The 72,089-nt window shown below is 38.6% G+C and overlaps 2 protein-coding genes and 2 non-coding genes across 4 annotated transcripts; all 4 read left to right on the top strand.

Annotated features, from left to right (window-relative positions):
- Nucleotides 1–42,511: 42,511 nt before the first annotated feature.
- On the top strand, nucleotides 42,512–61,103 carry rspo3 (R-spondin 3). The gene is made up of 6 exons (XM_077214996.1): nucleotides 42,512–43,252; nucleotides 51,648–51,842; nucleotides 52,005–52,148; nucleotides 53,392–53,535; nucleotides 53,632–53,811; nucleotides 60,205–61,103. Exons 1-6 carry the CDS (start codon nucleotides 43,159–43,161, stop codon nucleotides 60,399–60,401), a joined length of 954 nt encoding a protein of 317 aa, XP_077071111.1. The 5' UTR covers nucleotides 42,512–43,158; the 3' UTR covers nucleotides 60,402–61,103.
- A 674-nt stretch (nucleotides 61,104–61,777) lies between these two features.
- On the top strand, nucleotides 61,778–65,086 carry mettl6 (methyltransferase 6, methylcytidine). The gene is made up of 5 exons (XM_077214997.1): nucleotides 61,778–62,353; nucleotides 62,425–62,559; nucleotides 64,259–64,429; nucleotides 64,589–64,730; nucleotides 64,822–65,086. Exons 1-5 carry the CDS (start codon nucleotides 62,105–62,107, stop codon nucleotides 64,965–64,967), a joined length of 843 nt encoding a protein of 280 aa, XP_077071112.1. The 5' UTR covers nucleotides 61,778–62,104; the 3' UTR covers nucleotides 64,968–65,086.
- A 1,645-nt stretch (nucleotides 65,087–66,731) lies between these two features.
- On the top strand, nucleotides 66,732–66,803 carry trnae-cuc (transfer RNA glutamic acid (anticodon CUC)). Its single transcript has one exon. It is a non-coding gene; the product is annotated as a tRNA-Glu (tRNA).
- Nucleotides 66,804–67,227: 424 nt separating this feature from the next.
- trnas-aga (transfer RNA serine (anticodon AGA)) lies at nucleotides 67,228–67,309 on the top strand. The gene has a single exon. It is a non-coding gene; the product is annotated as a tRNA-Ser (tRNA).
- Nucleotides 67,310–72,089: the final 4,780 nt, after the last annotated feature.

Here is a 72,089-nt window from a genome sequence, read left to right as displayed (position 1 = left end):
CGTTTTACTATTATTTTTGAAAAATTGGCCCCTGGTTACACAACCCTTTTTCCTGTTTATTTTGTCCAAAAAGCGAAAGAGCGAAAGAGCGAAAGAGGTCTTTGTCAGACAGCCCTTCGAGATGTTCAACAATCAAAGAGCCTTCTCATTGGAAACAGATGACACTTCTTCTGGCTCGCACCACAGCTTTGGAAAAAGAGACGGGGTTGAATGACCTCTTAGATGCCAGTGCAATTTCGTTTAAAACCAACTTCTGAAATTGTTTGCATATTCATATGATTCAGTGCTGTGGTTTGTGTTTGCAGAGTATGAACTATATGACAGCAGTTGAGTGAGACTGTTGAGTTTATGTGGTCACTGTGGTATTTTGAAGTTTATCATACATACCAGTTTGGTAAATCTTTGGAGTTCCAACTAAATGATGTATTCACAGAGATACTTAACAGTGCTAAATGATATTAAAGCTTCTCTACAACTAGTGGGCCGCTAAGCAGCCGGCAATGTTGATTCACTGTAATTCTAAAGCTGATGTTGAGTCAAATCAGTATTCGCTTATGTGATACTGCCAGTTCAGACCTTCATATAATACTGTAGGCCAAACTATTAAGTTTTAAATTGTTTTTGTTAAAATTTGTTATATTTGCTTTCTTTGGCCATGTCACATCATTAAAATGTTGAGATAGATACAATTTCAAAAGTGAAATCATTCAAAGTAACATTAATTTCATTATAATCTTGACTAAAATATTTTACAGGAGACAGATCACATGAGCTCCATTTACTTCACTCCTGCTGATTCATCTGAATCTCAATTAGGATGACAGTCTCAAAATTAAACAAGTTAATTTATACAAAATACAAAAATACCATAATTCCAAAGCATAGAGCTACAGGGACTCAAACTGGTGAATCAATTTAAATGAATTGTCCGAACCAACTGATTCACTAGAATGAATCAGACTTTCCAAATTTACATTAGAGTGATGACGGTTTAGGACAAACCGATTCACTAAAATGAATCAGACATTCCAATGCTACATATGAGAGGGAGGACTGTTTAAGATGAACTGATTCACTAGAATGAATCATATTTTCCAATGCTACATTTGAGAGGGAGCACTGTTTAAGATGAACAGATTCACTTGAGTGAATCATACTTCCCAATGCTACAAATGAGAGAGAGGACCATTTAAGATGAACTGATTCACTTAAATGAATTAGACTTTCCAAGGCTAAATGAGAGAGAGGACAATTTAGGGTTAACCGATTCACTAGAATGAATCAAACTTTCCAATGCAACATATGAAAGGGAGGAGCTTTTAGGATGAAACGGTTCACTAGAATGAATCAGCCTTTCTTACTCTGCAAACTCAGATGTTAAAAAGCTATAGCATTATTTGTGCTACACCACTTCTTGTTGGATTAAAAAGCTATTTACTGGAAAAGCTACAATATTATGAAAATAGGTCTTGTACACAGTATACTTCATTCTGGTTGCATTCAAATCTGAATCTTTCAAAACCCGTATAAGAGAGACGTGACCGGGTGGAATATCACACACATGCCCGCAGTTTACCCAGCTGCTTTGCATGTTTAAAACAAACTCAGCATCTGCTTTTACTTCATGTTTTACTCTTAGAAAGGAGGGTGAAGGGTTGAGTGAATGGACTGACTGAATACAACACTGTTGCTGGTTTCTTCTGGATCATATGAGCAGGATATTAGACAGGGATTTGGACATTTTAAAGTTAGCTTAATTTGTGACTGGAAAAAGTAACTATGACTCGGTCTGTGTGATGCCTGCCGTCGCACAGCAGGAATTTATTTAGCTTTAAGACCCCAGTCGACAGAAATAAATTTTTGTTTTCCCCCTCTCTTTTCCTTTCTAAGTCATTTCTGGTGACAGTCACCTGCTGTGATGTGGTTCTCCCTCCATAGTTTGACCTTTATCTGGACTGCTGCCTTAAGTAATCGCTCCAGTGTTCACCAGCAGGCCAGGAAAAGATGAATGATCTGTTATTCCATAACCCGGCTCAGCTCTCCTCCAAACTAATTACGCACTTACTCACAGAAAACAAACAAACACAGCACTGAACTTCACTCGACTCTATTGATGGTTCCTCCTTCTCCTCCTCCTCTTTTCCCAAAGAGAAGTGCCTCAGAATGTATCCCAATAAACTTTCCACCTCTCCTTAGTTCAGTGGGGTCTGTCCAGCTTCGTGACCCAGCTGTTTGGTGCTGCTCTACGCATTAATTACGAGAACTGACATTTAGTGCAGCCCTAAAAATAACTGCAATCATGCACTGGTGACGGTGATTAGGAAGTGTTGATGCCCTGCTTGACGGGTAGCAAAGAAAAGTCCCTCTGTTTCCTCTAGCAGCGTATCCATGGCAGCGCAGTGACCCTGTCCCGCAGGTGTGGATGGGTGTTTGTTTTGAAAGCACTTAGTGCTCAGTTGCCCCTCAACTCCACGTCTCACTACACCTCTGAGGAATTTCTGGCATTCTGTGCTCTTGCAGCATCATGTTTTTTATTATTATTATTATTATTATTTTAATAGAGAGAGGTGGGGCTCTCACATTTTTTTACCATCCCAGCATCTCAAAACTAAACAAAACACTTGAAGTACAAATAGGTGAGAGAGTGTCCAAAACAAGAAGCTCTTTGTTGTGCAATTAGAGTTAGATCCCAAATCCAGGCACGTCTGGCATGGCCGCCGCTAAGCAGCGCGCATTGTACGCAAAGAATCGCAAGTAGCATGCAGTTTGCGGTTGGCTGCTTCTGATGGAGATAACCTTCATAATCTGGCACTGGCACGCTGATGAGATGTGCTCTGTGCCTGTAGGTGTTGACTAGGTTGGACTCGTGGACCCAGCTGTGAATCAGTGCTGCAGTGAGCAGAATGCATTGGAGACGCATGTAGGATGCATTAGTTTTACATCTACGTTTTTAGTTTAGTTTATGTGAGTTTTTATATATAAAACTTATGTATATGATGTAAATAAATTAACAAATGGCAAAGCTGAACTTTCAGCAGCATTACTCCAGTTTCATATCACATTCAGAAATCATTCTAATATGTTGATTTGCTCAAGATACAATTCTTGTTATTATCAGTGTTAGAAAGTTCAAAAGAACAGCTGTTATTTAATGTACCTGTCAAACGTTTGAAAACTTACAATTTTGTTTTTGAAAGAAGTCTCTTATGCTCACCACGGCTGCATTTATTTAATCAATACAATACAATAGAGTAAAAACAGTCAAATTGTGAAATTATTACAATTTAAAATAACTCTTTTTCTATTTGAATACAATTTAAAATGTAATTTATTCCTGTGATGCAAAGCTGAATTTTAGCATCATTACACAAGTAATCTTTCAGAAATCATCCTAATATGCTGATTTGGTGCTCAATAAACATTTTTATTATTATATAAATACATTATTATATAAACATATTATTATTATTATTATTATTATTATCATCAGATGTGCTGCTTAACATTTTGTAGAAATGGCTATACTTTTTCAGGATTCTTTAATAAATATAAAGTTCAATGAAAATCCTTTATTTACATGTATTACATTTATTTAGTACATTTATTAAAGCGTTTATAAAATAGAAAAATGTTGTAACATTATTAGTTTCTTGACTGCCATTTCTGATCAATTTGATGCATCCTTGATGAATTAAAGTATTTATTTCTCTCTTTTTTTTATGTTTCCACAAACGTTTGAATGGTATCATTGTTTCCACAAAAAATGTTAAGCAGCAAAAACTGTTTTCAATATGGATAATAATAATAAATGTTTATTGAGCATCAAATAAGCATATTAGAATGATTTATGATGGACGATGTGACACTGAAGACTGGAGTAATGGTGTTGAAAACAATTATTTTACAGTAAAATAGTTTTTGCTGTGTTTTTGATGCAGCAGGTGAGCAGAAGTGACTTCTTTCAAAAACATAAAAAAATGGTAATGTTTCCAAACTTTTGACAGTTACTCTATATCTTTTCTAACATTATAAAAGTATTTACCGTCACTTTTTTATCAATAGAATGCATCCGTAATGAACAAAACTATTCATTTCTTTAAAAAATCGTACTGACCCCAAGACAGATTATTTAATTATTTGATTGTGTTTCCTTTTATCAGCCAGTATGCTGTCATTATGAAGAAGATCCAGATTTCTTACATCATTGGGATTGTTTACAGATATTTCGTTCTCTGGTTCAATCTTCATCACTTAGCAGCTGTTTTTCTTGTTTTTTTAAACAATACACTCAACAGCGGGGCTTGTTTCTCGGTATGCTGATTAACTTGTTATTGTCTAGTTTGTGAGGTAGTGTATGAGAAATGAGATTACACTTGTTTAGCTCATGTGTTGGACTCTCTCAAATGTCCTGTAAGTCTAGGATGCTTTGCTTTCATCACGCAGCCTAATGAGAATACAGCAGCCGTCTAAACCACCATCGTAATAGTGACAGCACATGCCAATACATGCTTCCAGGTCGAAATATCTTTCAAGTGTCCTAATGATGTGCTTAGAGACAACCAGAGTTAGGAAAATGAAATGATACCATACAAATCAAAAAGATTAAAGGATATAAACAAGGCTGCGGAAAAGGAGACTTGCGTGCACATCTGAGATCTGTTTGCAATTTCAGTGACGATGAATGAAATAAAAGTTTCAGTACCTGAATTTTTAGTGCGGAATCAAAAACAATCCATCATGTTGTGTGTCGAACGCATGTGCGTGTGATGAGGTTGAGTTTAAGGTAATTCGTTTTTTAGTGTTGCATGCAAGTAGACCTCGGTCTAGAGCGCATGGCTCGAGGCCCTGATGATACTTCCTGACCAAATGTTTAATTTCTCCCCGTTCAACCACATGCACATTCAAAAGGCTTTGGATGTATTTTATGAAACTTTGTAAACAAGTTTATCACTAGCATGAACCCTTAAAGGGAATTTCCACCCTTAGACACTTTAAGACTGATAAACAGGACATCCACCACTTGCCAAGCACAATGTCTTTTGTTTTGAAGGTTTGAGCTGTAGTCATTTGTTTGTTTGTTTTTGTTTATTCCTCTTTTGAAGTAAAGTGTTTTGTTAATGAGCCCAGCCAATTATGAACAGCTTCTTCTGAAAACGAAAAAAAGGAAAACTAAGGGGTCATTGGTTGAGAGACAGACAGAACCTGTAATGTAAATTCAAGGGAATACTTAATTTTAAGATGACGTACACGTTACTACATGTAGTTACGATAATGATAACAGTAAATTATGCATAATTACAAGTAACTAACCCTAAACCAAACTGTAACTATATAGTAAGTACATGTAGTTCATTAATATTACTTTTGAGGAAGTACAATGTAACTACGTCACCTTAAAATAAAGTGTAACCAAATTCAATCTGTAAATTTGTGATAAATTCCCAATTATAATCTGGAACACTTTTTTTAGCACATACACAATTAACTACTTTTTTCCCACAAATAATGAATTTTGTATGCTATTGCTTTCTGCTGCTTCTTTCTGTGTAAAAAAATATAGGATCAATAAGTCATGACAACATATGTTTTACATTGCTTTAACTCATCAAAATAAGTTAACAATATAGTTGTATGTTGTATATTGTATAGTTATACAATATTCAACTCCATCGTTAAAGTCAGTTTAAATGACTAAAGCATCCAAGTTGATTTTACTTTAAGTTGAAAATTTTAAGGCAGCAACTCTTTTTTACAGTGATGTAAAGAAGCAGCCAGGGCTTGAGATATTTAGATTAGTTAAATTAGTTTTTACTGTTTTTATTTCACTATTGAATACTTGAATACTTGGGTTAGATACTACATCCTGCCAGCTGTTCGAAGTAAATCTAGTCATATATTGTGGTATTTGTTTGGAATCAGTACCATTGATTTGATAAGATAGTGACACTTTTGTATTTTATTTTCCTACCTATGCATGATTATATGTTTAATTGCATTGTATTATTTGTCTTTGGGTCATGACCTACCAGTTGAGAACCACTGATATACAGCTCAACACACTCCTTGGTTAAGTAGCTAAAAAAAAAATGTCACTCATTGGTGGTGTTTACTGCTCACCAAAGCAGTGAAACCACTTGTGTTTCCTTGAGTCATAATACCATGGAAAAAGCTGGCCCGAAAGTGAAAATCATAGTCATTTTCAGTAACACATCACCATTAGAAGTGTTTATAAAAGTGAAAAAATATTGCAATTACCATAGCAATGATTCTTAAATAGACCGCTGGGTATATGTTAAAGTAAACACAAAAGAGTTGCATTTTCACTTTAACTGAAGTCATATGTGTGCTGCATCTCATTTGTGATGATTCTGACGTTATGTATGAAAGGCCTATCAAATGACATGCTAAAAAATGCATGGAACCTAAAAAGCCATAGAGAAAATTGAGATTAAACCACTGTACATAACATCTTAAATGTTCCCTGCACAAAGATATCATATGACTTTTTGTTCGACTTTGTCCTTTTTTGAGCTTTACAGTGTGTGGTCACTGCAAAAAGAAAAATAATGGCTTTGTTGGAAGAAATTGAATATCTTTTGAATATCTTTTGAATATCTTTTGTCACACCAAACAAAGCGGAGTTTTTCCATTTGGACCTTAGTTAGATTGTAGTTTGAAAAGAGCCACATGACCATTACAAAGCCCTTTCAATCTAATCTGTGACATTTAAAAAATAAAAATAAAACCTTTCCTACTTGAGTCATAGCCTTCATGTGCATTTAAATCAAACTGAAAGTGTATACTATTTGTAATTTTTCTCCTAAAACAAATCTGTTTCGTCAGAACAGTGACTTGATTGGAAACTTCTGAAGGCCGTCATCCCGTCAATATTGCGCAACATTTGCCTGCAACCATTCAAATCAAATAAGTCTAGTTGTTTTCATTTGTACTTACTAAACTCTCATGTCTGCAGCATATATGAGTTCGATGTTGTGTATGGTAAGAAGGCAGTATGACTACTGTTCAGTTTGTGTCATGGCTCTAAATGATATCTGTCATCGGTTTAGCCCATCCGGGTCTCAGCTGTTCTTTCGCTGTGAGAGCGTGCGACGGGCAGTGGGCACTCGAGGAAGTGGTTTTCCATCACTGCACATGAAGGTTAATGCATTTAAGGCCCTACATGTGTCTGTGATTGTGGTTTGACTGGGGAGAAGGTTTTGTTCATTGATGAACAGCTACTCATGTGCTCAACAAAGGCCAGCTGAGGAGAAAAGCTCCGGAAAAATTAAACTACAGCATGTTTTGGCCAATGCATATATTTTAAATATTCATTTTTCATCATTGACTTATATAATCTATCATGTATCACCATGTTAACATGATAAAATATCTCTTCCATGTTTTTATTGTTTTTCTGACTTTTTGTCAGTTGTTTGGGTTCTGTTTTTGTCAAATTGAAAACTAACAAATATCCGTGTCATGTCATGCAATATTTTACTTTCAGTAAGATTACTTGTTTAAAGCTTAAAATCAGAAAGAGATGTGCATAGTACTTGGTATGGGATTCTGTAACAATTCCATTATGAATTATAATAATAGTAATAATAATCAATTTGTGCAGTTTTATTGTATGGAAAAAAATATATATATTTTTTTATTTTTGAAAGAAATTTTTTGGATGCACAATATATCAGTATCATATTTGTTATGATTGCACAATATATCAGTATTGCATTTCAGCTGGTATTAGTGATTTTTTCTTTTTGGTATCAGCTGATACTGCATATATATTGGTCAATACTGGTCAATTCTAATTTCTTATTTTTACATTTAACATCATTCATTATCTAAAAACAACTTAAAGTTGATCTTAAAAAACTCTAATAATTTAGTAACAATGTTGAATATAATCTTCAGCAAATAAATATCCTTTTTTATACTGTTTATTATTGTTGTGATGCCTTAATCCTCTTTAAGCATTTCAATCAATTGATTTCAGTTTTTAGTGTTTTAATTTCAATTTATTTATGCAAAATTATATGGAATTATGACTATCAGCCATTTATTGGTAATTAGCCAGAACATAATGAAAACTGAATTTCTATATCGGTGCATACCTTGTCATATAAGTTTTGAGTAACATGGTAGTGAATAGTGAATAGTTCAAGGGAGCTTTATAATGGTTTGCTGTAACCTTCTGTCCAGTACATGTAAACACCTGTAAACCTGCTGCTTTATCCCTGAAAAACGCTGTCAAGGATCTCAATGTTCATATTCCCACTGCCTGAGACAAAAGCTATATTTCTCTCTCTCTCTTCCACTTCATTTATCTCATTCTGTTTCTCTTACTCTTTTAGGCCGTTTCACCACACACATAAAGGCCCAATGAAGTGCCTTGAAACGCACAGCATTATTCAATATCTTGACATAATTTCAACTGAAACAGCAAGACGGGGTGGGACTTATCATACAGCTCCTCCCATTTTTTTAAAATAGCCAATAGCTTTTCGTTTATATAACATCTTGGTCAAAGCCGTTGAGCTCTGTATAGCTGCAGTTTCCTCCTAATCTCTAACCGTTTCTATTCTTATATCGCTTTAAAGATGGCATTCTATGCGTTTTGTCCACTCTGTGCTATCGTGTCTCTGGAGCGGAGCAGACTTGTGTGCGCACTGCGGCGGTTTGCGTGACAATAACGTGAAACCAGACTTCATTCACCCCAATGGAAAACATATTTACACTGTGTGAATTGTTCCCTATCCCCTATATTGTGCACTATGTTCCATTCACTTTGTAGAAAATAGTAATTGTGTGAACAAGTGACCTATTTTAGCTTCAGCTTCAGCGTCTATTTATAAGGGGACGGGATGCTTTCGATTCTAGAGAGCATTTGATTGGACAGAAAATCTGATGAGAAGCTGAAATGTAGAGTGATGTCATTAGAATCATTGATTCATATTGGCGGACGTGAGAGACTGTATGTTTTGAACGTGTATATCTTCTTAATGCGAATTTTCTCATTGTTTTGGGGCCCACTAGCTTATAGATAACCTTAAGGCAAACATTCATACTAAAAGCCAAAAAACTTGATTTCATGTACAAGAAATACATTTATCAATATGAGCTTTTCATTGTTTTTTTCTGAACTGTTATACAATTGTATAAAAAAACTATAATTCAGTTAAATATAGTTATAGTAAAATATAGCAGGACAATTCAAAAAAAGCGTTGTCAGGCACAGCACTTAATAATTCGGACTGAATTATGATGATTTAAGCAGTTTATTGCTTCAGTTTGGGTTATGTTCTACATAGGTTACCACCATATGTTATCATTGTAATGTGAATATTTTAAAAATATTAATATACACCACTGTTCAAAAGTTTCTTATGGCCAAAGCTGCATTTATCAAAAAATGCTGTAATAGGCTACAGCAATAAAAGTAACAAAATACATGAATATTGTGAAATATTTAAAACAACCAGTTTAAATAATCAGCAGCCATTACTCCAGTCTAAATTTTCACATTATCATTCTAATATTCTTATTTGATGCTCAAGAAATATTTCTTATTATCAAAGTTGGTTGTGTCGCTTAAAAATTGTGTGGAAACCATGACATTTTTTTAAACCTTTTTTTTAATTCTTTGATATAATTGTATCATTAAATTAATTGAATCATTATAAATTAAACAAGCTAGTGTGTGTGCTGTGTAAAACACATCTTAATCCAAGGGCAATCTGAAAAGAGTGGTGCACATTATATAAATATTATTAGCCTGGTTCAAGAATATTAAGTGATTAAATGTTCACCAAGTACTTGTAACTCTTTTACTGAAAAATCCAGTAAGATGCTTGCTTTATAATGTCTACAGCTTATCGGTTGTGCGTTTATTCATTTGCACATAGTGTGTTTGCAGTCATTTTTTTTTTAATATTTTATGTTTTAAGGTCAAGTTAAACAAAGTTCAAAATGACTGAAATAAAATATTGCCCAAATAGTGAGACAGGCAGTTAAAATGCCTCTGCTTTAAACTTTTGGTGAATTACGCAGTTGAGAACACTGGGCATCAAAGGCTGTGGAGAGCAGAAAATCTCTATGATTGCAGTTAAAGCTTTGGAAAACTGACGCAGGGGAACCGTTAGAAGCTTGAAGTGGTCCAAGAAAAACCATTAAACATGTGGCAATTAAAAAAACAGTATAAATGTAGTATATTTTTCTAAGTGTGAACAGCAGTCCATCCTGCTGGCATTGGCTGGCAACGTCCAGCTGAATTTACAGAATGAAGTAGAGGCTTTAAAAATCCCTTTCCAACATGCCACTAAAGGCGTTTCCCTCGATTAGAGCAGCCCCGCTGTCTAAAACAGGTAGGGGGGGGGGTTCTTCTTTTAGATGCTACCAAACTGAGTTTTTTTAACAGTGCCAACTGCCAAGGGCATTCGTCTTGAGAGGTTTAATAAAATCCATAAATTGTGTGAGTGGAATGTCTGGGATTGTGTGACGGACAGGGAACAGTATTACCGAGCAAATGAAAAGCAGTCAGTGAGCAGCTCCGACATGCTCAGAGGCAGAGCAGAGGTCACGACTCACACACTCATTAATATTACTCTGATCTCAGGTCAGGTTTCAGTCTGCTGAGCCAGTTCTCTGGTTTACACAGACATCAGCGCGTGTTGGGGCCACAGGACACATGACAGCGTGGTGATGGACAGCTCTGTTGTGCAATGGTTAACTAAACAGTGCATTTCACAAAATACCACAGAAAGTGTGAGGAAGAAGTCAGCCCCTTTGATAAAAGAGGAATTTGCTTGCAAAAATTGAGGCATTATCTTTTTTTCTTGTTAACAAGATAAATTATCTCATTAACGCCTCCTTTTTCCTGAGATGCACGTCTCGGCGATGACAATGTTTAAATAACTTTATTTGTGACGTGTCTTTGAAGAATCCTTTCTCATTTAGATTTTGATAGGAAGTCTTTAAATAGAAGCCTTCCAAAAGGACCCATCCTAAGAACCACCGAGGTCAGAATCCAGTTTATTTTCATTAATAATTGTAAGTATTCATATGTATGCATTTTGGTATGTTTGCATAGCCACTGAAACATGCATTTTAAACATGTTGACAGCATCTGAAAACATAAGTTTATTTTAGATTGATAGAAAATTTAATCCACAGAATTAATTGGTTGGTTTTAATATTTAATTTACGAGGTTAATAAAATGTGTTCAATTCAATCACATTTATTTATATTTGACATTAGAACATTGCATATTAAAAATATATATTTTGTTCGCCATTTGACAGCTGCAAGAACAAAAAAATCAAATGCACCATAAAGTTATCAGAAATATGATTTATTCTATTTGTGCATTATATTCCAAGTATTCACAAGTCATATGATATGATTCTCCCCTTCTGAAACACAGAGTCCCATTTTTGAGGAGGTGTTTTGACCTGGATGTTGAGTCTGAAGGTCAAGGTCACCCACAAGAACATCTCAATATATATCATATCTCCAATATGTAACATTACTTGCATTTATCCTGGGACCTTTATTATATTATTCAGTATTAGATTAATGTATGTCAATTTTTTTAAAAGGCTGCATTACCTGCAATAGTAGAACTGACAAATTAGCTATTTGGCTGTAGATTAATAATAATTGGCTGTTCAGCCTTGACGCCGTTGACAGAACAAGTTACTGACAGAAAGTTATTAAAAATAACATGCAGTGGTTAATCGTGCACAATCAGAAAAGTTAGAAAAGTAAATAGATTTGCTTATTAACTTTAAGTTGTATAAAAGCGTCTACCAAATGAAAAATGTAATGTGAATAAATCTAACAGTGCTCATAGGAAAAAGAGACAAATTCTAAATTCACTACCTTCAAGTCCTGGCAGAAAGGCTTTATTAGCCCACCCAGCACCTGTACTTCAGTATGCCAAGTTGGTAATCAAACCTTACTCAGCATTCAGCGCCACATGTGAGGTGCCCATCCAAAGAATGACCTAAGACTGATGGAGTCACACTGTGCGCTAAAACACACAAACACTCTGATTGGGCGTCTCCGGTAGAGAGGGTGTGATGAGAGAACTTGAGCTGTGGGAGACGTTTTTGCAGCTCGTTAAACGCTCTTTAATCACATCACGCAGCATGCCAGTGCTTAAGCCCTTTTTCTCTCCGTCAATGGCGAGATGCTTGATAAATGTGTTTAATAACTTCAGGAAATGAGAGCACTTACGCTGACCATCAATCTAGCCGGAGGTTTAAAAGAAAAGGCTGGGATTCCAAATCCAGGAGATTTTACTTCAATTCCTTTTCCAGATATGTGTAGACAAATTGGTCGAGAAAATGTGTGTTCCAGAGTGTGTTTGTGCCTGGGGAAGAGGTGTCTTTAGCACAAGACAGAATCACTTATCTGAGAGCAAAGGGCTTGTTTGTGTCCTTCAAGGGCACAAGTTGAGAAAGTCCTGAGAACACTTTGCCTCCTCTTTGGCTTCTCACAGTTTAAGCTAAAAAAGAGTGTCATGGTTAAGAGTTATAAGAACACTGTTCATAATTGTAACCATGATGATTCTTGATTTTATTCCTCAATTTTACAAGTTGAAATCTCTGTGATTTGGGCAATAAAACTTTTAAAGGAATTCCTTGTGAAAAAGAAGTGTGCTTGAATGTATTCAATGTGCACTTGTAGTCTACTTCAAAACTTAAAAGATGATGTAAAATTAAAGGGTTACTTCACCCAAAAATGAAAATTCTGTCAGTAATTACTCACCCTCATGTTGTTCCAAACCCATAAGACTTTCGTTCATCTTCAGAACACAAATTAAGATAATTTTGATGAAATCTGAGAGCTGGCTCACTCTTTCATAAGCTGCTAGGTAATTTAAAAGTTAGTAAAGACATCGTTAAAATCGTCCAGATGACTACTGGCTCAACCTTAAGTTTATCAAACAATGAGAATACTTTTTGTGCAAAAAAAAAAAGACTTTATTCAACTATTCATTTTCTTCCGTGTGGGCCTCTGACGTGAGTTCACGAGAGCGCCACAACACATGCGCTAGAACTGAGAAGATGAAATCAATCGCCAAATCAATGAAATAATCAAAACATAACTCCCATAACTATTTAAACCAAACCTCTATAACCACCTACCAAAAGAAAAATGCAGAAACAAATCCGAAATCTTCAGCATATACGCCGCCTCAAATAAACTATACACTTACTAAATAAAAATAAATACAATGGGTGGCGTTCACTCTCCAACTAAGAAACAAAAAAAAACAATACTGGGGGTAGAACTTAAGTCTAGGTCGTAGAACTTAATGAAAGTATGCGGTGAAGACCATCCAGCCGCATCACAAACGTCACTGAGGGAAACTCCTGACAGTAAGGCTTTAGAAGCCGCCATACTCCTGGTAGAGTGGGCTCGTACAGCCAAAGGTGAAGGCTGACCAGCCGACTCATAGGCAAGTGAGATAGCCTCGACCACCCACTTGCTCATTCTCTGTTTAGACGCGGGACACCCCTTCTTGGGTGGCCCAAAGCACACAAATAGTTGTTCTGACTTCCTCCACAGGGCAGTTCTGTGGACATAGGCGTCTAACGCCCTAACAGGGCAGAGTAAATTAAGTTTCTCCTGGTCAGACGACAGAAATGGAGGAGGACAAAAGGCCTGCAGAACTGTAGGTCTAACAACATTAGTAGGGACCTTGGGAACGTAACCTGGTCTAGGATGCAGAAAAGCCTTAACCATGCCAGGCGAAAATTCCAGGCACGAGGGTGAAACCGACAGAGCCTGCAAATCTCCGATTCTCTTTAGTGAGGAGATAGCAAGAAGAAAGATAGTCTTAAACGTGAGAAACTTCTCAGGAACTTCTTCGATAGGTTCAAGAGGAGCTAGGGATAGACCTTCTAACACGATGGCCAGATCGTACGAACTGCCGGCCTCAGCCTCAGTGTGCCACGAAGGAAACGAGTTATAAGCGGGTGTCTCCCAAGAGAAACTCCACTGAAAGGGACGTGGTAAGCAGCCAGTGCCGCCACATACACCTTTAGTGTGGAGGGGGATAGCCCTGTGGAGAAGCGCTCCTGCAGGAATTCCAGCACTGCACCCACTGGGCAGTTAACTGGGTCCTGCAGGTGCTCTCCACACCAAGAAGTGAAGAGTTTCCACTTCAAGGCATAAAGCTTCCTCGTGGATGGAGCTCTGGAGTGAAGAATGGTCTCAACAACCTCGGTTGAGAGACCAGAGTTCATGAGCTGGGCCCCCTCAGAGGCCAAGCCCACAATACTGGGCGGGGGTGAAATATCATGCTGCCCGCATGAGAGAGTAGATCCCTCCTGACTGGGAGCTCCAGCGGAGAGCCGTCCAGGAGAGAAATCAGGTCTGCAAACCATATTCGGGCCGGCCAGAACGGGGCTACTAATAGTAGGCTGCCCCCGTCCCGGCGAACCCTCTCCAGAACTCCAGGTAGCAGAGCAATCGGGGGAAAGGCGAACAGACGTGACCTCGGCCACGGCTAGACCATAGCGTCCAACCCCAGAGGGGCTGGATGGCTGATGGAAAACCACAGATGACAATGCGTGGTCTCCTTGGAAGCGAATAGGTCCACCTCGGCGCGACCGAAACTCAACCAAAGGAGCTCCACCACCTCGGGATGGAGTCTACAAACCCCCGGCCTCGGCCCCTGTCTCGACAGGGAGTCTGCTACCACATTCAAATACCCAGGAAGATAAATTGCTCTCAGAAATAGTAACCTCCCTTGGGACCACAGGAGGATCTGACGGGCCAACTTGTAAAGCCGGCGAAACCGCAGGCCCCCCTGATGATTTATATAAGAGACCACCGACGTGTTGTCTGACTGAACTAACACATGATGACCTCTCAGGTCTGCTAGGAAGTGTTTCAGAGCCTGGAACACCGCCAACATCTCTAGACAATTTATAAGCCGCGATAGATGATGGTCCTGCGACAGCCCTTGGGCTGGACGACCACTCGTGACCGCCCCCCACCCTGTGAGGGAAGCATCCGTCGTTAGCGTTACGCGACGACAAAGAGCCCCCAACACAGGCCCTTTGAATAGGAACCAAGTTTCTTTCCACATGATCAGAGCACGAAGGCAGCGCCGCGTGACTTTGACCGTGCGGAGCGGATTTCCCCTCGGGGAGAATCCCTTGGTCCTGAGCCACCACTGTAGCATTCTCATGTACAACAGGCCGCAAGGTATAACGTCGGACGCTGCTGCCATCAGACCCGACAGTCTCTAAAACTGTTTTACAGTAAGTAGCTGGCCTAGCTTTACTTGTTTGACAGCTGAGAGAAACGAAACGATGCAGATCGGAGCGAGTCGCGCCTGCATCGAAACCCAAACGACACCCAGAAAAGTGGTCTTCTGAGGAGATAATACACTTTTCTTTGCGTTCAGCCTCAACCCCAACTTCCTGATATGAACGAGAACGACATCTCAATGTCGAACCGCCATCTGCTCTGTCTGAGCTAAAATCAACCAATCGTTGATGTAATTGAGGACACACACCCTGAAGCCTCAGGGGCACTAGTGCTGCGACCATGCATTTCGTGAAAGTGCGGGGAGATAAAGCTAGGCCAAACAGAAGAACCCTGTGCTGGTACACCTCGCCCCCGAAGGCGAACCTCAGGAACTTCCTGTGTTGTGGAAGGATGGAAATGTGGAAGTACGCGTCCCTTAGATCTATCGTGACAGACCAGTCCTCGGATCTGATTTGTGACACGATCTGCTTGATAGTGAGCATCTTGAATTTTGGCTTCCCTACCTAGCGATTCAATAGGCGCAGGTCTAAAATTGGACGCAACCCCCCATCCTATTTTGGAACGATGAAATATCGGCTGTAATAGCCTGACTCCACACTGTGGGGAGGAACCCGTTCTATAGCCTCCTTTTGAAGGAGTGCTTTCACCTCTTGTTCCATAACCAGAGCCTGCTCGGGGCCCACCACTGTAGGCAGAACCCCTCTGAATCTTGGTGGACGACACCTGAATTGGATAGCATAATCCCTTTCTATTGTCTGCAGGACCCAATGAGATATTTTTGGAAGGCTTTTCCACTCTGCCAGAAATTCTACTAAGGGTACCAGTCTCTCGAGACTGGCCTCAGGTGTAACTTCAGCAGCAAACGCAGCGCCCTGTAACGGCACACCGGCAGGGAACAACTGGTCTAACCGCTCTGAAACCCTCCTCAGAGGGAGCGAGCGTCCCTCGGGAAATCGCTCGCTGGGACCGTCTGCGCCCCGGCATGAAGGCGGGGTTGGCAGAACGGGCCCCTGAGGGCACCGAGGAAGAATGGGCACCGTAGAAAGAGGTGCACACCTTTCCGCCTCGGTGGGGACCACCCTCAATGTCCTGCGCGCCGTGGCACCAGGACTTCTTCTTAGCCGAAGCCTTCTTAGCTAATATAACTGTCCTCAGATCAGTTCTATTACTGGGAGATTTCGGCTGAGAGTGCCGCGGGCTGAGCCCACTGTCCAGCAGGGGGAGCACGAGACGCGACACTCTGCTTCAGCACCCTAAATGATGAGCTCGCAGACGGCCGGGGCTGCTCCCGCCTTTTAAAGGGAGAAATTTCTTAAAAGCTGTTGTTTGCTTTTCCTTCTCCTGGAATTTATCGATGACAGAATTTACAGCATCGCAAAATAAACCCAGGGGGGAGAGAGGAGTGTCTAAAAGGAAAGCTTTTTCTTTTTCTTTTATATTTGTCTGATTTAACCACAGATGTCTTTTTGCGGTCACCAGAGCTGCCGTAGATCGACCCACTAGCTTGGCCGACTCTCTGGTTGCGCGCAGGGATAAATCAGCAGCCTGACGCAGTTCGCGAACCACGTCAGCACTGATCTCCTCACTCTCACTCACGTCCCTCAGCAGGTCAGCCTGGTATGCCTGCATAATAGACATAGTAGACATAGGCTTCAGTTTTTCTTGGGTTCAGATGAAGCATATGTTTGTCAGTTTGTCTTGCTGTGTGTACACAACAGCACAACTTTGATCCCTTATGTTTTCAGCGCTCCACCCACCAAGCAGCCTCAAGCGATGCGAGGAACTCTCGAAGGTGGATGGACCTTTCCTCGAACCACAGCTGTCGGGTGTTAAAGTGTGAAATGGTGCGAACAGCAGGGCTTCTCTGGAGCCGACTGCTTTCAAGCGGTCCATTGCGATGTCTGAGACTTTCATACCCAGATTTCCTTGTAAATGACAATTTCTCAGAGTTTTAAGCGCTTTTTATTTGCAAAATCAGCTGGGTCTGAATGGTGGACTTGAGCTTAATTGTTCATTCAAGTTCATTGTGCGTAAGAGAAAAAAGTTACATGAACTCAGTAACTGATTATATTAAACTGAACTTAAAGTCAGTCGAAGTTGTGATCATCTTTTTTACACTATTATGTGCACAGATAAATCATTTAAAATAATTTCTGCAATATTCCATAAAAAATATGAATTGTCCATTTTGATTTCAGGGTGTGCGACAATGGCTGTGTCCGAAAACTTAGGCAGCTGACTTCTTGCCTCGCTGCCCTATCAGGCAATGATTTTGCAGGCAGCTTTTGTGCATGAAGGTACAAAACTGATTTCGGACTGACGTCTGAGGCAGCATAGCGATTTAATGATCTACAGCAAAATAGAGAGAGCTTTGGTGAAAACTAAGCAAATATTTAATTACTAAAATAGTAATTCGCTAGAAATTACATCAAAAGTGGAAAATGTTGGTCAAACACAAACTGACCACCAACCACAACTTTTATATGCCATCTTTCAATTTTAGCTTGACTGTCATGGAATGGAAAGCACAGGATTGTGGGATATCAAAGGCAGTGAAGGATACATCTATGCTGATTTCAAAAAATGATCAGATGAAGGTATCTCAGGAGACAGGAATTGATGCTAACATTGAATTCGGACGTGCCTTAATGCCTACCTGTCTTGCAATGCATCCTCCGAAGGCAGGATTTTTAAAATTCAAGGTGCAGCCCAAGTGTGTCGCACACGTCCTGAAAAGTTAAGCCAAAACATTTTGATCACCCCCTAGTGGCTCGCTGCAGCATAGGTCATAAACCCTGCCCCCTCTCCATGTAATCGAATTGGACATGAGCTAAACTAAAATATCTAATTACACTTCAAATATTTTTTTTCTGAAGATGGTTTGTGTCATTTTAAGTAGTTCTTATCATCATGACGTATATTCAAGTGTTTGTTTTTCCTTAAAAGTTGGGTTTTATTTAGTTATGTGATGCTGTAAAAACGGGGTGTAATGTCATGATTGACAGTTGTAATCATGACAGTACAAACTACTCAAAAACTGTAAAAGATTATTTAATATGGTGTGCCATAAAATTGTATGAGTTGGCTTTGTCAATATTTCAATTAAATGGCAATGTTTCTTTAATACAAAACCTAAATTTAAAGTTCTTCTAACTTAATCTTTGAGTTTGTAAAACTGGGGGGAAAAAGATTACCTAAAATTGTTTTTGGGTGTACAGTGATTCAGTAACCTTAAAGAACCTGTTGAAAGGGGCCCCAGTCGTTCTACACCTGCATTAGGGGCCACACCCCCAGATCTGGGCTATCATTGTGAACCAGCATCCATTAGAGTGAGGGTCGGATTAACCCCTCTAAAGCATGCATGGTGCAGTCATAAACCTCTTCCCTTTATGCTGTTTACACTAACAATTTCCAGCGGTGTGCACATGTGGGTGTTTAGTGCATTATAAAACCTACAGAATGCTGCCCTCTTATTCCAGATCTGTTTCAGAGTAAATCATCAGAGTATTTGTCAGGTCTCGCATTAAACAGCATGTTGCTCCCTAACATTCTCCTCGGTTTCTCAGTGCCAAAAAACGATGACTGTTCTTTACTGCAGGAAGCGTGGAGGAAACCAGGCTTCATTTATGGCCACCTTATACACTAGTTCCAAGAAACGGCATTACGCCGTCCTCATGTTTACGACCAGCAGCATGAAATGAAAGCTTGTGGAGCTTGATGCAAGTTGAGCTTAAATGCAGCAATTACAATAGAAATCGAGGCATTCTGAAGTGAGCTAAAGAGGGGGATAACGAACACACACCTGCTTGCAATTTTGCAAACTGAGACTCTGGAGTCTGGTCTTGGTTGGCGTGTGCACTGCGCATCATTTTTCAGATAACTTTGATATAGATCCAGTACATGTATAAGCAGGGATGTACTTGACACATGGCCAGTGGATCAGAGAGACTGGCCACATGAAATTAAAAATTAAATTGTACTCTGAGGCTTTTTTTTCTTTCCCAAAATCTCTCTGATGAGTTGACCCATATGGGCTTTGTGTCTGGGACAGGACATGGAGCGCTGCTGGTGCTCTTTGCAGAGGAGGATGAGGTGAATGCTTTAAGAACGTGATCTCCACTTGGGAAATTGCATTTAGTCATTTTGTACATTCTTTCCTTACCCTTGTCAGCTTTTCACAAATTAATATACTAAAGAATTTCCAGCGATGAAATCTGAAGCATACATTTGTGCCGCATTGTGACTTTTAAAACTGGACTAAGGAAAAACTCAAATCTGAATCACTAAAACAGTAAATTATTTACTGCAAAATACATAGCTTGTATTAAGTGAAAAAGTACATTGTTTAAATATAAATAGTATAAATATCAATAATAACGATACTACACAATTTAATAAATAAACGATTTCATACATAGCATTTATTTAACTGAATATGTTATTTAAATAAAATTTCAATAACATTAATATAAAAAATATATAAAATCTAAATTAATTAATTAATTAATTATTCAATATAAAATGCATGGAATTTAACTGAAGTACATTGCTTAAATATAAATAATATTAATATAAATAAACAATATGTAAACAAATGAATGTGAATTATTTAATATAAAATATTACATAGCATGTACTTAACTGAAAAAGTGAATTGTGTAAATATAGAATAAATGTAATTTTAATAAAAAGTTTAAAATATTATATATATACAGTCAAACCAAAAATGATTCAGACAACAAGTATAATTTCTGATATATTTTTACTAGTGGGTGCAGGACACTATTAATTTATGTAAGTGAGGATAGTAAGGTGTCTGCATAATTTTTGGTTTGACTATGTATGTATATAAAATGTGTGTGATGAAATGTAACTTACTTTTCTCCTCATCAGTGAAATTTTCTTTATTCTCTTATACTATCAACTCACTAATTGGTTTTGACGCTTGAGTCTGTATGACGCATGCAGTTCTTGGTTCAATGAGTCTATTTGCACTATTGCTCGCTTGTAGTTGACTGCAAGAGATTCAGTTGGGTTACTTTGATTTTATTGTGTTTTCTCAATTCATTTGGATTTCAGCTACACAAGGCATTTGAGGTCACTGTTTAATCTAATGTTAAGAAAACCCATTTCCAATGTTTGGAACCAGTGTCCAAAACTAAATTAAGTTTAACCAATACTTTTCTTTGAGTCTGTAATTGGTTTAAACTGCAATAAGGAAAAAAAACTGAAAGGAAAAGAAACAGAGTAAACAATGCATGCTGTGTGTGACTCATGCATTCTCAGACGCTTCCTTAGCTGGCTGGTGAGAGCCGTGCACTCTCCAAAGATGTATTGAACTTCATGCCTTTGAGCAAGCATTTTGGTCTCCTTATCTTGACCTATACCGTTCGGTACTGATTTCCTGAGTGCAACCACACACATTTTGTTGCTGGTTATTAGTTTGGCATGTGTGAGAGTCTTTCTCCCATGCACTGTACCTGCTTTGAATTTGATGCAGATATCCATTTACCAAACCGCACAGACCCCTGTACTCCTGCTCCGCAGTCAGGAGCTGACTCAGTCCCTGATCCAGAGGAACATCTCTCCCTCTCCCCTCTGTTTTTCTCCCTTTGAATTTTCCCTAAGACGGGACTGGTTTTATGGAACACTTGCGATAGGAATCATTTCAAATGTCGGTGGTCTTGCGTGTGAGGCATGTGATGTTGGCCTTCGCAATCATCTTTCACGTGGAGAGACATAAAGCTGGAAGAGTTTATGTTGGGTCATAATATCAGTAGGCAACTGGAATGAATCTATTGCTAATCAAGACATTTTAAATATGAAAAGTATGTGAGTTGTTGCTGAGGCATTCATTCAGTTGTATTAGTTTTAATAAAAAATATTTATTTTTGTAATTTTTTCACATTTCTGTTTGTTTACATGTATTATTTTCTCTTTATAATAATACTAATACATATTAGTTTTATCTATTATATTTATATATTATATATTTTAACATGCATAATTTATTTATCATAAATATAATTACAATCATGGATGGATGGATGGATGGATGGATAGATAGATAGATAGATAGATAGATAGATAGATAGATAGATAGAAATAGATAGATAGATAGATAGATAGATAGATAGATAGATAGATAGATAGATAGATAGATAGATAGATGGATGGATGGATGGATGGATGGATGGATGGATGGATGGATGGATGGATGGATGGATGGATGGATGGATGGATGGATGGATAGATAGATAGATAGATAGATAGATAGATAGATAGATAGATAGATAGATAGATAGATAGATAGATAGATAGATAGATGGATGGATGGATGGATGGATGGATGGATGGATGGATAGATGGATGAAAATGACACTAGGTGCCTGCATGAGCGATGCAGGGGGAGGGCATGCCCATGTCAGAGACTGGCACGACCGACACGCTGGGTGAGTGTACTGTGTGTTTGGGCTGCGGGAGAGGAGGTGAGGCGGTTCTGTGTGCTCTCGCTGCGATAAGAGGGATGGAACAGTGACTCTGATTGTGTACCTAAAGCCCCGAGGCTGAGTGAGGAGCCGTGCAGGAATGTACGCAGCCGTCACAAGTTTGAAAACAAACACCTTTTGGACGTGGTCCTCTCTTTCACACCCAGATTGTCTCTCTGAACAGCTGTAAAGGTGTTATTTTGACCCCATTTTTGCCTCGTCTTTCTCGTCACCACTTTCACTGTGTTTGCACCCACACTTAAAGAAATGTTTGGTAAGGATCAATGGTATTGAGCTTTTCTATTTGAAGTTCAGTTCAGGATTGCGTGTGTGTGTGTGTGTGTGTGTGTGTGTGTGTGTGTGTGCGTGCGTGTGCGTGTGTGTGTTTAAAATTCCTTAACATAAAATTCCTTAACATAAAAATGCGCAAGGTATTAAGACCTGTTTATATATAAATTGTAAATCATATAATTGTGAATCTTTTTCTTGTTAACCTCTCAAAATTGTGTTAGATTTATGCAAGATTACAGTGCCTTCCAACGAAGTACAATTTGGCAACATGGTATCCATCAAAGCATGAACCCTACTGTATATTACATACAACTCAGCATGAAAACGAAACAGTTGCTCACATACTAAACGGATGCTACAATTATAAAGGACTTTATGTGGCCAGACATGACCGTCTGTTTGATCTGGTTGCAAAAGACTTGCAAAAGGTAATCTGTGGACATGACAGTAAGATTTATAAGCATAGTACTGTACAATTGAACTGGTTTCATCATAACACATCTGACAGTGATTACTTTAAAAACATTCCAAATACTCCCGACATTGTGATTGTAAATGAAGTTATGAAATCTGTATGTATCCTTGAGGTGGGTTGCTGTTTTGACCTTTATATGGATACTTGCTACTATTCCAAACTACTGAAATATCAACCATTGGTAGATCTCATTCACCAACTTGGATACAACTGTAAATTAATAATTCTGATATTTGGAAGTTTAGGCCATGTCCATAAGAGTGTGATTAGGGGGAGGCAGTTAGGAGGGCTGCAAAAAAAGGAGGCAAAAATTCTCGCAAAATTCTGCTCTGTTTCAGCCACCATAGGGAGCATGCAGATATGGAGACGGAGATGTTTTGTTTATCCTTAATGTGTGGAGTATTATAAATGGAAGTACCTGTACAATTATGTGAGCCATGAATTGTAGATCTGTCATCATGTTAAAGACCCTTCCCAGAGTATTTGGATCTTGTTTTCTTTGTAATGTCTTTCAGATCCAAATAAAAGCATTCAAATATGTGTGTGTGTTTAAAATTCCTTAACATAAAATTCCTTAACATAAAAATGCGCATGGTATTAAGACCTGTTTATATATAAATTGTAAATCATATAATTGTGAATCTTTTTCTTGTTAACCTCTCAAAATTGTGTTAGATTTATGCATTAAATAAGAAACAGAATTTTGGACAGGGTAAGAAAATAAACTTAATTGATAAATTCTCTGAAAACAAGCCAACATAAGCAATAGCTTTGCTTATCATGCAAATACATCTTGTTTTAAGGATGTTTTTAGTGGAAAACAAGAAAAAAAATGATTAAGAAAAAATTTTTTTCACGTAAAATAAACAGGTTGTGATTTATCTCACCTGGAAAGTTCTCGGCATCGGGAGATGCCTAAACACACACGCCAGAAACATACAGACATTTCTGAGTTCTTATCAATCACAGAAATTAACATTGAACAGGTCTCTGAAGCTCTCTGTGTAAATCTTTGACAGATAAAAGCTCTGCTTCTCCTGTGAGAACAGATTTTACTGCCCAGATCAGATGAAAGATTTCCTTTCAATACACAGCAGAAATAAACAGATCCAGAGAAATACATTGACACTGTAATCAGTAATGTAAGTTCTCTTTTCTGTTTTGCTTTTGTGCTTTGTCCTTTAGAGGCCCCGTCAGACATCTAAACATTTGAGAGAGTGCACATACTACTCAGCCTGTATAGTAGTAGGTGTTCTTATCACACAGCTCTATAGAAAGTTGATTTTGATTGGTCAATCGTGGACTTTGGTAGTTTTTTTTTTCTTTTTTCTTTTTTTTTTTTTTTACAAAGACGGCTAAACTGTATAATTGACAGATTTCCTACATAGCTGAACAAAGAAACATTATGACAAAAGTCATAATGAATGTTTAAGATTCTGCAGTATTTCTAGGTCACAAATAAAATAAGCTAATTTGTGACACTGACTTCCTGTTAATGCTCAAGTGCTGCTATATCATTAAAGCAAAGGTTGAACAAATGTACATTTTTTCAACTCAAATAGTTGATATTTCTAATGCAAAAAAAAAAAAACCCTTCATCAAATTTGAAGCATTTTCCCTCATGGTCTCAGACTTTTAAATCCCACTGCAGTGAGGTTCAGATCAACCTGCTGAAATTTATGTTGATAACTGGTTGACTGCATTTATTTATTGTAATAATTCAGTTTAGAGAGGTCAAATCAGATGAGTATCCATATGTCATTTCATAATGTCATGATATCAGAACAAATGTAAATTATTAAATTGCTGATACCACAGTTTTGGGTCTGTATAGCTTTGATTTGCAGGGATTGTGTGAGACAAACTGTGTGAGATAGAAAGATAAGTGTAGTAGGGTGAAAATCACAGCTTAGGGCTATCAGCTCAGCCAATCAGAGCCCTCTATGTGGCCCAGAGAAAGTATGGGAAATGGGGGAATATGGGTAGATGGTAGAACTCCTTATCTGTGACCACAGCAATCCACTGAGTCAGGCCAACCACGTTAACTACAACAAGTTACATCTGGTCTGTTAAGTATAAAACAGCAGAATCCATATAGGTTTCCATCAGTGTTGATTATTTAAACTGTAATAACCAGTGGTAATAATTGCTTAATATTGTTTGTTTTTGACTCTGGAAATATCCAGACCTAGACAACATAGTTTGGTACACTAGGGTCACAAAAGAATTTTGGATCTGTTGCAACTTTGCTGAAGATGTTTAGAGAGGAAAGGCAAAAGAGCGTGGTGGGGTAAAGAAGGTGTAAAGTTTGATGGGGGCTTCATAATCTGCTTTGCACTCATGCGGGTGAAGGAATGGCCCCACAGACTCACATCAAACCCACATACACAAAGAAATGCCTGCACCACCTCTTGCCTGATAAAGTCCCTTGGGTCAGAACATTTAAGAGCAAATACGACTAATGCTATCTATCAAAATAGCAGCTGCCATAAAAAGCCATAAAAACAGTATTATTGTGAATTATTACAACTTAAATTAACTATATTCTATGTTAATATATTGCAAAATGTAATTTATTCCTGTGATGGCTAAGCTGAATTTTCAGCATAATTAGTACAGTCTTCAGTGTCACATGATCCTTCAGAAATCATTGTAATATGCTGATTTGCTGCTAAAGAAACAAATCTTATTATTATCAATGTTGAGAACAGTTGTGCTGCTTAATATTTTTGTGGAAAACGTAATACCTTTTTTTCTGAATTCTTTGATGAATAGTAAGTTTAAAAGAACAACATTTATTTAAAATCTTTTGCAATATAATACATACAAAGTTCTGTCATGAAACAGTAGATGGTGCAGGCTGATTAACATAATCTGTTTTGATCAGGCACAGCTGATTGGTTCTTGCTGATCACAGCTGAATATCCTCTCTGACTTTTGAACGGTCTATATATGTCACGGTTCATGAATCGGCTGTCTCATATCTGATGTGTGTGTATGTGTGTCTGTGTGTGGGTGTGGTTACTCATTGTGTTGATTAGTGTCGCCAGCTGTGATTAATCCCCGTTCCCTTTATATGTGCAGTATTCCCATCTCATGTTGTCAGATCGATGTGGTTCCCCGGTGTCGTGTCCTGTTCTCATGTGGCTCTCTGTTTTCCTGCTGTGGATTATCGTCGTGTGGATTCGTTGGTTTTCGCCACCTCGTCTGGATGTTCCACTGGTTCCTGGTTTCCCGAGCACACCGATCACTTCACCACCACCGGATGCCATCAAAGTCCCTGTGCCACAACCATCATCTGAGTGTTTGTTTTCCCTGATCTGTGTTGTGCCTTTCTGACCACCTCAATAAACGCCATTTACTTGCAATTGTATCCGTTCTGATTTCCTCACAATATATGCATGTTTGGCATGGTCAAATTTTAGCTTTTGAATAACCTGTTTTACAGTTACTATTTTTGTCCTTTCTAAAAACACATTAAAATCACATACTGAAGCTCTTAACAAAGGTTTTCATCTCTTTTTTGCTTTTCTTTCTTTGATAATCTAAATGCATGCAATAAAATTTAATCTTTGTTCCAAAAAGTGTTTTAAACACATTTCCCATTTTAATTGAGCTGGTGTTGGTGAGAGTGCTGAACATCTCCAGTAAAAATGTTCTACCACCACATTCCTGAGTTCTTGTTGGTCTGTATTTAAATGTGTGGCTCATGGTCATACCATCACCTACTACAACACAGGACAGCATTAACAGCACAGAAAAGAAAGTGAGAAACTCTTAAGGAATCCAGTAGCACAGAGATGGAAGACAGCCATCAATATTGGTACTGACAAATTGCTGAAAGAGAAGAGATGAACGCACTGCACCCTGACACAAGATCACAAACCGACTTCTTTGAATATGTACACCGTAATAAAAGTATACATGCATCATTATCTTCTTATAGTGTGTTCAAGCTAAATGCATTTTTGTATTGGCAGATAAAAAGTTTAGCAAATGGACAAAGGAAGAGTCGTTTCCCCTCTTACCAACATCTCTCTCTCTATCTGTATGTCTGACTGACACTTTTCCATTGCCCGAGGAGGTTCTCTATCTTATGTGCCAGCCGGCATGTAATTGCTGTTCATTCAAGGTAAAAGTTTGGAAGTCTCTCCGGAAATTGTCTAAAAGCGGGGTGCTGGTGGCTTCCACGCTCTGATACAGCCCTGTGCTCTTGTCTGTAGTTACCTTGCCAAGAGCAAAGGCTCATTTGACCTTCAAAAGCATCATAACATTTCATAAATGTATAATTATGTAGTTTATAAGAGCCTGTGTGCCAATACAAGTTTTCTGAGGCCATTTGAGAGCTTTGTTTGAAAAGCGCATGGAAATCTAAGTTGTTATTTAATGACCATCCTGTTTATGATTATTATTGATTAATATATAGTGCTGCTTTTGTATCTGAAGCTTGAAAACTTTAGTTCCCATTGTATTGTCATAAGAGCGATGACCAGTACATTATTCAGAATTTATCATTTTGTGTTCTGTGGAAGAATTAGTCATATGGGTTTGGAATTATGTAAAATTTCTTTCTTTATTTACTTATTTGCATTTGCGCAGCCTGTAAAAAGTCAAACACTCAATATTTTTATACTATACCAATACTATTTTAATACTTTTATTCATCAACAATGCATTAAATAGATCAAAAGTGACAAAGAAATATTAATATTGTTATAAAAGATTTTTATTTCAGGTAAATGCTGTTCTTTTAAATATTTTGTTCATCAAAGAATCCTGAAGACAGTTTCACAGTTTCCAATAGTGGCTGCTAAAATTTCAGCTTTATTACTGGAATGAATGAGAGCGCAGTACGTGTACTTTTATTTTATTTTATATAAAGATAATAGATATAGAATAGAAGATAAAGGGCCCTATTTTAACAATCTGAAACGCAAGTATCAAACGATAAACGCAAGTAGCTTTGTGGGCGGATCTCGGGGGTTCTAAAATGGGTTGGTCTACATTACTCATTGCTGTGGTTTGGGCATAACATCAAATAAACCAATCAGAGCGTCATCTCACATTCCCTTTAAAAGCAGGCGCGCTTGTTCCATGCCGGATTGCTACAACCCCAAATCAAGAAAAGTTGGGACATTTTGTAAAATGCAATAAAATCAAGAATCTGTGATTTGTTAATTCTATTTAAACTTTTTTTAACTGACAAAAGTACAAAGAAAAGTTTTCCAATGTTTTCACTGACCAACATAATTGTGTTTTGTAAATATGAACAAATTTTGATTTTGATGGCTGCAACACACCCCAAAAAAGTTGGGACAGAGACTAAATAAAAGTGAAAAAATTATCCAAATTAGATTATCCAACTCTTTTGAAAGAGTCCACAGTGAGCAGGTGAATTGGCAATAGTTGAGGGTATCATGTTTGGGTGTAAAAGTGCTTCTCAGTCTTTTTAAGCAAAGATGGGTCATGGCTCATCACTTTGTCCAAAATATCATGAGAGAATTGTCAAACAATTAAAAAATCACATTTCTCAATGCAAGATTGCAAAGAATTATGTCTTTTATCATCTTCCATACATAATATTGTCACAAGATTCAGGGAATCCAGAGAAATCTCAGTCTGTGTAGGGTAACGCAGTAGACCTCTGTTGAATGTGTGTGACCTTTGAGCCCTCAGATGGCATTGCACAAGATACCATCATGCTAATCCATTAAATACAGCCTCATATGCTCAGGAGTAATTTGGAAAACCGTTTTCACTGAACACAGTCTGACTCTGCATTAAGAAATCCCACTTGAATCTCTTTTACGCAAGGAGAAAGCTTTACATCTGTTCTATGTGGAGATGCCGGCAAGTTCTCTGGGCCTGAGCTCATCTCAGATGGTCTAGAAGACAGTGGAAATGTCTTCTGTGGTCAGATGAGTCCATGTTTCAGCTTGTTTTTGGAAAACAATGGACACCGAGTTCTCAGTCCCAAAGACGAAAGGGACCAACCAGACTTTCACCAGCGACAGGTGCAAAAGCAAACATCTGTGCTGGTATTGAGGTGCATCATTGCAAACGGTATGGGTAACTTGCATTATTGTGAAGGTACCATTGACATGGAGGCATATATTTGGATTGTACAGAGACAAAAACTGCCATCAACATGACATCTTTCCTGGGAAGCAAGACAATGCCAGGCCTCATTCTGCACATGCTAAAACTGAGTGGTTTCTAGACACTTTGCACTATAGAAGGGATGTGCCTGCCTGCCTTACTGCAGTCCAGATATGTCTCTTATGGAAAATGTATGAATCATCATGAAAAGGAGAATCAGGCAACGATGACCACGCACTGTTGAGCGGCTGTCTTGTATCAGACAAGATTGGGCAAATATTCCACTAGCAAAACTCCAACAATTAGTATCCTCAACTCCCAAATGATTAAAAAGTGTAATTAAAAGGAAAGGTGAAGTGACACAGTGGTAAACATGCCTCTGTCCCAACTTTTTGGGGGGGTGTTGCAGCCATCAAAATCAAAATTTGCTCATATTTACAAAATACAATTATGTTGGTCAGTGAAAACATTGGAAAACTTTTCTTTGTACTTTTGTCAGTTAAAAAAAGTTTAAATAGAATTAACAAATCACAGATTCTTGATTTTATTGCATTTTACAAAATGTCCCAACTTTTCTTGATTTGGGGTTGTATTATGATGGCAGATTTGCCAGGTGCACACCAGGAGCGGTTCACAGCCGAGGAGACGGACGTTCTCGTCAGGGCCGTACAAGACAGACAGGTGACATTGTATGGGGATGGGAGAAACCCACCCAAATTAGCTTCGGTTAAACAGGCGTATTATAATTTGGGTAATTGTGTAAGCTATAGATTTATTATTATTTTTTCAAATCTTCATGGACACCACAATGATTTCCCTCGTGTGGTAATATTTTTCCTTGTAATTATGGATGGTTTGCAAAAATGAGAACTTCTGCTTCTGTGTAAATGAGAGAAGCAAAGTGTATGCGCGTTGTGCACATTCTACATTATGGCCAAGCATGTGCCCTTAAAATAGCATCTGAATAACGCGCCATTGACTGTAGACCAGGTTTTTTCTGGTCTGTGGCGAAATTGTTTTCTGAAACTGCAATATAGCACCAGGGAACGTTTGTGCCGGAAGACGCCTCCTCTTTTCACTGAATCGCCCCCGGGAGCGCAAGTTCATTCCCTAATTTAACGGCGTGCGTCTGTGGAGAGAAAAGTCCGCTGTGCGTCGGGTGCCAAATGGGAATGATACATGCGTCGGTGTACAAAGTCAATCGCGCTGTGTGCAGGATAGGGCCCATAGTGTTAGTATTAATGGATCAAGTGTTGCCGAAAAAGATGTTTTTCGGCTGTTTTTCAGCTGATGTTTTTCGGCTGTTTTTCAGCTGTTTTTCAGCTGTTTCTTGAAAATGCCCATGGACTCAGCAATTACACTAAAATACAATAAAACAAACTCAAAATTACACTTTTTAGAATATATGAAACAAAGCTCAGGGAAACAGAACATCCACTTATAATGAGACGAGATTGAAACAAACACAGGGCTATATATACAGGGAACACTTGAGGCTGAACGAGATAATTAACAAGACACAGGTGTAACACATGAGGGCAAATCAAACACTATGACAACAGATAAACAAAGACATGAAACTGAACAGAACAGTGCAAAACCAACTCAAAGTCCAACTAATGCCAAGTACACATTGTACGATTTTGGGCTGTCCCAGATGAAAGATCATGGGGATTTCTAGCCAATAAAATGACAATAAAAATGTGATATGAAATGTCGTATTGATCAACGCCACATGGCGCTAAAACTTAAAACTACTTACCTTAAGCTCCATTAGCAAAACTGGCATGCCAAGTTGGCCTCTTTTCCCTATGACCACATTTATAATCTCCTCTTTCGCTTCCTCCTCTTTTTTAGCGCACATTAAAACCCACAATTTCAGAAGTGCGATTCATCTTGCTCTATTTACCACTAGCGCATGCAGATGAAGTTTATTCTTCAGGGTTCGTACAGGTGCTTAAAATCCTTGAAAATACTTGAATTTTGATGTTGTGTTTTCAAGGTTTGAAAAGTGCTTACATTTTGGATAAAATGCTTGAAATTGTAACTGTATTTCTTTCTAAACAAATACCTATCTGACTGAATAGTTCATTTATTAAATGGAGAAATAAAATATAGCCCCTCAGATACAGAGTGATTTGCGCTACGCTGGCCAGAGCAAAAGTAGGTGGAGTTTTCATTTTGATTTCCTCGCTTGTTTGGGTGCCCATTTTTTATTGGCCGCACAGGTAATCGTCACAGAGCGCAGCGCAAAAATTTAACTATTTTTAACTTTGACAGCGGCGTGCGCTCGAGCTCGCCAATGCCGCGCTCCGCTTTGGTCGACTACAAAACGTCCTCGCGCAGGAAATAAATGGGTTCCATAGCGCAGCGCATTCCGCGGCCTGTCTGAAAGGGCCATTAGTGACTGAAAGTACTTGGTGTGATAATGTAAGTATTGCATCTCCGTTATGGCACGTTCATTTGTGGAATATGCAGTGAACATAGCCAAAGTTACAGCACAGTAATTGTAACGTTAACTACCCGCAAATTAAAACCTGCAAACGTTAGCCCAGTGCATAACAACAATAGTTGATTGCTGAACAGAAATCGTGTCAGATGGAGTGTCATACAAGTAGCCTACTGTAAGGTTGAGGATGTTTATTATTGGCCCAGTCTGTTGTGATTGGTCTATTGCTTACAGCGCGTGTCAGAAACGAAACACCTTATTACCATCTGAATTTGAAAGCTCTGGAGGCTTCCTCAGTGCTTGATACAAAATTATACAAATGATAGCGTGTAAAACAGTGTCTTCTCGACATGTCCACAACATGAACCAAACTCTTCTAGGCCTCAGGTATAACTACTGTACTGTTCTTGGGCAGCCAATGAAAACCATAGGCTGGCATTATGCAAATTTGTTACATTGTTATGTAGGTATGTAACAGGAAGAATTGCTGATGACTCTGCAATTTAGAATAGATTTTTTTTTCTTTTATGAGACAATATCTTTTTATCGTGCACTTTGAACTTTAAAACTTTGCAAATATTTTACATTCACAATCAGCTATATTACATACTGCATGAAAGGTAATATTCAAAAAACACAGTAGGGGCACTTTTTAAGTACTAGAAGGACTGTTAAAAGAAAACACTAAGGAACCAGAATCATTCAATTCTCTATTCTCATCAAAAGCTGTTAACTATAATGTCATATTTTTCCCTGATACCTCAAAATTCATGTTAAGTTTTTTCTGTGCCCAGAACAGGCATTAATGGTTGATGTTGATGAATGCCTGTAAGGGATACGCTGCAGGTAGGATATGGTTACAGGTTGCACTAGTGGAGGGGAGGGCAGATAAAAAGCCACATGGGCCAGGCAGGATGTTTGTGTTCCAATGAGGCATGACCCTGGGATACTGGGCCAGGGCCTGGCCTTTGAACACAGAACAGGGAAAAGCAGCTGATCCCTATTTGTCCCCTTTTGATTTCTCCTTCATTATCCATTCTATCCACTTCTCTGGTTCCCTTGCTTTTCACCCTCTCCTCACTCTGCATCTTTCACTTTCTCAACCTGTCTCTCTCTCTCTCTCTCCCCCTCTCTCTCCCTCTCTCCTCTCTCTCTCTCTCTCTCTCTCTCTCTCTCTCTCTCTCTCTCTCTCTCTCTCTCTCTCTCTCTCTCGCTCTCTCTCTCTCTCTCTCTCTCTATCATCTTTCTCTGGGGAACAGTGTTTTCTCTCTGCTCTGAGCAAATGTCATCACCAGAGCTTCCGACTGATGACAGTTCTCAATGGGAGCTCTGAGACAGCATTGTGCGGGGTGTTGGTGAGCTGTAGCAAAGAGAATGTGTGTGTTTGTGGTCTTTGGTGTGGTCTTTGTGGTCTTTGGTCTTTGATTTTCAGAAATGAGGTGATGTGCAATGCATATTATGAGAAACTAAAGTGTTTTTATGTGGTCTTTAGTAGGGCTGTGGTGTTTGTTCATTTGTTTTCACTCTAGAGTTCTTCAAACAGTGTATGAAATACAAGCTGTCCCAAGGGCAAACTGCAGCTTGCCACAGACACAACTTAGAAACCCTTGCATACTTACACCCAAGGCATGCATGTTCTCAGTACGTCATGTGCTACCATAACAGAATACACCAACTCACCAACAACTCTACACAACTTTTGTCTATACTAAGGGTCAGCAACTGAGGCACATGCAAATGTAAGGGAATTCAAAATTTCTAAAATAACTAACTTTAAAATCATTTAAATAAATATATGCATTCTATATTAATCTCTATTGCAAACTTTTACTGCTTGTGTAACGATGCAGAAAACAGTTTTGAGTTTTTTGTATTGTGTATGTTTTTGCATTGTGAAACACAGGGCAGGATGGTGTATCAGTATTTCATTCCATTGTTGTTAAAGCTCTCGTGTAGTTGTAGTTGTAACCGTTGACATTTATATTTACAGGCCTATCTTTTACAACTCAGAACTAGCGACCGCGGCAGGAAGAGGATGTCTGGGAGCGAATCATGGATGGATAGACTAATATTCCAGTTGGGGCTTTGTGTGCACAGTAAAAGTGAAGAGAGAGAGGACTTTAGTCAAGGGTTTGGACGAGCAGCGTGCCAGGTCGCTGTTAAGGCTGTGTTTTTCCGTTCTCATGAAACACCTCGCAGCTCTCATAAATCTCTTTCTCCTCACAGCCGCATTAAAATCTAGTAGATTAAATAGTTGGAGGATGATTACTTTATTGATGCTAAAAAGTATAAATAAGTCTTTATAGTCAGTCAGGCTTTTATCTGCAGTGTCTTGAGTTCCAAGCACTCGTCAGGATAAGGGATGGAAAAACAGATTGTCTAACCAAATAAGGAACGGCTTTCATATTAAGGCTATAGGTGATGTCTGAACTGTATTGTTGGTAAAGTTGAAACGAGTAAACCAGAAACAAGAGAAGTCTGGCAAGCACGGTTAATTTGTGTCTTTGATAAAACGAGAGAACCACCTGCACTATAAACCTTATAGTGTCTTTGTCCAAAATAACAGTAAGAATCTCCATGTTTATGTTGTCCTGGCTCTAGATTATCATTAACTGCTCCAAAGCAGGGGAGTCTCAAGGGAATCCCACATCATCCCGGGATATTTTTCTGTTGATATGAAAAATCGGGTACATTTAGCAATATAGCGGGTGAATTGACATGTATATGATTTACATTATGATGTTATGATGAATTATGTTTTTCTACACTGACGTTCTAAGTTGTTCAAACTTTTCTAAGGATACCGATTTCTAGAAGGCAACTAGCTGACTCTGAGATGGTGAACAGGAACATGGTTTATGTAACATAAGCAACACATTATCTGTTCGATAACATAGTCAAGCAAAAGGCTAATCATATTAATTATCGTTATGTGTCCGACGAAAAACATTTAAATATGTCATTTTGGTGATCAAAGATGAGTTTTAAGGGATAAAATGATTGACTACAGGGGGACTATAACAAAATAAAAGGGATCATACACGATGCATTAAGAGCTGGGGGGTAAAACTTTTTGAATTTGAAGATCAAGGTAATTTGTATTTAATTTGTCTTCCGAAAAACATGTAAGTATCTTTCTGTTGCATCTGAAGGACAGTACTAAATAAAAAAAAATGATATTTAAACAAAACTATATATTCGCACTCTTGGGTAAAAAATGGGTCATGGAATGGTTAAACACTAAGCTTTCAATAGAATTAACCACAAATTATTGATCAGGAAATTAGAAAAATGCAAGCAAATGCACTACTTAAAAAAGCCATTGCTGTCTCAGAAAAATATCAAAGACAGAATGTTGGAAATTTTTGGCAGAATATGTGTGGAGTGATGAATCACAATGAAACACGAGTCACAAGGTGATGCTCCAAAGTCCTGTCTTCGAAAATCTGCTGAAAGAAATATGCATCTTTACCACAGTGAAGCATGGAGGAAGAGGTGTCATTGCGTGGGGAGCCTTTTTAGCTGCTGCATTGGTGGGCTACTTCTCTATGTAAAGTAATTTAATACTTTGAATATTGCAGAATGGCTTGCTTCCTATTAAAAAGTTGATATCTAAAGATTAATAATCAGATGTTATTTTTAAACAAGACAATGCTCCTTCGTAAATTGCAAAGACAACCAAGAAGTTGCTTGAGAACAAGTCCATCAGGCTCATGTTTTGGCCAGATTTAAACCCTATAGTGAATATTAGGACTCACATTAAACTCAAATGAACTGTGAGAATTTGTTCAACTACTCATGAACTGTTTGAAGCCATTAACATTTAGTGAAACAACACTGACTTTCTTTTCTCAGTGTAATTTGGAGGATAGGTCTCCCCCACAGAGAGATGTATTTCTCTCTCCCTTTTTCTCACATTCTTTCTTTTCCACCTGTTGGCCATTACAAAATTCCAGTAAGTTTAAATATAAGACAAACATGAGTCAACTATAATGGAAATTGCTCATCTCCGGGTCGTGCTTAAAGAGTGCCCCTTCTTCCAGATTATTCTGTTAGATCATTAGAGCTGGTTTCTCTCCAGCAGAACCTGCAGAGATGAAGATCTGCACTTTGAGAAAATGCTCAAGAATGTTCAAAACTTTTAGGCATACCTTAATATTTTACTGTGTTTTGCAAAAGAAAGTCATACAGATTTGAAACGCATTTTTAGTAAATGATGACAGATTTATATATATATATATATATATATATATATATATATATAATTTCTGTCATATCAAGTCGCTGATATAAAACAACAACATGCGGCACATAAAATGAACTTGATAATGTTACTGTTTAAAGGGACCAAAAATAATTTACTTGTCATTAAGCAGTTTTTATGTTGTTATTCTTTGCTCCATATTACAATTTGTAACATGTCCCAGATCCATATCTACTGGATTGACATAGTGTAACTCATTAGAGCTACTGCTGAGGTGCTGTTGAGCGACCACCAGCATAATTAGCACAGGGTTTGTTTTATGAAGGGGCTATTATCACTCGCCATAAACAGCCAAAAGTCGCCATTCTCCACCCCAGCACCCAGGCAGGGGCTTTTTTACGGGCCTCTTGTACCTGACACACGGCGCGCATGTGTTTCCTTTTGCCATCACAATCGATCAGCATCCCGTCACTTCAGTCAGTCCTAGTGAGGCCAGTCTTGTGGCCATTAGTTTCCACCAATTTTGGTCTTAATTATTCGGTAGGTTTTGATAATAAAAACGCATTCCTTGAATCACACTGTTTTATAGGTCTTTGGTATAGTTTTATATGATGGGCTTTTAAGAATGTAATTAGCGCCACTGAGTTTTAACAAGTTTGAACACTTTTATTTTTCTTTCAAATTATGAAATTCAAAGATCTTGTAACTTAATGGCCAAATGTCCTGACTTAATTTAAAACAGGCATCTTTAGGGTTCCAGGATTGAGGACAACTATTGATTTATATTTTATTTAGTTTAAGGTTCTAATGATTTACATTTGAACAACTAAAGTTGTATTGAGTGGTATGAATAACAAGCGTGTTAGGTATAGTATAACATATATTGTTTTGTTCAGTGTTCAAATTGAATTTACGTCTACCAGCTATTCAGTTAAAATTCTTAGTTATGTAATTCCTTCTTTGTATCTTTCTGGTCTTTCTAACAAGGTGCTTCAGGCTACAATTAGTTGCATGGTTTTGTGAAATACATTGACTAATGCGGGTTTATAATGTGGCGATGGAGGGTTTGAGATGTTACTGACCCAAAACTGACCCAATCAAAATCATAGCAGTGCAACTTACCCTAATTAGCATGCTTTCAGTGGGCATCCAGGGCTGATGTTGAAGGAGTGAGTAACTAGGAGAGAAAGCGAAAGGAAAAATAGAAAAAAAATCCCAATGGCTGAACAGGCGCAAGTGCCCAAATGCACCCTCCTCTGTAATGGGCAGGGTTATGGCCATTTTTAGACACAATTTCCATTCTACTCAATCATGTGGTATTATTAAAGGTGGTTCTGCCACAACACATTCAAATTGAAATTAGTCTGTTTTTAATTTCAAAAGTTTCCATTGCAAACACCAAATGGAAAGGAAGGTTTTGTTTTTCTGAATAAAGTTCATGTTCCATTGTTTATCAGGCTGATAATGTCTTTAACATTTTAAGGCTGGAAGAAAATATTTTTCTTCTTTCACATACTTCTTTAAAGGAATAGTTCACTACCAAAAATACAAATTCTGTCATTTATTCTCTGCACATTCATGAGAGTACTGTAGAAGAGATACAATGTTCTATTCATGAATCGTTCTTTTGAGTTGAATCTCAATTAATCAGTTGATCCGGTTCACAAACCCGGTCTGAGTGACTGAGTGATTCAAAATCCTTTTGTGATTCACAGATAAAAGAAAGTCACATGCATCTGGAACAACATAAGGGTGAATAGATGATGACAGAGTTTTTATTTTCAGATAACCTATCCCTTTAATTTTCGGGGCATGTGTCCTCAGGTGTAGGTTTTTTTTTTTTTGTCCTTCATGACCTTTTCTCAAGTTCTGTCCTCTGTAGAGTTCTGTGTTTAAGTATCCTGTCAGTTTTCTTTGTGCTAGAATGATTCCCAGTAAAATAAAGTAAGCTTAATAGCACCAAAGAGAGTGATTCCACAGTTTGAATTTCATGCTTAAAAAGTGGAAAATATAAAACTTCTGGCTGAGGAACGCCACAACTGCGCATACACACAACATAGGCTCTGTGTCTGTGAGCATTTAAGCTGTTACTTTTTAGACAGTATATCAACATATTCCATCTTAATCATTTTGTTACATAATTAAAATAAAACTGTATTTGCCTTAATTTTATTGGCTGATGCATCCACCAAAAATGTATGTACCATCAACCAGAATAAAGAAAAAAAAAACTTAAAGGCATAGTTCACCCAAAAAGGAAACTTCTGTCATCATTCACTCTCCCTCAATTCAATCCAAATTTGTATGACTTTCTTTGTTTTAAGGAACACAAAAGAAAATACTTTGTAGAATGCTGTAGTCACTGGACATTGAAACCCATTGACTTACATTATACCATTTAGTTATTGTTAACTAAAACTATTAATAAAATAAATAAAACTGAACAAAAAATAAAATATTAATATTAGATGAAAAATAAGTTGTGTTGGCTACTAACTGAAATAAAATAAGTTGATGTTGAAGTACTAAATTACTAAAACTTAAAAATAAATAAATGCTTCATAAAATTAATAAAGCCTGGAATAAACTGAAAATATACAAATATAAGATAATTCTAAATATTAATTAATTAATTAATTAATTAATTAATTAATACTATAGTATATATTTAGTATGATAAAACTGCACTATATGGCCAAAAGCACTGACTTTAAAAAAAAACTTATTTTGTTTTTCACATGAAGAAAGTCATGTAAGGTAAATGATGAGAGAATTTTCATTTTTGGGTGAACTAACCCTATATCTACAGCTGATGTGAAATAAAACATTTTTTTTTAAAAAAAGCTTCAGTAGTTTTGTCAGAATTATGTGTATAATGGCAAATGGATTTCAAAGCTACTGAGGCTGATTCTTTAACTCCTTTTTAAACTCAGTGGATGTCAGCTGTGCCTCCAGGTGTCCCTGCTCTCCCCTGCTCCGTCTCATTAAGAGCCTGTAAAAAGAAGTTGGGGGGGGGGGGGGGGGGGGGGCATCATAAAATCCACACTATAATGAGTGTTTAAGTGCAAACAAACAAACGCGAGAGAGCTCAAGGGCAACTGAAACGCAACACCCGTAGTGGCCTGGCAGAAAAACTGCAGACGTTCACACTCCAGGGTGACCGTTCTCCAATCCTCCCTGACATGTCCAGGGCAGAGAGTGATTACTGCGGGACAATAGGGCAGCCTGGGACAGACAGACCCCCTGTCAGGAGGTGGGGAGGAACCTTAATCAAAATAAAAGAATCTAACGGCATCATGCTGATTAATATAAACCACCAGACCCTTTATAGACAGCAGATCCCCTCACTCGGAAAGGCCCAGGTTGGCTCACAGGTTGCTCAGCAACAGTGAGACTGAATGAAGTGTTGGAAAAGCTCTAGAGCGCCGTTGGTCGGACTCCTCTGTACCGAGCAGCTGTCTCGCCACAGGAATTCAGCAGCCTGCAAATCCCGCTCAAGTCTGCGTATGTTGTAGGCTTTGCTCAGTGTGTTGTCTCAGATTAGATTGATTTCGAAGAGCTTTCACACTTTTATTAGGTACATGTGTTTCATGTGGCAGCGGTCAGGCCTAAAGAAGCAGTGCAACACACACCATTCTATGAGCAGGACTCTTTGTTTATTTAGATTTTAGGCAGTTCTGGCCTAGTTAAAATGTCTGAAAGCCAAGGTTGTGGAAAATTCAGGCTCCTTTTCAATTCATAAGTGTAAAATGTAATTGTCCACACTTCTAAGGAAGGAACCTGAATTGGAATTGGAATGACAGTATAGATCAAAATATATTTTTTTAAAAAATCTAAAATTGAAATATTAGAAAACAAAATGTAGTATTGGTATTAAAGGGTATTACATTATATATATATATATATATATATATATATATATATATATATATATATATATATATATATATATATATTTGTGTGTGTGTGCGTGTCATAAACTTCATAAACTTCCTTTGAGGTGTGGCCAATTCAATTTCACTCTGAACTGAAAAGTATATATATATATATATGAAGGCCTATTTTAAAATTTTAAAACAATATTGAATTCATTAAACATTAAATTATTCTATATATTAATTCATTTTTAATTGAAAAGTATATATTCAATTAAAGGGTTAGTTCACCCAAAAATGAAAATCAAGTCATTAATTACTCACCCCCATGCTGTACCAACCCCGTAAGACCTTCGTTCATCTTCGGAACACAAATGAAGATATTTTTGATTAAATCTGAGAGGTGGATCACTGCTACATAGGCTGCCAGAGGGAATGAAACTTGACGGCCCAGAAAGTCATTAAAGAACATGTTTAAATATTCCATGTGCCTACAGTGGCTCAACTATAAGTTTATCAAGCGACGAGACTACTTTTTTCCCGAAAAAAACCCCATAAATAACGACTTTATTCGACTATTCCTTTTCTTCCTTGTGGGCCTGAGACGAGAGTTCAAGAGATTTCCACGACGCATGCGCGAGAACTGAGAAGAGGACGTTCTTCTTCTAATACTTCTTGTTCAGTTCTCGCGCATGCGTCGTGGAAATCTCTTGAACTCTCGTCTCAGGCCCACAAGGAAGAAAAGGAGTAGTCGAATAAAGTCGTTATTTATGTTTTTTTTTCGGAAAAAAAGTATTCTCGTCGCTTGATAAACTTATAGTTGAGCCACTGTAGGCACATGGAATATTTAAACATATTCTTTAATGACTTTCTGGGCCGTCAAGTTTCATTCCCTCTGGCAGCCTATGTAGCAGTGATCCACCTCTCAGATTTAATCAAAAATATCTTCATTTGTGTTTCGAAGATGAACGAAGGTCTTACGGGGTTGGTACAGCATGGGGGTGAGTAATTAATGACTTAATTTTCATTTTTGGGTGAACTAACCCTTTAAGACAGACAGACAGACAGATAGACAGATAGATAGATAGATAGATAGATAGATAGATAGATAGATAGATAGATAGATAGATAGATAGATAGATAGATAGATAGATAGATAGATAGATAGATAGATAGATAGATAGATAGATAGATAGATAGATAGATAGATAGACAGACAGATAGATAGATCATATTAAATTATATAGGCCTATATTAAATTATCAAAATATTGAATTCATTGAATTATTAAACATATTGATTTGTAATTTTATTTAATGTAATCTATCTATCTATCTTGGTCTTTGCTTTTTTTTTTAAATGTTAATTTCCTATTTATTTCCATTCCAGTTCTTTACATTCAAATTCAAATGGCAATTCTGCATCCTTATTGTTACTTCAATTGAAATCAAATTCAGAACTGTTCTGAAATACGCACAACTCTGTTGTTTGGAACTTCTGTCAGAAGACCTTAATTCTGCTGAGGATTTCTGGGAGCAGGTGAAAGTGAGTTTGCAGACCACATCACACGTGCACACCTGAGTTTGTACGTCGCTTCCCTGTGTTTATGTTTTGCTAATGCAGCTGACAGACCCAAACCCTTGTTTATCTGCCCTTAGAACATGGCAGAATCTTCATCCTCTCCTGTCTCCTTCCTGCTGCAGTACCACTAACTTGTGCACTGCTGTTTAAATCCTCTCGACTCCAAATAAGAGTATGATGCAACTGCCTATAGGTCATCTCTGCACAATAGCACATCACACCATTCCCTGCACTGGGATCTCTCATCTGTGAGGTTTATGGGTGGAGAATGTGATGGGATCAGGATGGACGAGAGTGCATGGAGCCATGTGGTCCACTCTGTAAAGCCTCTTGGAGCAACAAGCTCCTGTAATAAAAATATCCTGTGTCTGGTCTTCTTAAATACTCCAGTGTCAGGATTAGACAGTTAGCAGCCATGCAGCCATTTCGACTGACTACTTCCATGTGTGATATTGCAGGCCTCACACATTTTCAGTTACCTTTGCTCCTTGTCGGCGTGGTGCACCTGCCCGGCTTCATTTCAGGCTGCTGACGGCTTCTCTCATCGGCCGTCACATAGAGTGACCAAATGACCTCACCTCCTCTTCCCCGCTCCCCGTTAGAGCTTGTCGCTGGGACTAATTTATCAAAGGAGTAGGGGGCACAAAGAGGGGCTTTATTCTGTCCCCCCTTCCCATATGAAGATCAACTCTCTTGGAATGTTCACCCCCCACATCGACAACTACAGACTAAACCATGTTTTAAACCTTACAGGTGAATTTACCAAAGACTATTAATAAATAATCAAGAACAAAAAACGGCAGTTAAATCCCTCTAATCTGAAAAGCCACCACCCTCTTCAGTGGTACTGGGCACGAACAACTGCACTTTACTAGAAGGAGTCCTCCAGAAGTTAGGCCTATGGCATTATCCCCCTCTGCACTGCACCCATTGTGATTGATGGAGCAGCCACAACAGAGGAAACATTGGTCCACCTCATATTCTTATAAACATCAACATGCTGGTTAAGAAAAGCAGGCCTCCCCGTCCCACTGCCAGACGTGTAAATAAGATTCCCTGTGGGAGAAGAGGGAACCAATGCGCTGTGCAGCGCTCTCACGTAGCCTATACACCAGTAATCACCACCATTGTTTATGCTCCACGGCGCGCACACAAAAATGCAAGAATTTGTCTTTATGTGGCCATTGCATGCATAACAACTGAAAATGCATCTCAGAGTCAGACGTGCTAAAACAAAAGACAGTTACAGTATTTGCCTGTAGCAGTCTGTGCTCAGCAATGTGGCTCTTATAGCACTGACCCCCTCTAGAGGATCACAATGGAAATTCCTCTATTATCGCAACCATATGTATGACCAGTTAATATTACTAAGATTCTTTTAAATTTGGAATCGATACCTGAAAAATATGAAACCTGAGAAAATGATATACTATAATTTATTATAATACAAGTTTTAAAAAAGGGTTAACTTACTTAATAAATAAAAAGGTAACAGCAATGAATATGTTATTGATTAATTTATTGGTTAATGTCTTGGATAAATGTGTTATCTGTTGTCTGTCTGTCTGTATGTCTGTCTATCTATCTATCTATTGTCTGTCTGTCTGTCTGTCTGTCCGCGTCTGCTCTTTCCATTCAAGTTCTTGAGTTTTGGAAAAAGTGATATAGTGAAAAAAGCGACTGTTGTTGGTAGCCCGTGGGGTGTCTGACGTGGGGGGCTCGCCCTCTAAATAAACTTTGGAGTTCAGAGGGGGAAAAGAGACTGCAGAGAGCTGAAGTCATCAGTTACCAGACGAGCATACGAGCTGGGAGCAGGCGAGAGAAAGGGAGAGATAGTGAATTGCTCAACCGTGAAACTGTGAGCTATAGAGATTGAACAGAGAAGAGGGAAGTTTCGGCGACTATTTACCAATCAAGCGCCAAAGTTTTACTGAAAGTTCCTCGAGGTGCTGTGATGAGGATGACGCGAGGACCTCCTACATGCCAGGCTCAATAAATAAAGTAACCTTCACACCTGGACGTGTCGTGCTGGATCACAGAGGGGAATACACACTGTCATTAAGGAAGACAATCCAAATTGATCACCATGCCAGTTTAATTTGATTACCTTCTCCCTATTTTGCGTACAGTGCGCTGGATGGAGAACTAACACTTTCATTGTTTCCATGGAATGAGTGGCTCTCTCTTTGGATATCTCACAGTGGCACATATGTGGATTGCCTCCAATATGTTACTGCCGAATCGGCCCAGGTGCATTTGGGCCATTGAAAATTCTGGTTCTCTTGCGAGTGAGCAGAGCTGGGGCTTCTGCCCGATTTAGGAATAACATATTGAGTTTTGCACAGATCAGAGTGCACAAAGGGACATTGAAATTGACAAGACAAGCATCATTCCCCTGATTACTATGCAATTACAACTGATCTCCATTGTTTTGATCTTGCATTGTATGGAATACACAAACTGTCAGAATCAAGGCTCCAGACACCGGCTACACAAACGTAAGTTCTGCGCGCTGCTGATCTGATGCTCTGCGCACACCTGCACCGTGACTTGTAGGCTACTGGCTGTTTGTGTGAATCGCTTTTTTAATCACTATGTTTTAAAACGTTTTCTCATTTTAAGAGACTTAAAAAGTAAAATTATTGTTTATAAGTTTTTTTTAAGTCGCTTATGGAAGAATGTTGATCATAATCCGGTGATAGGAAACTGATTAAGGCTAAAGGTTTACATGAAAATGGAACATTTTATTTATTTTATGTCTTTGTAAGGAAGACGCGCCATTGCATTAAATAAGTAAATACAATTATGTAGGCTAAAACTCAATCTCTAAAAAGAAAACCATCGGACTCACATCTCTTCTGTGGTTCGGTAGCCTATATGACAATATAGGCAGCTGACAACTAAAGCAGTTAAATATTTCTTACCAGCTAGAAGAACTGTATCGAAGTAGGTATGTTATTTTTGTTCTTATGACCTATATTACTGTTTTCTTCGTTCATATTTGTGACAAACAGCCTGGGTTGCCAAATGCGCTGTTTCCCGCAGAAATAGGCTAGCCTAGTCTACTTTTAAATTATGGCAGCGGGATGATTTTCTTTCTGTGGTGTGAGGGTTAAATAGACAGAGTTTTTATGTTTTAAATGAATTAATTGTTTCTTATTTTTTTAGATAGGCAGACCATCATTGGTTAAGAAACAAAACAGTGAATGTAGCCTACTAGTGAAATTGAAATTCTAATGACTGTTTTAGAGTTAAGATAGGCCAACACAAAGTTAAACGATGGTATAGCCTACATTACCCAGGGTAGATGCTATATTTTATGCTTTTTACTATGTTCAATAGTTATTTTTATGTCATGGGGGTATTTTTTCAGCATTGCACCATCGAACAGTCTGTAGTCTACCCCTCACAGCCGTTTTCATGTGACATTCAATATGTCTCTACTCTGAGTAAGGTCCATAGCCTATATGAAGTAATAGCAGTAACATTTTAAACCAAGTACAAGTAGCTTACATTACAAGTAACCTTACATGGTAGCCTACAAGTAGGCCTATAGCCTGCATTGTCCACGCAATCCTCTGCCCAGTTAAAATTGTATTGCAAACTTCGAAAATAGTAAAGACAAATCAAGGTAGCCTACTTTTCAGTGATTAACAACTTAATATTGTTGTACAATTTGAAAATGCATTACATTGATTATAAAATGCGTGGAATACTTTGTTTTTTTAAATGGGTTTGGTCTTAATGGTGATTAGGCTGGTTTTGGGATAGCCTAGTTTGTTACAAAGAACTGGCAACCCTGCAAACAGCGTGTTGCTTGAGATGAGCCCGTGAAACTGCGCCTGTCACTAAAGAGTGATTGTGTTCCTCATGGTTTCGTTTTGATGGATTAATTTGAGGGATGTATTACATAGGTTTCGGTTTCGCCACAGTGAGTTTTGCAGAAAAAAAAACAGCTACTAAACCTTCTATTTGCCAAATGTTGCGCTGAGGTAGGTTATAGCCTAAACGTCGAGCTAGAATACGCGCAAGTCACGACAGATGTTTTCTTTTAAGTAGACACTGTGTGGGTTTTATTCGGACACGTAACTCGGACAGACCGCTGGTTTTGTAATGTGTTTTAAATCATGTATTAGGCTATGTTGCAGCTCTTACGTTACCTTTCATTGACGAGTTTTAGGCCTAGGCCTATACTTGTGTTTTGCTTTACCCTCTTGATCGTTCTGTCATTTTCACGAATTTGTTCATCATTATTACACTTTCGGTGTGCACTGTTCGTCTATCTGGCTATCTATGGCCAGTCAAGTTTCTTGTTAGGATCGCTCTCTAGCGGCCACTGCACTAACGTTACGCTGAAAACCCTTGGTCCCTCGTGCGCTTGATCCGTTTCACGCATTTATTGCTGCTCACGGATACGCAGACACCTTGGTAAGTTCAGTATTGACAGAAGCACAGTTTCCCATTTTCTTCCAGTTTGCAACAATTTTGAATACATCCTTGAAAAACAAATGTTTGAGTTGTTGGTTACACGTTTTTTTGGAACGAAACCTCACTTACGCCTGCGCAAGGCCATTGGGACATCTTTATAGTTGAGCACATAAAATACCTGCTGGTACATGTTTTATAATTTATTGCACACATTTTAATAGCTTTAGTTGAGGGTAACATAAGGAATTCCCCATTTCCTTCAAAAGGCCATTTTAATCAGAAGCATCAAGTCAAGGTTGTAACTAAATAGCTAGGCCTACAAATGATTGTGGGGGACCAAATGTAATTTGGAGGTCATGTCCCCCTCACTGTCTGGTGGTTATGGCCCTGGATGAAGTATTTATATGAATATTTTTGTTTTACATAGGAGAAAGACACACAAGTTTGGGAAATAAGCAATGCATGCATGACAGGCTCCAGAACTGTGGAACTGAGTATGATTTTTATTTAATACGCAAAGCAATATACAATATGATTTAAAAGGCTAGATTAGTATGAATGTAGGCCTATACACATATGTTCCAAATTAGTTGTGACAAAGCCAATTAGAGCAATAGAAAAGCTTTTGGTATCAGGGAGCCACAAAAACGTCATTGTGTGGCACTCACTAGGTTATTCCAAGTCTGATAGAACAAAATGATATTGTGGAATTCAAAATTCAAAACCCTTAACCATATTTTCTGTTTAAAACTGAGATGGTGCCAGATTTGTGGACTGTGGCCAGGACATTGTCTTCAGCATACTAAGTATGTGCTCTCATGTGGCATTATGAGAAAAATATGCACCTAATCTGACTTTTACAGCTAGTTGAGCACACCGCTGTCATTTTGAATTTAAAGAGAAAACAATTTTGGGTAATCCTTAAAGAACAGAATTGTTTTGCTCATTTCAGCATATTTTTGATCAACTCATAGATGAGTCAAAATCTGATAATATTTGAACAACAGTTTTAAAAAGTGATTTTTCACTATTTACTACAGTATCTGAATTTTCATGGGTTTAAATAAAATTGTTTTTGTTATAAGAGACGATAGAACAACTTTTTGCATCAAAACCATTCCTTCCCTGGTAAAAAATAACTTGGGTTTACAAAAGTCAACTAATTTGCGACAGCTGCATGTTTCTGGGTAACATGAAATATTTAAACCACGAAATAAACTTAATTCCGTAAAATAAGTATAATGAACGATGCAAAAAGCATTTTGAACGTCTACAGCACGTTTTATATTTACCCACAAATCAAACATATTTCACCTTATGCACGTTATCACGTCTGTCAAAAACTTAGGCTGGATGTCGGTTTTAATATTAGAACTAAAATTGACATATGGGATTGACATCAATCACTTCACTGGATACTTGCCGGCTAAAAAATAAAAAAATTATTACCGATCCATCTGCTTTCAAATCCACATTATTTGAATATCATGACATCAATATCTGTCAAAAATTACGTGATATCATCGCTTTCCGAGAAGACGGAGAATATGGCGGCCTGAGTGGCTTCAACATGCTGTCCGTCAGAAATGATAACGTACATAATACACAACGCGCGTGGGTATAAATTTGTTCTTCACTCGCTTAAATTAAATCGGAATGATCAGGGAACTGAGTGAAATACTTCACACTGCATGTTAAAGAGAATAAACCCCAATCCGATTGAAATACTTCGCCAGGTTAGTAAACATCTTCCAACATGTGTTTGTTGGATGATTTTCTTGGTTTGAATATATATATAAAAAAAATATATATATATATATATATATATATATATATATATATATATATTCTTGACTGATCTTTTTTTCATAATTTTGGCAATATATGAACTGTTAAATGAGTGAGCCTAAGATGAGTCCCTCCCTGTAGACGTCCAGTTTGACTCCCATATGCTGTAATATAGGCCTATTATAAACTTGACAGATGATTTTTATAAAATGTAGCCTAAGTTGATCACTATCTTCTCAGTTGTTTCAAAGATTAAGGAAATTATAAAAGTTTGTTAAAATATTGTTTAATTTTCCAATAAACGATTATACATTTTTATATGATTTGTTACATTTAATTAGCTACCCCTTAGGAGATTTTAACTCATATCAAAATATTCCAAAGTGAAGTTATTTATAGATACAGGTGTGGGTGATTCAGATCAGATCTGAAAAGATGCATCTTTTTATGTATGGTCAAATCTTTGCTGTTTAACACTTTGACAGTGAAGTGTGTCAAACATGATGACTGCTGTCCTCTTGATCTTGAATGCACCAGCCATCATCAGAGGCTGCTAATTACGAGACTTTGAAATGCCTGTGATGGACAGAAACCTGGGTGAATGACCATGACTAATTTATCAGTTCACAGCGAGTGACCAAACGGTCGCCTGACCTCAAACACTTCCTGTGTTCTGTGTGTGCGTTTCTGTGTCTCCGTGTTGACAAGTAGATGCCACAAGGCTTTGATTTGCATGTAAAATGGACACCTTTTTAATGCCAAAGTATTTGTAACATCTTATACTTATAACATCAGAATGTCTTTCTTGTATAGGCTATGACTGCTTTGCAAGAGTGTGTGTGTGTGTTTTTTTTTTTATGTGAGTGTATTGTATGTGTATGTAATGTATGTGGTAGCCTACATGAATACACTTTTGTCTAATAAGTGTACTAGGTCACAGAGGGCATAAAAGGTGAGGTCACCATTTAAGTCCCACACAGCTTTGTCAATGACAGTGTGTGGTAACTAATTTTCTTGTGGAAAAAAAGTCATGGCTGTGTTTTTTAGAAAAATATCTCTGCTTGTGTGTGGCCTCCCCATGTTGTAAATATCCCAGGAAATTAATTGTGTCGGTTTGCATCACCGACTAACACCACAAGTCTTTGGGCAATAAGCAAATGCTTTTGTTTAATGCCGATGTCTTACATTTTGTTATTTAATTAGGTTTTAAATCTGCAGCTTTACCGATAGATTCTGGGAATCCTTGCTTTTGTGGTCGTTGAGTTTGAACCGTGGCGAAGCGATTTCGAACGTTCGGATTTCAGGAGTGCTCGTGTGGTTGTTATGCAAGCCGACCCAGGGGCTGTGGCAGTGCAAGGGCAGGCAGAATTCCTCTGTGTAAATGGTTCTGTGAATTAGAGAGCTTTGGCAGGAACACATTTGGGCAAATGGACAGCAGTTGTAAAGATTGCTTGGATATGTCAAACAGAATATCCTTGATCTATGGCAATCTGGCGGCCAAGAAAAACTGAACTCTGAAAATCAGGGGAGGGAGACAGAAAAAAAACGATGCCCATCTATCTATCTATCTATCTATCTATCTATCTATCTATCTATCTATCTATCTATCTATCTATCTATCTATCTATCTATCTATCTATGTATCTATCTATCTATCTATCATCTTTCTGTCCATCCATCCATCCATCCATCCATCATCTATCCATCCATCATCCATTAACATTTAATGTTAAAAATAGATTTCTATTTCAAATAAATGCTGTTATTTTGAACGAAAAGGGTATCAGTTTCCACAAAAAAATTTAACCAGTGGAACTGTTTTCAACATTGGTAATAAGAAGAATATTACTTGTGCAGCAAATCAGCAAATTAGAATGATTTGTGAAGGATCATGTGACACTGAAGTCTGGAGTAATGATGCTGAAAATTCAGCTTTGCCAACACAGGAATAAAGTATATTTTTAGTTAGAAAACAGTTATTTTAAATTGTAATAATTTTTCATAATATTAGCCTACTGAATTTAAAGTTTTTTTGTTTTTTTTTATTAACAAGTCACAATGAGTCTGCAACACAGACTCATTGTGAGTCTGTTTGTCACAGTGATGTTAGGGTCCTTCTCCTCTACTTTAACTACTGCCTTATTGTTTAGATTTACTGATGCTTGTAGAAATCCTCACTATGTAACATTCTTTCAAGCCATATCATTTCAAATTACATAAGTGAAACTAGAAGCAGAAGCAATTTTTTTGCTTCTCTTAAGTTGAGCTAGACCAATCTTCGCTTTGCCCCTAACTCACCCTCATCCAGATGCGGAGACAGGGTCAGTCCCTTCTAAAATGCAGAGCCTTTAACCATCTGAGACTGACCTTTGAGAGACACCTGGAACCGATTAACTTTAATCAGAGATGCTCTCTGAAGCATCTTCCATTTTTTTACCTTGCCGAATTCAACGAGGTACTGCACTGTACTTTACAGTATATGATGCGATTAGATCAGTGAACGTCTGTTCTTCTCACAGTAACTGTGAACTCAATCACTTCTGACTTCTTCAGTTCCCGAGCCAAAACAATGAGGCCATAGTGCATAAACATTATTCACAATCCCTTGAGCAAAAAGCTGAAGAAAATGTTCTCTTAATCCCCTTGAACACAGCCAGGAGGACTATTTCTCAGAAATACCATCTCTTTTTGTTTCAGAGTTGTTCTGTCCAGAAGGTTGTCAGGTCAGCGATCAGCTCTGTAATTTAAGAGTAGATCTTATCCCAAGGGATTTGTGAGTGAGAGTGTTTTTTAAATATGTCATTAGGACATTGAGAAACCTCTTTGTCATGCATTTGTGGGCCGCTTCAGCACGTATTCACAGCTGGAGGTCTCCTGTGGAGACGAGTCGATTCTGTCTGGGTTTTTGTCACAGTGTGGCCGTTCTGTTTGCGCGCTTATGAACACAAAGGCTACTGTGCTGCCATTTGCGTGCAAACCCCGGTATGCAACGTGTCTCTGTTGATTAGTTTCTCTGCCAGGAGAATCCACAGATGACTGTGCTTCCTGTCGTGTTTATTATTACACTACATTATGGTCACTGTTGTAGCTTTAATTGATGGCTCTGTTCTTTCCTCAGAGAACCTGGAACCATTTAGTTGTACCCACCATTCCTGTTTGCTCTTATAAATGTTGAGAATGTCCAAGTAAATGCCAAGTATGTTTTGTTGTAACTAGGTGCTGACAGGAAAAAAAGAAAAAAATTGGATTCCTACATATTATTTTATTCTTTTTTTAAATGTGAAACTGTTTACTAAAGTGTCATTTTTTTCCATGTAAATTTTACACTTTTTTAGAGGAAGTGGACAGAAGGGGGGTCGGGTTGCATTATAAATGTCTTTTCTGTCACGTTTGATCAATTTAATGCATCATTGTTAAATAAAAGTATTATTTTCTTTAAAAAAAAAGACATATTGACCACATCACTAACTTTTAAACAATATACCTTGGCATCAGGGCTTGAAATTAACACCAAAGGCGGATGGATTTCAGCAGTGGCGTGCAACACAGTCCACTTGGGCAGGTATATTGCACATATTGTGCATAATTTTACTCGTTCGTGCAGATTATGTGCTCACACCCAAAATGCGCGCACTTAAAGCTGCCTCTCAGTACAAAATTGAGTTCTTTTTTGCTGCAAGTACTCACGTAAACAGTCAGTTATGTTTTAAGTGAACGTAAACAGTTGAGAAAGAAAACACGTGTAACAGTATAATGGATCAGTGCATTCGGTCTTAAAGTGACAGCAGCCTAATCTAACTGCTGCCAAATTATGAGATATATCTGGCAGTTTTTCCCCATGGTTTCAATGTCAGTGACAATACTGAGTGGCCAATAACGTTTGTAAACCACTAGCCACAGTGGCTGGTGAGCAAAAAAGTGTCAAGCCTTGCATGGCATTAAATGTGAATTGATGTAACACTCTACTAAGAGCTTAAAAAAATTGCTTCCAAAGATACGATACCATTAGTCTTGCAAACTATGGAACTAATACAGTGATTATTTAGTCCTCAAAAGTGTCTATTGAATCAGTGACTTTACTTACTGGCAGATGGATACAAAAAATCCTGTATACCCTTTACCCTTGATAAGATGCGTAAAAGCAGCCAATCAGGTTAGAAATAGCCAGAATGAGAAACCAGAGAGTAGTGAGACTATTAACACACATGAAAGCTGTTGGTGGTTCAACAAAGTTTGACTTTATGGAAATGAGCAGTGATGATGCAGCAACTACTGCTTGATAAGAGAAAACTTTAAAACAGACAAACAAAATTACATTACATACAGTAACAGAAGAAACATGTTGCATTTGATCTAAATATGCTAGATTTTAGAATAATATCGTTTGCCTTTTTTTTGCATCTGCCCACATCCAGATTTTTGCTCTATTTTGCGACAACAAGCTGACTGCACATTATCCCTCACAAAATATTTAAGTAATATTGTAGCAAAAAAAAATAAAAAATCCAAACACTTGCAAATGAAAAAAAGGCCTAGACAGACACCATTAGTTCCACACTCCTGAAAATACATTATTGATGTATATCCATTACACTTCTCAGATCTTTTCATTTTCATACATCATTTTGAGCACACATGTTATTTGATCCTAATGTAAAAAAGATTTTTCTACCACAGAGGGTTCAGGGGTGAGCACCCAGGGATGCCAGGGAGGCTGTCAGACCTGCTCCGTTTACAATGGCTGTCTGACGTGCAAACCCAAGCTTTTTATTCACCTGGAGAGGGACGGGATGAGGCAGATCGGAGTGTGCCTGGCCTCCTGCCCAAATGGTTTCTACGGCACCCGTTCCCCCGACAGGAACGACTGCATAAGTAAGACGCATGTTTCACCTCAGCTTCTCCTTTAAATATTTACTCTACAAGCGGCTTTGTCTTAGTTACGGTATAATGAAACTATAGGTTTTGATATGCATGCTACAGCATTCTCCTCTCAGTTCAGGCAATGTGGTAATGAGTGCATAACCTGTCTTCCAGAGTGTGGGTCAGAGTGCGACTCGTGCTTTAACAGGAACTTCTGCCTGCGCTGCAGAGCGGGATCATACTTGCACAAGGGCAAGTGCATGGAGAGCTGTCCAGATGGGCTGGTGCCCAGTGATACCAAGAAAGAGTGTGTCCCTGGTGAGTGCTCGATTTAGTGCCACAGATATAATAGACTAGTTTATTTTCTTCCTTTTTCTGTGGCCACCAGTGTTGTGTAAGCTATTTTGAAACTGTTGCTTTGCAAGCTACAAGCTAATCATAATTTGATGTAGTAAAACTACACTACACTACAAGCTACATATCACTGTTGGGTGAAAACCTCTATATATCTCAAAAAACGCTACTTTCAGGAAATTGAAAAAATAATTAAACAAAACGTTGTCAAAGTTGATATTGTGGCTTTATATATGGTCAGAGACTTGCATGTGCCATTATATTGTTAACATTTTACCAAAATCAAGCTCAAATGGAGTTACAATGTTTTTGACCAGCAAATTTCTGAGAATTTCAGACGTGTTTTGTCCGTAATTAGAACTGCTGCATCTGAGGCAGTAAGTGCATTGCATTATGTTTTCATCATAACCTTAGAGGTTCCTAAGTTTACTGTAGCTATGTGGGTGCTCACTTTTTCTGTTATTTTAGCCAAAATCTCACATTATTAAAGTCAAAGTGCTACGCAGTGACTATTCAATGATTCAACAAATTCTATAATAAGACTCTCTTTTCTGCTCGTTAAATTCATAAAACATAAAGAAAATGCTGTACTTATTCAAACAACCAGTTCTTTACTTACCCTTGCATTGCAAACAAGCAGACCCGGTCCAAAATGTGTAAGACACTTAATTCATGGTAGAGGCGGGGTGGAGTTATGAGGTTTGAGTGACAGTTTGAGGATCCAATGGAGTTACGTGGTTTAATCACAAGCTCTTTTTAATACTTTTCATTGGTTAAATATTTGCAAAACCCACAGACAGACATAAAGGGTGAACAATAGTAATTATAGAAAAATTATGAAATATGGAGATACGAGGTTTTTGCCCGACAGTTTTAATATTAAAGAGAGGACCACCTGAATGAACCAATTCACTAGAATGAATTAGACTTTCCACTGCTACATATAAGACAGAGGGCCGTCGAAAAACAGCCATGTGGAGTTTACATTACTTGTAGTTTGTTAAAAACGACATGTCATGAAATAAAACTACTACATTGAAAAAAAAATTGGTGTAGAAACATTTTCTCTCAGAAATTTCGAGCAAATTTCACAAATAATTACAAAGAAAAAATTTGTCCAGCTGGTAATCTTACTACATTTAGTTGGTTTCTCCCCAATAATTCTAGTGAATTTAACTGTGTGTGTGTGTATATGATTGTTTTACAGCATGTCCTGTGGACTGTGACTCCTGTCAGAGCAGTGACACATGTACGAGGTGTGTGCCGGGACACTACCTCCTGCATGGGCAATGTCATCACATCTGCCCAGACAAGTTTGAGCCCAATGACTCAATGGAGTGCATCCCAACAGGTCAGTCTATGACATACTGTACATCTGCTGTCAAAACCCCTGCAGTGCTGTATGCGTGTGTTATGTGGCTTCACTGACTTGTTAACTGTGTTTTAGTCCACTGTGAAGTGGGCGAATGGAGCGAGTGGAGCCCCTGCTCCCGCTTGGGAAAAACCTGCGGCTTCAAATGGGGTGAAGAAACAAGAACCAGGAAGGTCCTACAGAATCCCTCTCCAATGGGGAGCCCGTGCCCACAGACTTCTGAAAAGAGGGAGTGCTTTGTCAGAAGAAGAAGATGTAAGTGGCCAATATAATTGTTGATAAATAGGCCCAATCGTCCCTGAAAATTGTAAGTCTGATCACTTAGAAAAGTAAAAAGCTGCATTCTTTGATGTATCATTCATGTTTGTAGAACAGTGTGGGATGAGGTTTACACCGAGCTGTAATATTAAGAACAAACCCTTAACCCTATGTATAAGAAGTAATAATAGCGATGCTTGACTTAGCGAATGGAATTGCTAGTAGGCTGTTATCCATTTTCCACATCTACAAAAAACATTGACTCTGCTCATTTTATTATCTTATAAATGCTTGTTTTGTATCGTCTGGATTATAATTACAAATTTAAGAGCCAGAAATATTCCCCAACCGATGCAAAACAAATACATGGAGCAGATTCAAAGATCTGTGCAGTTGTAAGCTTAACCATATTTGGCCAGTTATGTTTTGAATGTTTATTTGTGTAATGGTATTTGTGGGACATTGCTGCTTTATGACAGACAGCAGGCCAACTCGATGCTCCATCGCTCTGCACCTCATAAACAGTCAGGGCCTCAGCGCAGAGAGAGGGAAGAGAGGAAAATAAAGGAGGTGGATAATTAAATGTGAACTTATAAATGTGAACTCCAAAGAACAATCATATAGCTTGATCACGCACAACAATGAAACAGAAAAACACAAAAAACACGTCACAATTAAAGGCCCGTTCATAGCTAGGATGATAACTATGATTATAACAATAAATATCAGTTCTAAAATGGTTCTAAATATAAAAGAATAGAGTCCACACCACAACTATAGAGGTAATGGCACAGAGAAACTACTGTATATCGTTGGAATCACTTTCAGAACGATTTTTTTTCTAGCTGATGAACAATAAAAACGACAGCCAATCAGAATCCACCTGCATTTAAAGCGCTAGACGACATAACTGCAGTGTTTGCTTAGAATAAAAATAAACGATATCGTCTGCTGCTGTGGACACTAACTTAGTTATTGTTATATATATATATATAGTATACAGTATATATGCAATTACCAAAAAAGTATTGATAAATTAATCTGGTTGTTTTTAGTATAATATATTTAGTCTAATTAACATAATAGTATAATTATAAACTAACAGAGTTGTTAAATTATCAGGTCACTTATGGCGTTCCTTTTTATGTAGGAACAGAGCTTCCATCTCATCTTAGAAGTGTGTTCTCTCTTTCATCACAACCTTTTGCTTGTGCACAGAATGACTTTTTGTTCCATGTTAAATCAAAGGAGTCAGTGCAGTGTTGATCTGCTGGGGGCCACAGCTGAGGGGTGCGTTTCAGGCTCGGTTATCGACCTCGCCCCCCCTTGTGATTACCCAGCTGCCCCAACTCCTAGAACATCAACTGCACGCTAATTATCTGCCGGGGTTCTGTCCTGTCCGTGTTTATGTTCCACATACACCAGCAGGGTCAGTAGTCCGACCCCCGCCAGCTCAAAGTAATCCCAAGCCGCCCTCTGACACTGATACATCCTCCTTGTCCGCCCCCCACTCCCGATACACACACACATGCAACTGCTTTACTTGTTGTTGCCCCAGCCAAATTCATTCTTCTCCCGTTACTTGTCATTTGTTTTTCTTTCGTGTTCTCCCTCTGACTAATCCTGACCTTTTTCTTACACAACTTGTCCAAACGCAACTCTGTGTCTGGCCCCGTCCTTTCCCTTTCAGACTTTCTAAAAACTCAACTCCTATTGTCAACATGTGCTCATTTAGGTTTTTAATATTGAGACTGACTGACAGATAGATAGATAGATAGATAGATAGATAGATAGATAGATAGATAGATAGATAGATAGATAGATAGATAGATAGATAGATAGATAGATAGATAGATAGATAGATAGGTGTGTGTGTGTGTGTGTGTGTGTGTGTGTGTGTGTGTGTGTGTGTGTGTGTGTGTGTGTGTGTGTGTGTGTGTGTGTGTGTGTGTGTGTGTGTGTGTGTGTGTGTGTGTATCTCAATCGTCCACTGAACTCTGTATGTAGCCCCGCACGCCTCTGCCCTCCACACTAGCACCAACCTCCCTAAGGGAGAGCAGCTATACTGGGCCTTCAAAGCCGGGCATTCCTCCTGTGGGACGAGCCAGAGCCCTTAATCCCCGCCTGGCTCCTGCCAAAACCCCCCGGACGACAGCACGCCTACCTCCACCCCACCCACCCCATCCCCAGGGTTCATTAATGAAAATGTGCCCCACTGCACCGACATCATATCCTATTTCAACCACCTCTATCTCCGTGCCCTTAACAGAAGCAGACTGGGATGATTTGGGTTGTCAGGGTTGATTTTAGAGCTTTTAACATTTACACTCTTCCATCTGTCCTGACACACTTTTCACCCTCTCATCTCCTTCCTACTTTAAAATCTCCTTCTTTTCTCCCTTAAATCACTCTTTCAAGAATAATGTATAATCAGAGCCAGATGACTCCTCATTTCACCTATGTTGAAACATCTAGATAGACACAACTATGAGACAAACTTGTTCCAAACCATTCCTAGCTTGCAACACATCCTAGATGGAGGATGGAATCCATTGATTCATCCAGAAATGATGAATAGACCCATTATCATGTGGCTATTTTCAGCTGTAGATAGAGCACCTGTAAACATATGTTTAGATTCAAATTTAAATGGAAGCCCTTTGACATCAAAGAGCGAAACAAAACTTTAAGAGCACACTTAATTTCTCATAATATTTCACTTGCACTTTATTCTACCTTTCAAAAGTTTGGGGTCAGTGAGCAGTAAGATTTTTTTTAAAGAAATTAATACTTTTATTCAGCTAGATATGTATTAAATTGATCAAAAGTGACAATATAATGTTTTTTAAGATCCAAATGATCCCAAAAAAAAATATCAAGTAGCACAACTGTTTAAAACAACTGTTTATAACATTGATAATAATAAGAAATGTTAGAGCTCTAAATCAGCATATTAGAATTAATTCTCAATGATCATGTGAAACTGAAGACTGGAGTAAATTTTACTTTTAAATCTTATTTTTATTTTTATTCTTATATTTCCCTTTTTTCATTTTAAATGCACTTGCTTTTCTATGGCAAAAACAGGGGCTTCTATAACTACAGGAGTATCCCAAAAGAAGAATTCACAAAATAATCTCTTTTCCTCAATTCTAACTCTCAATTGTTTCTCCTATAGCAATGAGAATAAATGGAACTTTCCTGTTTTTTCAGATGGGGCTCCTGAGAAAAAAACTCTATTTTCACATGGGTCTCCTATTTTCTGATTTGTCATGAATTCCTTCAAGACCAAATGATCTGAGCTATGCTACCCATTTTAATTTTATGACACTGTATGTTATACTGTATGACATAAATTGTCTCAAAATGTCTTATAAATTCGTCTCATTCGTAACACAACTCAATTAGGTCTCTTGCATGAGCTTTGAACGAGCAACCTCTGAACCATGACATTTTCATGTGGGATTGCATCTGCTACTGCGGTGGTGACCAGATGCTCAAGAACATGCTCCATCCATGAGGAAATCAATTGTATTCATATCGTCGCTTGACTGTTTACTGAAAAACTTGACAGCCTTCCATCTCCAAAAGAGTGGCAGTAAACATCTCCATAATAATTGCCACAGTGCTCTGGTCATGTTGCGCCTTGGTTTATGGGAAGGGCAGAGGATTAAGCCTAATCCACTGATCTCCAAATCGTCACGACAAAGACAACAGTGTCCGTGAAGGGTAACTTCCTGTGTTTAAAGAGACAGCGAGTGGGGAGGTGACGACAGCTAGTGAAATGTGTGTGCGCGTGTGTATGTTTTGATCGGTCAGACACCGTACATGAGTCAGCCCATTCAGAATGCACAGTACAATCACAACATCCTCGAGCCCACGAGAGGTCGAGGAGGGGGATTTCACTTCATCCTCCTGAACTACTTTCAGTCACAAAGAAGAGTCGCCAGTGGCCCCCTATCGCCCTGGCTAGACCCCAGGAATGTGTGGGTTGCAGTGGGCAGGGGCTCCGGAGAGAGTCCGGCTGATTAATAGAGCCTGCTTTGGGGGGGGTAGCAGAAGTAGGGGGAGGTGGCTGTCCACCTCAGCACTTTTCCCATCCTCATCTGTGCCCCACCGATAAGCCTCTGACAATAATGGAAATTGGCTAGCCGTGAGCGTTGAGCAACGGCGAGATAAAATAATATTAACAGAATTTGTATTTTAAGTCTTTCTATTTTTTATGTGCTAATCGGTTGTTAGCTTATTCTGCTGTCAAACATTCAGCTGGGCGGCTTCACCGTGGCTGCTCATCTTGACAGTTTTATTCCAAAGAGACATACTGTACGCTAATTGTAGGAATCATGTTCCTGGAAGAAACCGGACTGGTTGCTCAAGAGCACAATAGTGATAAAAGTCTCTGACTCTGCAATTGATGGTTCGCCGCCTACCTTTTTTCTTTTCCAGTGTCTAATAAATCGGAAATTGAAAATGCTTTCATAATTTACTCACCCTCATGTTGTTCCGAAACCATATGCTGTTATTGTTTGTTAAAGCTAAGGTAGGCAATTTCAGAGAGGCTAGCAATAGCAAGCTAGCTTTGAAATCAGAGGATCATGCGTAAACACAGCATAAGCTCGTTGTTTTGGTTCAGGAGAAACTGAACGGTGCTCTGTGACTGTCTACAACTCTGCATAGCCTCACGAAACACGCTGACGATGTGTGATGTCTGTGCGAGCAGCGTGCGCGGAGGTATGGAAATACATTTGTTGACAGGCAGGTAGGACATCCTATGATTGCATTCGGACCGAATGCAATGATTGGATGAACATTTCTTGGTCCTAAGACTTCCACAGAAGATATATATTTTTTTTTTTTATATTTAGACCACTTCTATTACTGATTAATATCAGAATGTGAAAAGAGTTTTAACCAGTATGACTAAAAAGTGTTTGTGAGAAACATTGCAGACTCTACCTTTAAAAAGAATCTGATATCTTTACTTCTCTGTACAACTATGTTCATAGTGACCAAATTGGTCCAAAAAGAGCCAAAACAGAAAAAGAAGCACCTTAAATTATATTCCATGCAACATTTGCACTGTATTCTTTTTGAAGGAATAAGTAGCTGTGTGAGAAACTGATTTTTGATCATTCATATTCCCATAAACACTCAACACTAGGATGTCATTTTCATTCTTAATAATATCTACCAATTTAGTATTTATTAATATTTAGAATTTTTATTTTAGTTTAAGCTTTAATTATTGTATTTTTATTTTAGTTTTAAAAAGTCAAATGAAATGGAAAAAGTTGTTGTACAAGACTGTCATCTGGTGGTAGACCAGACGCAACCAATCGCACAACCCACCAGATGGTTCTGCTGTTTCACAACTTTATAAATGGGTCTTCAACCTGGATTCCATCAAACTCTTAATAATCTATGAAAAATACTTTTATAGAAGTGATGATTGCTGAAGGGATGTCTCCCAACCAAAACAGCCCCAAATTAAGAACAATGGTCATCTTAGGTTGAATGAGTAATTCCATCTGGAGCAGGAGAGAGATGAGGGATGATGGGAAAATCACTAAAGCCTGATTAATAGAATGATAGAATGATTCAACATGCCTGTATGGGAAATAAATCAGCTCAGATGCCGGCCAAACTCTGACTGGTCATATTGTATGTGCTCTTTTTCTGGTTGCAATACTTTCTCTTATTCTAGATTAATGAGCAAAAACATTGCAAGTAATTTTCCTGTGAAGTGTAAACATTGTGGTGATTAAAAACATTGCGATTGTTACTTTTGAACACACCCCAAAATGTACGTTTAAACGTGTAACTTATTAATTTAATAGATTTTTAAGTAGAATTTCAATTTAATAGAACTGTTTTCCATTTTAATAGATTTTAAAATGTAATTTATTCCTGTGATGGCAAAGCTGAATTTTCAGCATTATTACTTTAGTATTCAGTGTCACATGATCTTTTAGAAATCATTCTAATATACTGATTTGGTGCTCAAGAAACATGTTAAAAACAGTTGTCATTTATGTGGAAACAATTTTTTCCCCAGGATTTTTTTTATGAATAGAATGTTTAAAATAACAGCATTTATTAAATAGAAATCTTTTGTAATGTTATAAATGTCTTATACTGTCAACTTTGATCAATTTGATGCATCCTTCCTGAATAAAAGTATTCATTTCTTTTAAAAAAGTATGACTGTCCCCAAACTTTTGAACTGTAGTGTACATCATATCATGTAGTTTTTTAGAAGAGGTGTACTATTACTTCTTTAAGTGATCGGATTTTCACCTGGCAGATGATAAAATGGGCAAAAAACACAGATTTATACTGTATTTTAATGTCCAAAAAAATAGCTCACACTTTCACCAATTGTCCTTGCAGGTAAGCCAGCGAAAGGCCAGCGGCGGGGAGAGAAGAAAAAACGCTTCAACCTGCAGGAGAAAGACAATGTCGAGGCCCGTCGAGAAAGGAAGAGAGAACGAGAGAAGGACACGATCGACCGAGAGGACTCGGAAAGCCGGAACAAAACAGAGCACCGTCGCAGGAGGGACCAGAGCAGGGACGCTGGAACAGTATAGAGAGATGCTGCTCCTCGCTGCTCCTCTGCTGCTGCTCTTCTTTCCCCTATCAGTCCGTGTCACCCCCTCACTCTCTTAACCCCTCGCCGAGGGGGTGTTGCTGCTACCTGTATAATTTAAACATATACTGTATATGCACATGAGAGAGGGGACGCTCATCATCCACACAGTTGCAGACTGTCAGGACGCCCCTCGAACTTCTCCTTCAGAGGGCACCGTTCAGCCCCGTGGGCCCGGTCTGGTGCTGGATTCAGGCTGAACTGTGTAGCGTGGGGCTGGGCATGTCCGATGATCCGTGGAATGTTTCTTTCTTTTTTAAAGGGGGTCCAGGTACAGCACTGTATCATGGTTTGAATGTAGGTTTTTGAAACATTAAAGTAGAGTTGTTGTATAAACGTCTGTATTTTTTTTTTTTTTTTTTTTTTTATGGGCTGAGTAAATTAAAAATGAGCATGCTTACTGCCACCGCGGACATTGCCTGCCGCCAGAGGCTGAGACTGCATGTTGATTGGAGTAAATAATGAACTGGCTTTCTTTACTGGATGAGCAACGACACTCTCGCTGCAACGTTTTAACTTCAGTTTTCTCCGAACAAAGTGTTGATTTGCCTGTCTGTATAAACAGGATCTGAGCTTTCCATTGAAGCCATCTGACCAGAAATCAAAAGCACCTGTATGTCAAATAAACAATACTGAGTTTGTATTCATTTGTAATTTATTCATTGTCTCAACAAGCATAAATATACATCAAACACAACAGTAGCTATAAATGTTTGGTGATGCATAACACCGTTTAAAGATGCAGTTATGTGATTTCTTCCTCATTTATTATATATCCACATTTAAATTTCTCTGTGAATATTAATACACAGTTCTGAAGTGTTTATAGTAATATATAAAATGATATATAATATACAATATTAATAAATAACAAAATGATGATTTATGTTTATGCTGTTCACATAAAAAATATACATTGTTTTGCAATAGCATGCTATAAAATTAGCTACTTTAACAATAAGCCTTTAAGAATAATGTTCAAGGATAAATTAGTTTGTAAGAGTTCCAATTGTATAGATAAATTCTAATATAACACACACACACACATGTAATTAGGGGAGAAATTGATACTTTTAACGAAAATGTTTTTTTATACAATTTTGTGTTTTAATTAATGTTCATGGCCTATATAAAGTTTTCTAATGTATCCTACCTCATTGCTTTATTTAGAAGGTTAAAATGATGTTAGCATAAGGCGTTTGGACTGCGGCCCAGCATAGTAGCCTAATTAACTTAATACTGGGCTGAAAGGTTAATCAAGTCGTTGTGCGCGTCTCATCCACTCCAGTAGGTGGCGGTGACGGTTATGATCGCGCTGCTTCACCACCGCAGTGGCATTTGCGCGAGTAAGACAGATGTTTAGTAAATGATGGCAACATGCGACTTTTTCAATCTGTGAGCTTTCGTATTACGTAGATAAACATTCCAATATTATTACTCTTAATCATTTAGCTCGCCTAATATATCGGTAATTAAAGTATATGTAAGTGTCTAAAACTATTGTGGGCGTCTTTTCATTGAGATGGCGGTGTGTAACTTTTTTATTAACGTGCTGTGACTTTTATGATATAACTTCACACACAGCATCCGATTTTAAGTCGTCGTCGTCAGTTTTAATCATAAAGAGCAGGAGCTTGAACAGTCATGTCAGTGACAGGTGAGTTAGATGTTTCCCCCCATCAGCCCACTGATCTGAGTGAAAGGACACTGACACCAGAAGAGACGGAGAAACTCAGAAGTGACCGGGTCTTAGTCTCAGACTTCAAGCAGCAGAAACTCGAAACGGATGCTCAGAAAAACTGGGATTTATTTTATAAAAGAAACACGACGAACTTTTTCAAAGACAGACACTGGACCACCAGAGAGTTTGATGAACTGAAAAACTGCAGAGAGGTAAAAGGTTTTGCACGCATTTGTTGTACATGTTTGGGTTCGTATGGATGACTGTGACTCTATTCTTTCAGTCTCAAGGACAGAAGCTGGTGTTGTTGGAGGCTGGCTGTGGGGTTGGAAACTGTATTTTCCCCCTTTTGGAAGAGGATCTCAGTATCTTCATCTATGCCTGTGACTTCTCTCCACGAGCTGTTGAGTTTGTGAAGGTAAAAGTGATGGAATTGTGTTTCCTTTCAATGTAAAGGTTTAGTTCACCCCAAAATTTAAAAATGATGATTTTTTTTTTTTTAGCCAAATGTAATTGAGGTAATATGAATAAATATCCTGGTTCTTCAAGCCTTATAATGGAAGTGAATGGAACCTTGTTTTTTAAAGCACAAAAAAATCTTAAAAGTGCTCCACACAGCTCAGCTTAATAAAGGCCTTTTGAAGCGAAGTGATGCATTTTTGTAAGAAAAATATCCATATTTATAACTTTATAAACTATAATCACTGGCTTGCGGTAACTGCTAATCTAGTCCCGGCGGTAGAGTGAAATCTGACCCGACGCATGACATATTGACGAACTCTGAATTGCAGAGGAAAGAGCAAAACAAAACACCGGTCACGAATTAGAAGTCTAAAATGAGAATTTGTAAAGAGAAATGTCAGAGAATTTCGATATTTAGCTGGAGTTTGTTGCTCAGCCCTATTTGTTTGAACCGCGAGAGGCGTCTACTGTCTCCTAAGCTTATGCTACTCCTACATAAGGGTGTCACGATTTAGATTTTAAATCGAAATTATTCACAATCTCGAACTTCGAATTAAAAAATGGAATCGTTGATGCTGCCATGCCCCTATGTCACGTCCGGTCGGCGTGCCGAGCGGGAAAAAACACCCGTGTTGAAGTGCTGCGAGTCTATGGTCAACCTCCTCTGACTTAACTACAGCCACTCAAAAGATAGCATAGCAACTGCAGATACAGGAGACCCATCGACAGAACTTGAACCCCCTCCTCTGTCATTGAAGTCGCAGGTGTGGACGGTTTTTGAATTTCCAGTGAGTTATGTTGACAACGTTCGCGCTTCAAAAAAGCCACAGTTTGCAGACATCCCAAGTCTCGCGGAAGCTCCGGGAGTCGCCCGCATATTGATAGCGGCTCCCTGATGCCCGTAAATTAGTTAAAATCTCCCGGAATCTAGAGTGAGCGAGCAAGAGCGCGCATGCGAGACACAAAAAACTGTGCTCCAAACCGTATAGTGCGCGCACGGCAGAGAGGGAGAGAGCGAGAGACCTTGCGTGTGTGCCTCATGAAGCGCATGTAAGACAGAGAGCATCCTGATCGGCCGGTTTCGGCTTTAAAAAAAGTAAATGTAAAAATCGAGAATCGAATCGAACCGTGACCTTAGAATCGAAAATTTAATCGAATCGAGGATTTGGAGAATCGAGACACCCCTACATCCTTCGTCATACGCCAGAACTAGACTCTCTCATGAACACGTGAGTGGACATTACCGGAAGCTTGTGATTACAGTTTATAAAGTTATAATTATGAATATTTTTCTTACAAAAACACATCGCTTCGCTTTAGAAAGCCATTGTTAACCCCCTGGAGTCGTATGGATTACTTTTATCATGGATTGATGCACTTTTTTTTAGCTACAAGCTACTATTCACTCCCATTATAAAGCTAGGAAGAGCCAGGATATTTTTTATATAACTCAGATTACTTTTGGCCCTAAAAGAAAGTCATAAACACCAAGGATGGCTTGAATGTGAACTATGGGATCTTTTTCATTTTTGGGTGAACTAACCTTTAAAACCCACATCTGGTCAAACTTTTTCTAGCCATATAATGTTGCACATTCATACGCTAATTGTTTTGTATTTACTGTCTTTATTGATTTTTATTAATTATTATTGTAGGAAAATGCCTTGTATAGCACTGAGCGATGCCTTGCGTTTCAATGTGACCTCACTAAGGATGATCTTCAGGCCATCATACAAGTGGAAACCGTGGATGTAGCCACATTGATATTTGTTCTGTCTGCAATTCATCCTGAAAAGATGCATAAAGCCCTAGAACAAATTTTTAAGGTACTGCTGTGGTCAATCTGTGATTTAAGGTATCACAGTGCATCAACTTTTTATTTAAAACAAGTAAACTTATAACTGATGGTGATTTTTCATGTGTCTTTGCATAACTCATTTTCTTTGCCTTCTGAAGTAATGACTCCTTCCTAAACAAAATTTTAGGTATTAAGACCAGGAGGTATTGTCCTCTTCAGGGACTATGGATTGTACGATCATGCCATGTTGAGGTTTAAGTCAGGCAATAAGCTGGGGGAGAATTTCTATGTAAGACAGGATGGGACCCGTTCCTTTTTCTTCTCAAGAGGTCAGTGTAGACTGCTTGTTTTTGATCATCTGTATTACTTCATTGAAGTTAATGTATTGTTTCTTTTTTCTTTCATTTGTTCTTCTTATAGAGTACTTGGCTGGTTTGTTCCAACAGGCAGGATTTGAGACTCTTGTGAATGAGTATGTCCTGAGAGAAACTGTGAATAAAAAAGAGGGTCTGTGTGTTCCCAGAGTATTCCTGCAGAGTAAATTTAGCAAACCTGTTTCCTCGTAATGACCAGCATAAATAAGCCACATTTTCTTTTGCAAGTGTTTTGCAGTAATTTATTGACTTTATGCCGCAAATGTTTTTACTATCTCATAATGAAATAAAATCTGCATTTTTTTCAGTTATTTGGAATTCTTCATTTCAGACTTGGCTATTGTCATGTCAAGTCACCTTTATATAGCCTAGAGCTTTATACAAAACAGGTTAGAGCCCGACCGATATATCGGCGGGCCGATATTATCGGCCGATTTTAGGCATTTTCCTAACTATCGGTATCGGCATTTATAATGGCCGATAAATGAATATTTTAAAAAATGCGGGTACGGTGATTCATGTAAGGGTGGCGCTGCCAATAAAGCACCTAAAAGCTGTCACAAGAACTGGCAAAAATAATGATTATGAATACAACAAATATAGCAAGGAGACATTTTAATTGTTTATTAATAAACAAGTGTTTTCAGTCAGTGTCAGCCAAAGATGATGTTGACGATGCTGACTCGCGATCTTCAGTGAGCGCGCGCCAGAGAGAAATGCACATTTCATACGATTACATGAGTCTGTCTGTCTTTCGTTTTGAATTGTTCTGTTTAAAAGTAGACATTTCAATATAGATATATTTCAATTCTCAGGTCTATACGCTGAGTTTCGGTTAATGAGACGAGCTCCAGTTCACCCGCAGGCGCCTCCGTGTCGAGATTATCTATCGTCTGCTAAATTTACTTCTTATAAATTAAATCCAGGCAAATGGCTGATGATACATTGATTAAAATTAAGATACAATTAATACAAAACGAAATTCACTTTGAAACGAAAGGTTTTGTGCTTTCTGTTTGATGTCTATGTGAAAGTTTCAAAGCATTAGTGCCGCTTTCAGAGCGCTCACGTCCGTAGTGCTGAACTGTCGCGTCTGTAACATTGTTTTTTCCTCATAAATAAAACACGAAAAATAAAATAAAATGAATATTTTATGTCACCTGTGGAGACTGAGAGCCAACCCTTCTTCATCCGGTGGGTAGTAGCCTACTTGTGATTTGCGCAGTGTAATTCACAGAATTGATTTCTCTGCTACAAGCCTCTGTCACGTATTGTGTGAGCTTGTGACTATTGCAAGCGCGCAGCTGAGAAGTCCTGATTATATTGTCTGCTATATTTAGGCCTTATTCTTATTTATTAAGGCAATTGGTTGATGAAACATTGATTAAAATGCGTGGCGCGAGCGATCTCCGACAGTAAACTGATTCTGCTTTGTCTCGGGTAAACAGCTGTTGCGACGCGAGCAGTAACGGCCGCGTCCGGTTTAGACACAGTGTTAAAGCTCATTCTGCCTGATAACGCTACGTTACAACATCAAGCAATATTCCAAAAATGTATATAATTATAACACTTTATATAGGGCCATTTTGCATTAAGAGTAGCCTAGTTTCACGTTTAGTACATTTTGCTTACTAATTATTTAAAATAGTATAAAAGTACTGTACATATGTAATTAAAAACGTTTTCATTATGATATTATTCATTTTACTTTAGTAAAAAGATCTGAGTTCTTCATCCACTGGTAGAGATTAGAGGAGTTAAGAGTAAAAATAGAAGATAATAAGGTTTTGTCAGTGACACTTTTTATATATTTATTGATACAAGTTATGACTAAATTAAAAGACAAAGTCGTCGTTAGTGAAGATTATGCAACAGTATTTATAATATAATATAATATAATATAATATAACATGCATGTGCTGTCGTGAGATACTGGATTTTACATTTACTGCACCTTCCCTGGTGGTCTAGTGGTTAGGATTCGGCGCTCTCACCGCCGCGGCCCGGGTTCGATTCCCGGTCAGGGAACTTATAAATTTTCATTACTGTACGTACACGCCGCCGACTTAAGCTGATTTATTGTCAAGGAGGCTTGTCAAAAAGTACGAGGAAGCTGGTTGACGATTTGGGCGCTCGGACGTAGTGCATTCTATGTTCGAGAGAAGTGTCACAACATGAAATATAAACAAGCAATGAGCTTTTAGGTGCAACATGCCACCTTTTCTGTGCAAACCCTGTTTTCCCTGTTCACCCCAGTCGGCAACAGTCATTGTGTTAGAGAACTAAGAGGGGTACAAGAAAACACATTGGAATCACACTGAAACAAGTTGAGAAGAACAGATAAATGTAATGTACTTATTTTCCTCTGCCCATAAATTATCGTTCCTAAATACATACACGCGCGCGTTCCCCCTGATGAATAAATTGTCCAACACATATATATCGTCATCAAGTTGTCGTGGCCGAGTGGTTAAGGCGATGGACTAGAAATCCATTGGGGTCTCCCCGCGCAGGTTCGAATCCTGCCGACAACGAAATATTTTCCGTTTTAAAACTTACACCAACCAGCGTTGATCATGGTTCATGTTGAAACCAATGCGTCATGTCCACATTGAGACCATGTTAAATACACAATATGTAATTTTCGCCGCTACAGGTCACCTTTTCTCCCTATGGAGGATACCATACATATAAAGCGTTTCTGTTCCCGTACCTACCCGAAGCGATAAAATAAAATTCTGCATCAAAATTTATAGGCAAGACAAGTAGTTTGTTTAGGGATGGTTTGTAGGGAATTACAATCCTGCGCACATATATTCAAACGCGCATAAATTCTTAATGCGCATGTGAACGCCATCAGCGTCTATAACAGGTTCGCATTTAAAGTCTGTTTAGAGAGAACGGAGTCGTCTTAGTGGCCCCTAATTAATAACAAATGACCATTTTGACGGAAGTGAATCAATCAGAAATCATGAAATCAGAAATCATCGGGCAGAAATCATGTTCATGGATGTTGACGAGCTAAAGTATTTAATGATGTTTTGATGAATTGATTTTTGTGTTTATGGATGTTTATGTGTGAATAAAATCCTAAATTCAATCTGTTCATGATATAAAGCGATCGTGTTCCGAAGACGAGCGAACTGAAAGTGAGTAATTAATGACAGAATTTTCTTTTTGGGGTGAACTAACCTAAGTAACCTATATGCAAAAATATCAGGAGGGTACATCATTTCATCAGGAGGGGGCAGCATTGATCTATGTATCCCAATCTAGCAGATGAGGCATCTTTAGAATGCCTTCTATGCATCATTTTGCACAGCGTCAGCATGTGAGTTAATGCTTTGTTGAAGTCATAATTTTGCACTCACACTCACAGATATGCTTTATTAAATGATTAGATTAGCTGTTAAATAAACACTTTTGAACAGTGTTCAACAACGCAACATGCCACATTCTTGTGCCAATAGATACAAGAAAAGATGTTGGGATATGTTAGTACTACTTCCAGATTTTCAGCAGCAGTGTAGCACTTTTCATTAAGTGACAAGGCATTTGAATCACAGAAGCCAATGGCACATCTCACTATGCCTATTGGCACATCCGGTCTTCATTGGCATGTGGATAGTGCCAGAGCCATAGAGAGAAAGAGTTGCGACACGCTTTGATGTCGCCGCTATGGCTGCCACGTGGTTCATGTAAGCCCCAATAGTTCCAAAACATACGCTGGCTGTCATGTTCTTCTATAGGACAGACAGCAGCGATTACATTATTGAACGGTAAATATAAAATAAAACACACACCCAAGTACTTTTTCAGCTGTTACTGCATTGTTGCATTTAGTTAATGTCAGTTTTGCATTTGGAGAGGCAGGGTGACAACGAAATACTGTATATTACTTAGATAAGTTTTAGGGTGTTTTTGGAGGGAAAAGCTTAGTGTTCATGTTTGCATGGGTAGTAGCACTGACTTAAACGGCTTTCATCTGATGATGGACGTCTCATGATATTTATTTTAGCACAACTGGGCTGTATTAGGCTATTGATCCGTGATCTTGCTTATAAATTCCGATTCAGCCACTAGCCTACCTTCGTGATCACGAAAAGAGGTCTGCAGTGGCGGTCCGTTCAGAATTCCATCCAACATAAAATATAAATAATTACGCTGTGCATGTACAAATGAATGATTTAGGAGGGAAATGGATTGCTCCCATAACGTAGAAAGCAACGACTATATTTGCAGTAATGTTCGGTAAATATTAACTTCATTAAATGAAACCGGAGAGATAGTTAATGAGTGAATTAAATATGTTTCTAAATACGTAGCTAAATAACTGTTAACAGGATTCATTTCAGTATGGCTAATGTACCCCTTCATCCTACCCTAATCATAGACTAAACCATTCATCAGAAAACACACACAAATACATGTATACAATGTACTGTGTACAGTACACATGTATATATATTTCAATCACGCATAACTAACCCTAACCCATACGCATAATATATGATTTCCATTACACGAGAGTAGATGTTAAAACTTCATGCTGATTTGTACTCGGCTTTCGCCAAGATAAGCACCACCTAAGACATAGCTTTACAGTAACTTATGCTTCTCCATCCATTTACGCTTCTTTCCATATGGTGATGTAAATCTCCTTCTGTCTAGTGTTAACACGCGTCAGCACACACAACGGCTGCAACCACAGTGCATGACAACCGTCTGGATTGAGCTGAGTAGGGGACATCTCTAGGGTCTTCAAGTGGGCACCTTCTGTCCTCAGTGTTTCGTCGACTAGCCCACGACACCTCAAGAGGGCTCGACAGTGACTCTGGCGTCCCAGAGTCATCCCCCTCCATCCCCCACTCAACTCAGCCCAGCTTACTGACCTCTACATCCCTCCTGCTACTGAGACCTAACCACAATCTCACAATCTCTCCGCAACCCAACCATACGCGCCAACCCGTTTGACTAAGGCTGTCGAGCCCCACTGGTGCGTTAATATGCAGTTTCAGTGGCAACGGTTCCGTATGGCATACCACCTACCGCAAAACACAATATCTGCCCAACCACCCGTCATTCACGCAATATACACAGGAACGTAATGACTGTAAATACTATACAACCTATACAAATAAACCAACACTCTTCAAGTTTTCAAGAATTCTACCAAAACCGTAGCATGGCGGCCTGTACAAAGCCAGCTAGAATCTTTCCGTCTCAACCACAGCCAGTTGCTGCTCCTTTCTGCTGCTTCAGATAAGTTCTTTACTGTGCGACGCAACTCTTGGCCACTGAATCCGACGTCTCTGAGGAACCGGGTTGTAGAGTGTGCCCCAAAACCTCGACAACCCACTTCCACTGGATAAACCTGGACTCTCCATCCTCGCTGTTCTGCTTCAGTGGACAGATGAGTATACCGCAGTTTCTTCCTCTCAGATTTCTCATCTACCGCATCCTCCCATGGCACTGTTAACTCTATCAGTTGAACAATGCGTGCTGATCCAGACCACAAAATAATATCTGGTCGTAGGTTAGTGGTGGCAATCTCAGGTGGAAAAATAAGCCGTTGATCAAGATCAGCCAGCATCTTCCAGTCCCTAGCAGCTTCCAGTTGTCCTGGGCGAGCATTGGTGTTAGCACCTTTTCTTGGTGGTTGCTCGCCTGGGCGGAGGAATATTGTCTTCTGCGTGTAATGTTTTGCAAGAACAGGCGGCAACTTATTGGTCATACTACGCTTGCCTTCCAATGCTAAAGCCAAACATCGCAATACTTGGTCATGGCGCCAAGTAAACCGACCTTGGCTAAGAGCCACCTTACATCCTGTCAAAATGTGCCTTAATGTGGCAGGTGATGAACACAAAGGACAAGAGGGATCCTCTCCTACCCAGAGGTTTAGGTTCTGCAGTGATGGGAGAACATCATATGTTGACCTAACAAGGAAACTGATCCTACTCTCTTCCATTGACCAAAGGTCTTGCCAGCCCATTTTGCGCTGTTCCACACTCTCCCATCTCATCCACTCTCCCTGCTTGGCCTGGGTAATGGCCTTCATACATCTCATCCTCTCCTCCTGCTTTCGCACGTCGTTGACTACCAGCTTCCTCCTTTGAGGTGGGCCTGCCTTGTGCCATTTAGGAGGAGCTAAACTGAGCCCAAAACCCCCTCTTCCATGCTGTACCTGTCCCACGATATCCCCAATTTGAAGGTCAGCCTTTGCCTCTACTAGAGATTTCTTTGCTGACCACTTTCTACCAGTTTTTACCACAGGGGCTGTCTCCTTTACACATTTGTCGCGTGACTCTGCTGAAGTGATTTCCAGTTTGACCTTGGCACTCTTAAACTCCTCGGTTAAAGCAGAGACTGGCAGCTGCACTACTCCTTTACTATAAAGTCCCACTCTGCTGAGGCAGCGTGGAACTCCCAACCATTTCCTGATGTATGAACTTATTAACGCTCCCAGCTTATCCACTGTTGTCAAAGAAACCTCGTACACAGTCAGTGGCCACAGCAACCTTGGCAGTAGACCAAACTGAAAGCACCAGAGTTTTAGTTTGCCTGGTAGAGCACAGCTGTTTATGCTCTTCAACCCTTCCACTGCTTGCCGTCTAACTTCTCCCACTCGAACTGTGTCCTTTAGATCCCCATCGTACCATCTCCAAAGACTCTTCACTGGCTTCTCAGACACTGTTGGTATTGCCTCACCATTAATGAAGAATGTTTTATCTACTACCTTTCCTTTAACTATCGAGATGCTCCTTGATTTAGAGGGCTTAAATTGCATTCGTGCCCATTCGATATTATCGGTCAACTTACCCAATAACCGATTAGTGCAGGCTACCTTTGTAGTCATGGTTGTCATGTCATCCATGTATGCTCTGATTGGTGGTAGTCGCATTCCCAGAAGCCAAGCGCTCTCCTCCTACTACCCATCTTGATGCCCTAATGATTACTTCCATTGCCATGGTAAAAACCAGTGGAGAAATGGTGCATCCTGCCATTATTCCAACCTCTAAGCATTGCCATGCAGTGCTGAATTTTGGAGTTGAGAAACTAAAATGCAAATCTCCAAAATAGGCTTTCACTAAATTTTTTATTGACATTGGTACTCTAAAAAAATCAAATGCTGCCCAAAGAAGCTCATGTGGCACTGAACCATATGCATTAGCCAAATCCAGGAATGTCACATGGAGCTCCTTCCTCTCCTTTTTAGCTGACTGAATTCGTTGCCAGATAACATTGATGTGTTCTAAGCATCCTGAGAACCCTGGAATGCCCGATTTTTGAACTGAAGTGTCAATGAAGCCATTC

Source organism: Siphateles boraxobius, unplaced genomic scaffold, assembly GCF_051911475.1.
Source record: "Siphateles boraxobius isolate OS27281-9 unplaced genomic scaffold, OSU_SipBor_1 68, whole genome shotgun sequence".
In the NCBI taxonomy this organism is placed as follows: domain Eukaryota; kingdom Metazoa; phylum Chordata; class Actinopteri; order Cypriniformes; family Leuciscidae; genus Siphateles; species Siphateles boraxobius.
Note: the sequence above shows the minus strand (reverse complement) of the source record. Positions and strands in the feature narration are given on the sequence as shown.

Excerpts from the sequence above, each read along its gene's own strand:
- rspo3 (XM_077214996.1), top strand. The coding sequence starts at position 43,159 with ATGCAATTACAACTGATCTCCATTGTTTTGATCTTGCATTGTATGGAA. Across the intron at positions 52,149-53,391 it reads CAAGAAAGAGTGTGTCCCTG|CATGTCCTGTGGACTGTGAC; the intron begins GTGAGTGCTCGA and ends ATTGTTTTACAG. Across the intron at positions 53,812-60,204 it reads CTTTGTCAGAAGAAGAAGAT|GTAAGCCAGCGAAAGGCCAG; the intron begins GTAAGTGGCCAA and ends TTGTCCTTGCAG.
- mettl6 (XM_077214997.1), top strand. The coding sequence starts at position 62,105 with ATGTCAGTGACAGGTGAGTTAGATGTTTCCCCCCATCAGCCCACTGAT. Across the intron at positions 62,354-62,424 it reads AACTGAAAAACTGCAGAGAG|TCTCAAGGACAGAAGCTGGT; the intron begins GTAAAAGGTTTT and ends CTATTCTTTCAG. Across the intron at positions 64,430-64,588 it reads CCCTAGAACAAATTTTTAAG|GTATTAAGACCAGGAGGTAT; the intron begins GTACTGCTGTGG and ends ACAAAATTTTAG.